The sequence below is a fragment of the Melospiza georgiana genome, chromosome 3 (genome assembly GCF_028018845.1).
Source record: "Melospiza georgiana isolate bMelGeo1 chromosome 3, bMelGeo1.pri, whole genome shotgun sequence".
Taxonomy (NCBI): Eukaryota; Metazoa; Chordata; class Aves; order Passeriformes; family Passerellidae; genus Melospiza; species Melospiza georgiana.
Window position 1 is genome coordinate 26,898,330 of NC_080432.1, and position 70,187 is coordinate 26,968,516.

At 47.2% G+C, this 70,187-nt stretch overlaps 3 protein-coding genes across 3 annotated transcripts in view; 2 read left to right on the forward strand and 1 right to left on the reverse strand.

The window, feature by feature from the left end:
• Window positions 1-19,741: 19,741 nt before the first annotated feature.
• Window positions 19,742-44,204, forward strand: SLC1A4 (solute carrier family 1 member 4). Its single transcript, XM_058019903.1, has 8 exons — window positions 19,742-20,289; window positions 29,348-29,390; window positions 30,490-30,552; window positions 35,712-35,878; window positions 38,603-38,836; window positions 40,036-40,230; window positions 41,627-41,761; window positions 43,966-44,204. The coding sequence occupies exons 1-8, from the start codon at window positions 19,742-19,744 to the stop codon at window positions 44,198-44,200; spliced, it is 1,620 nt and encodes a 539-aa protein (XP_057875886.1). The 3' UTR covers window positions 44,201-44,204.
• An 18,159-nt stretch (window positions 44,205-62,363) lies between these two features.
• On the forward strand, window positions 62,364-68,318 carry CEP68 (centrosomal protein 68). Its single transcript, XM_058020599.1, has 6 exons — window positions 62,364-62,769; window positions 63,563-65,095; window positions 66,183-66,305; window positions 66,531-66,627; window positions 67,093-67,248; window positions 67,952-68,318. Exons 1-6 carry the CDS (start codon window positions 62,386-62,388, stop codon window positions 67,981-67,983), a joined length of 2,325 nt encoding a protein of 774 aa, XP_057876582.1. The 5' UTR covers window positions 62,364-62,385; the 3' UTR covers window positions 67,984-68,318.
• Window positions 68,319-69,172: 854 nt separating this feature from the next.
• Window positions 69,173-70,187, reverse strand: part of RAB1A (RAB1A, member RAS oncogene family) — a 13,541-nt gene continuing 12,526 nt past the window's right edge. The window contains exon 6 of the mRNA XM_058019826.1: window positions 69,173-70,187. This exon is cut by the window's right edge and continues 1,038 nt beyond it. The gene's annotated coding sequence lies outside the window, so the exon portion shown is untranslated.

Here is a 70,187-nt window from a genome sequence, read left to right on the forward strand (position 1 = left end):
CCTTGGAGGCTGTAGCAGCTCCCATGCCCATAGAGGAGCTCAGGAGGAGCTTTGCCTGGGAAATGGGGATTTGCTGCCTCTAAGGCTGAACAACAGCACACGCTGTGGTAGTAAAGCATTAAATCTCCTCTGGCATTTTGTGTAAGAGATACAACCCTGAGGATTTCTGTCTGGTCTGGGGAATGGACATCCCTGTTTCTCCTCTAAGGGAATCTATGAGTGGTGATTTCAAAATGCAAGTCAGGTGAAAGTCATTGCCTGAAGTCAGGTAATCCCCATTTCGAGTGGCAGCTTTTGAAAGAGTCAGAATACCCAGAAAAGGTGCAAACATCTGCAGGGGACAGTGTCCCAGGCTTGCTTCTGACAAGATCTCATCCCTGTGCTTGGAGGCGACTTCTCTTCCCAGCGGAGTCCTGCGTCCCCCTGGAGCCAGGAGCCTGCAGCAGACTCTTGAGAAGATGCCTTGTTAGAGGTGCCTCAGTCAAGCATCCCTGGATCTCAAATTAAGAAGAAAAAGTAAAGTGAATCAATTTTAATCCTGGAAAACAGAGGTTATTGGCCTTGCCTGGCTCATTGGGGTGCTTCCAGCTCTCCAGAGGCGAGCTGGCATTTGCCCTTTGCCTGCTTGGAGCAGTTTTGTCAAGTTCAGGAGAGAGGAAAGCAGTGGGAAAAAGGATGGGAATAAACAAAATAAAGACAGGAGAGAGAGAAATTCTTTATGTTAATACTCACTGCCCACTTGCAGAAAGGGAGAGAAACATGCTTGGGTGTTTGTTGCCCTTTCAAAAACACATAGAAATGAAAGTGCATAAATTGTTTAAAAAAACAACACCTGCCAAACTGAAGGGGAGGAGGAGGAGGAGGGGAGAAAAGAAAAAGACATCAATTGGAGGGAGAGTGGAAAATATTTTGATTGAAAAATGTCAACAAGCTCCCCTAGAAGCAACAACAAGCAGCAGTGATTGTGTTTGTAGAAAACAAGCCCTTCTCCCTGATGTAGAAGATTGATTTTATTTTTCCCATATGAAAGCCGAATAAAGCCCCCCAGACATCCCAGCTCCATCCGCTGAACTCCCCAGAAAACTTTGGGCTGCAGAGAGGAGAAAATAAGGGGAAAAAGCCCTCAGGCACAAAATATGACAGCAAGGTCCAGATCCCCATTGACCTAAAAATAGCCCTGAGGGCTGGACTCTGTGCTGGCAGTGACGTTTCAGTGGAGAAGCTCTTCCCGCACATCCTGGCTCATAGCTCAAATCCAGGCACAGAAAGGGATTTTTAAGGTGTTTGGGTTGTTTGCAGGTTTAGTGCCTCGCCAATGACTTCTAGGTTTTTTTATTCCCTAATCCTATGTGAGCATTGTAGGCCAAGAGAGACATAATCCAGACTCTTGAATGAATCTCGCAGAGTTTTGTTCTTAGGCAGAAAATGAATTAGGTTAAGCGGGGATTAGAGCAGACACACCACATGCCCACTTGACCCCATGCAATCACAATTGTTTATGTGTGAGCTGGAGGAAAAATTGGTTTGGGAAAAAGAGTAAGTGTAAAAAATTAATGGGTTTTGCAAAGGAAAAAAATGCAAATAAAAAGTAAGCTTGGAGGGTTGGCACATTTCATGATAGTGAATAGGCCTGGAGGTGTGGGGGGAAAAGTATCCAAGATGGAGACAGTATCCATGGAAAGATGGAGGCTCAGTGGCTGTGCATAAGTCTGGGAATATTGAAACGAAGCTTCCCTGAGCTAAGAAGGCTGGATAGGGAGGGGAAACTTTTAGACAGCAAAAATCATGAAGATTCAGGTGGTGTTTTACAAACTGCAGCAGGGGATGGTGATGGCCTGTGGGTCATCTTCCCTAACCGCGGCATTTCTCTGGCCCTGTGAGGCCAGATCCTGCCCTGCCTGGATACTGGAGCTGGGCTTGCTGAGCATGGAGCACAAAGCTTGCTTTCTGGATTTTCTATTTTAAGCAGCTTCCGTCAGAGGTGAGGAGTTGAAAGTTGCCATGCCGACAGGGAAATTTCAGGCCCTAAAATAGTCAAAACTTGCTCCTGCATCATGTGAGTGTGCGTGTGCTTCCTGCAAGGGAGGCGAGGACCCAGCTAGGAGGGTGTAGGGAGGCTGAAAGGGTGCAGTGAGGGAAGCCATCATCTCCAGAAAACATCTGTAGGATGCTATCCATCCCCTTTCCTATAGCTGTAGGGTATCTGGAAAAATTAAGCAGCAGTGGGCAACAGACTGCATCAACAAGGGGGGGATCTTAATGATCACAGTATTAAAAACCATGGTTCTTCCAGTTTTTACTGTTACTGACACTTCTAGAGGTCTTAGGCACTGGATCTTGATAAGGAATCCAGTCCTCAGGGGGAGACACAGAGAAGAAAATGAAAAAGGTGGTTTTTAAGAGGGAATATGTATTTCTCAAGGAGTTCTTGCAATGTGTTTGTGGAGCATTAGTGGTCCATCAGCATGTAAAAGATTTGCAGCTGTGTGTGGGAGATACCCAAAGGCTGCACCAAGCACTCAGGTGCCTCCTGTTGATCGTGGGCCTGAAGTCTCCTAAGATGCAGGGCTAAATGGTCTTGGATTTGCCTTTTTCCTGCTGTTCAATCCCATTTCACCAAAAATTCCCAAATGTGGAATTTTTAAAATGTTCTTTAAAGCTGGAGTAGACCCTGCAGAAATGCCCAAACTATTCAAACCATGACACAGATCTGCCAGTAGTTAGGGGGCATTTTTGTCCCTGGTACATGCTTGGGTGAGGTTTATCTCCAGCCTCACAGAAGCGTGAACACGAATGCTGTTTTGACATCCCCGAATGAGGAGAAAATCTATTCCCTACACATGCCCTCACAAATGAACCCAGCAGAGCCCACAAAGCTCCTCGCTGCATTTTGGCAGGGAGAAATCACAGCTCACCTTCCATTTCCCACATTCTGCCTTTTTTTCCTCCCTCCCTCTCTCCTGTTGTTTTTCCCTGCTCGCCCCTCCAGCCAGTTGTCGCTTCACAGTCCACGCTTACAAATGTAATTTCTTCTGATGTATGAATATTTCACAAGCACTCCCTCCCTGGGGATGCTGCCTGTGAGGAGGAGGCAGCCTCTGTGGAGATGGAAACGATAGCAAATGACAATCTTAATGAAAGATCTCTTCTCCAAGGGCGTCTCTGCAGAAGAGAACACCATCCTGCAGGAGCTCCCCGCTGGCCAGAGCATGCCCTGCTCTCCGGCTGCTTGGATTGCCTTTGGCCATGGCTGGTGGATGGATAGAAAAACACAGCTCAGTCTTTTCCCGGGATACACAGTTCTGTAGGCTTGGAGGGTCTTGGGATGCTCTGGTCTGATCTCCTCATAAAACTGTTGGAATATCTTCTGCAGATGCAAAATGGCATAACCGAGAGACTGACGTGGTGCTTTGAGTGAAATATTTTCCACTGTCCAGACAGAGGATATTCATCACATAATTCCATCCATCCTGATACACATAAGTAGCTGATAATCAAAATATGCATCTATTGCAAAAAACAAATTAAGCATCTTCACTGAAGCATGCACATGGGTCCCTATTTCCCTGCACCACCCATCTCCATCCCCTCCCCATCTCCTTGACTATCCCTTCTACACCTGCGGGCCACCCAGGGGGGCTGGCACCCAATGATGTATTTTACCAGACACTTGTGACCTCCAGACCCATCCAAAGGCTTTCCAGCAAGGTCTCCTCCTCGCTGGATCCCCACTCACTTCAGCTCAGCTTTCTGTGACCCATCAAGACTCAGAATGGTACACAGGCATTGATTGATGTAGATCTATATCTATTGAATATTTATATCTCTATCTATATATAAACACACACAGCTCACCCCAGCAGTATGTACATATCCGTGTGTATATATCCTACTGTATGTAGAGAGCCGCCTTACAGACGTCTGGCTCTCTTAGCCATCGGAATGATCGATCTCGGATAAATATCTTTGTTACTGATGGCAGCAGCAAGCGCCGCCCATCCCGCGCAGGGCCCCTGTGCCGTCTGTGTCTCCGACAGAGGGTGGCACTGTGCAATCAGAAGAGCTTGGCTCTCCCTTTATTCCACTGCTTTCATCCTCCGGGTTTGAGCCCTGCGGTTCTGCAGGGACAAGGGAGGTCAGCACAGACAGCATCTGAAAGCTGAGGTTCATAGGATGGGAACTGGAGGATGCTTCCTTATGAAAACCAGAAATGGTAAATTTTCTCCAAAAGACTGAGCTTGGTTTGAGCTATACTCTTCATTACTTCTTCTATTATTTAAGGAACAATAAGTATTTATTAGGATAAATCAAGTAAGAGTGCTGCTTTCCCCCCTCCCATTTTTTTTTAATGTGGAGAATAATTTCTAGTCTATTTTTCAGGATGATGTTATTTTGTGACAGTCCCTGTCTCATGTACAACTTCAAAATATTGAGACTCAGTGTCGTGACTTGCTCCTGATAAGAAGACATGTGGAACTTGATTGGCATCTGTTGCAATCATTTTTATTTGGGTTTCACTTCTGTTATAGGTGCAAGGGAGGTGGTTGAGTCTGACTTTCGTCTGCCCGAGTATTTTCTCATCAGCAAGCTTTCCCTAATTAACTCCCATTGCAAAAATTCTGCCAAATGGAATGGACCTCATGTGAAAAACAGTAAGAGTGTGGTCTGTGAGTCTCTGAGCAATGGCACAGTCATGTTTATCATGAGGGGAAACGACACAGAAATGTTTGCTCAAATTGCTGGGGTCACCAGCGGGGCTGGACTCGTATGAAAATGTTGTTCTCAAAAAAATTAAGAAAATTTCTGCAGTAGTAGCAAACACTGAGCTGTATGGCAAACTGTATTTAAAAGCTGAATGGATTTTTTTTAAGCTAAACCACAACTTTGGCAGGGAAACCACGATTTGATAAAGAAACAATGAGAAAACAACCACGTATTCATGAGAAAAATGCAGAATCTCCTGACACCTCAAAGCAGGACCGGATTCCAAGGGGGCCCATGCAGCAAAGCCCAGTGTGTTGTGTTGGGTACAGCCCAAATCAGAGTTTCTCAGGCAGTGGCTGGTGAGTCTTTTCCCAGTGATACAGGATACCAGGAGGTGTCGGTGTCTCCTGCCTCTGCTCTGTGTGCTTGCAGAGAGTGTATGGTGGGAGCTGCTCAGAGTTTGCAGCTCTGGGGCTCTGGGATCTGTTCAATGGAAAGCTGCCCCTTGAGCAGAGGAATGGGACCAGCTTTCAACAGCAGCACAGTCCACAAAAGTAAAACAGCAGAGTTTATAGGAGTCAGTAGGGGAATTAAACTTCTCTTTGGTTCTTCAGATAGAACAGGAGGGATACCCACATGGGGTGCATCTTCATTTTCACTAGGGCTTCACCCTAGTGAAAATGATCCCTAAATAGGAGCAAAACACTTTAGTCAGGTGGCCCAAGTTAATGTGGCAGCCTGCTGAAGGAGGGTTTGTAAAACAACAATGCATCATCTCTCTGGAGGATATTTTATTTGAGGGCCCTTCCACTCTGTCAGTCTTGGCCAGTTCAACTCCCCTGAGGCAGCTGAGGACCCAAGTGAGGAAACTGCAACACAAACATCTCCTGAGCCAAAAATGCTGTGTGACCCCAGGAGCTACTGGTTGTGCCTGCAGCAGCTCGGGCTCAGTTTAGAGGACAGGCTGTGCCCAGCCTGGCACACTGACTGTGGACACATCCATCAGCAGGGATAGAAGTCATGCCTGGGCAATAAAATGCAAACAAAGTGAGACTGCTGAGCTGGAAATGCTCAGTGTCATGCAATGGGGCCTGGTGCTGGCAGCCAGGAGGGCTTAGGGTGACCCTGCCTGTGGTGGTGACATGGGATCAAGCTTCTTTTCCCAAAGAGAGCACCCTCAGGACCTCAGAAAGCTACTAATGATTCTCTTAGATGTTTGGAGGAAGCCTTTGGAAGAATAACAGTGCTCCTTTTGGGGGCCCAGACTAGAGAAAAGACTTTCATACACTCAGAAACGCAGTCCCTACATGCAGGGAGAGTAGCAGATGGTTGTAAAATCCCTCTGAGGTGCAGTGAGAGGCTGGGCAAGCATACACAGGACTGGTGCCACATGGTGGACACTCACTGTAGTCCCCAGTAGTGCTACACCACCAAAAGGACATTAATGTGCTGGGAGAGTCCTGCTTTTTCCACTTCCAGAAGATACCTCTTTGGCAACTGCAAAGCACATTCCACTTTTGCAGGCACAGCAGGTGACTTTTGTCTCTATGTCCACCTCAGGGGATGACAGCTGCTATGATGCTGGCTTGTGACCAACCCCAAACCCTCTGTGCACACAGTGTGTGTCTCCTTTCACAGCCATACCCTGCTCTTCTTTATTTTAAAGTAAATGACCCCATGGGCTTTATGCCAGCACTTCAGACTCTACAGTGTCTGTACATCAGTCAGATCCCAATGCAATGTAGCTCCAGCAAGGTTCATCTTAGTGGGGCTGGAGGGAAAAACAAAATGTTCTTGTCCCAGGGGAGATGCCTGGGTGTGAGAAAACACCAGTTTCCCTGAGGCACACTGACTCTGTACACCACAGGATCCAAACAGGCAAAGACTTCACACAGTATCAACTCCCCTGCTCCCTCTTGCGGAGGACCTGGGGCTCAGGTGGCCAGACCACATGGGCCAGACCTTCACCCTGTCCTTCACAGCATCTTCTCTGCTTGGGAGGGCAGTGCAATAGAGCACTGAGAGACACCACCTGCTGCTGTGGTTGCTGTCCATATGCTTATGGGTTTTGTATATGCTGGTGGAAAAGCCAAAATCTGCAGTGGTAGGGAGATCTGTGAGGTTTTATGGCAAGTCAGGCAAGTATGGTGCTGCCATCTATGTGAGAGCTGGAGGTGTCCTGTAATTTTCTAGAGTTTCCCCTGAGATTCCTCCCACCAGTCTCCCATCTTTCTTACTCCAATGGGAGCAGAAGCCCATCGCCCAAGACCTGTCCCCACCACTCCCTTCCCATACATCACGTGCCTCAGTTCTACATGCCTAGAGTGGCAAAATGCAATTGTGCCTCTGGAGTTGGGAACCTCCAGGCTTTGCCCAGACCTGCGCCTGTCCGGTGCCCACACAGGCGGCAGTGCTCGCAAAAGCCCAAGGCTGAAGCACTTGGCTCAGCCTTGTTCTCCTGGCTCTGCTCACCATCACTCCTCATCACGCCAAGTGTGGACATGGTGGTTGGTGTGGCAGAGTCACAGCCCTGGCCTGAAGTCCGTGCCATCAATAAGATGAGCTTTATGAAATGATTTCAGCCAGGGTCATTTAATGAGAAGTGCTTTGCCCTGTTTTATCTCAGTCAGATGCCTCGCTGGGACTGACGGGAGCTTTGCTCCAGCGGGGCCAGTGTCTCCTCCAGGGGCCAGAGGCTCTCAGAAGTGGCTTTACTGAAATTAGTCTGCTTGTGACTCACAAACTTGTGTCTTGCTTTTAGATGAGAGAGAGAGATAGAGGAAGGATGGGTAAATAGGCAGACTGGTGCAAGTTTCATTCCAGGCTCTGCAAATTGCTTTAACTACATTAGAGACGCTGCTGGTGGGCTTTAGACAAGCAATTCCTGTCTGCTCCTTCCCTCTGAGCAGAAAATGAGAGGATTTCATTTCCTCACCAGGACCAAAGCACAGGGCTAGGAAGGGGAAATGACACCTCCCTCTTGTGTGCTGTGGGGCCTGAGAAGCAGCACGGCCATGAGAAGTGCACAGGGCTCCATCACTGGGGCTGCTGGGTTTGCCTGGGAAAACCTTCACCAAAATCTGTTGCATTTCCCACCAGCTTTCCCACACGCCTGAGATCTGCAGGAGGAAACTCTGCATGAAGTAAGCAGCCACAGGGAGGAGTGGGGAAGGAGCCAGCAACAAGAAGCTGGGTAAAACATCATGTGTCCCATGTCCCTTCCTGCTGGATACCTGCTTCACACATGGTGAGGGAAAAGGTCCCAAGAAATAATTTCAGAACATGCCCAAGATTAAAAGAAAATTGTTGTTTTCCTGCTGGCTACAGGAGAGCCAAGAGTACAGCTACACACCAGGCTACAACCTTTTAATTATTAGAAATCTGAATTATTGGAAATTTGTATTTCACTGGATGCATTGAGAAATAATAGCTATATTTGCCAGTGAGGCTTCTGATACAGTGACAAGAGAAACTCCTAAGATATTTGTGGGGTTTTCATTTCTGGAATTGGTTTATCTGGTGTTAATGAAAATCTAATTCCCTCCATTGCCAGTTGAAATTGTTTCCCATCGATTCCAGGTCCTGGGGAAGGGCCCAGAGTCATGAATATGGCATTTCCTCTCTGGGAGTTGGACCCGTGTACCCTAAGTATGTGTGTGTACCCTCACACAAACTAACACATCCCTTCTTGTTTATCTAGTTCAGCCTCTTGTGAAATACTTCTACCAGATTCTGTGCATTTTAAGCCCATTTGCTCTGAATTTAATTATCCAATCTTGCTAAAACTGTTTAAATGCAATTAGCCAATGCAATTATCCAATAATAGAATAAGTCCAAAAATTAAAAGCAGCAGAAAGAAAAAAGAGGGGAGGACAAAAGAAAACAGAGGCATTTGCATCAGATTTTTAAAAATTAATTTTCCTATTTGAAGTATGGTGAGAACAACCTTCTGCAGCTAGAAAAAGATTGGTTTCAGAGTGGGAAAAAACCAACCCCACCTTATTACTAGAATTCATTCTTTGAAAACAGTTTCCTGTCTGAAAATGCTAATGCAGGGAAGATTCTGTGCCATTTTCCCTGAGGTCCTCTTCGGGTCCCTGGAGGCATGAGAGATGGTGTTGCCCTGTTCCACATGAGTGGGAACAACACTGGTCAATGTCCCGTGAAGAAGAATGCATACAGAACTTGCTGGAGCTGGCTGGTGACACTCTCCCGTGAAAGATGCTGAGTTCTGGGGGAACCATTTGGGGATGAAGTGGGAACTTCACCCCAGATGTGCAGGCAAATGCTGTGTCATGCACAGCAGCAGCACCTCAAAAGTTTGCATCCCCCTTCACCCAAAATGGCCCTTCCAAGGACATCATATGGTCACTGACTCAGCCTTCCCTGAGAGGCCCTGAGGTTGAGGGCTGCTGATCAGCTCAGTCCCTTTCTTTGCTGATTCCTCATCATTTTTCTGAACCATGTGAACAACCACATTAAACATCCAGACACCAAATGAACACGGCTCTCCCAGCTCAGTAATGGAGGTTATAAGCCAAATTAACAAGTCAAGACTTAATTCTATGTATTCACTTTTCATTTTTCATTTCACTAATTAAGCAAGAAACCTGGGTCATAAATTAGTATGATTAAAGCAATTAAGCAGCATAGAGTACACCCTTAAATGTACAGCTCATGTAACTGTGCAGATCATAGGTTGCTCCATCTGCACTTGTTTGCTTAGCCCACTCTGGACAAAGTCCTAGTAGATTTGAGCATTTAATTGTCAACTCTTCTTTTTTTACGGTTCATTGCTTGCAAGCCCACAGTTGGACAGACATCTAGAGACAAAGGGCCAAATCCTGCCCCATCCTGTCCCACTGAGAATGAACTGAATCAACAAGACAGGCAACTGTGCTGCCAAGGTTGGGACACGGCAGTGCCTGGCTGCTCATGCTGCACTTTGGATTGAGCAGAAGTCAGAGGAATTGCTGTTTTATCATGGAGGAATTTCCTACCTCCCATCTACCTTGCAAGACCCACCATAGTGATCTCCTGTCCTTATTAGCTTCCGTTTTCAGCTCAGGCTGCATCTCAAAATTTTTCCTGAACACTTTCTCTGTTTCCAGTTGGCAGCAAGGGGTGGCCAGTTTCCCATCACAGGACTCACAGGAATCATCCTTAATATTACATCCTTGAGTATCTCCCTCACATAGTTCATCCTTTTGCACATCCTGGAGAACCCTTGCTGCTCCTCTGTCTTCCTGCTCAGTACCAGATCATTAAGGGACCAAGTACTACCCGGCCACCACTTGCATAAATGTGCTGCAGCACCGGGGGATCTGAACACTTCCTGACAGTGCACACAGTCTCCTGGAGAAGAAATTTTAAGAACGCCTTCATTTAATTCTGAGGATGTAAAGCAGAGAGACCAAAGTGACTTGTACTTCCATCTCAGCCATCCACCTCCAGGTTGCACTGGGGTGAAAATGCCATGAGGCTTTGGCAGGCAGATCTCTGACCCTTCATTAGCTGGGCCCAGCTGAACATCTCCCTTCCTGCCTTGTTAGGAGCTGTGGCCCCTGCAAAGGTAAGTCAGGATTTGAGATGGATGCAGAGAAGAAAGGGCAAACCTCCAAACACCAGTATTTTTCTGAGCCCCAAGGCTGTAGGTGAAGCAGTGCATCTGCTGGCTTGAGGTGGATATTGTTATTGGAATTTGGGATGCCTTTTGGATTAAGCATCACACAGCACTCACAAGGCTCCACTTAGCTGACATGTCTGAGCTCTGCCTGAAAATCTGATCTCCCTGTCATTACTCCTAAAGCTGTCCTTGCCTCTCCTTCTTTGTTTTCTGATTCTTTTCATCCTGGCCAGTTGTAACATGCACCTCCCCGTTATGTTCTTCAGATGCGCTGCTCTGTTTTTACTTGAACTAAATAATACCCTGTGCTTTTTTCTCCCCTTTCCCAGTGTTGGCTCTTCCCCCAAATTCTTTATGCAGGCAGTTTGTTTTCTATGGTTTTGCTTCAGCTGAATTTGGTTATTAAATGTGCTTTCTTCTTTCCAGGGAGACTCCTGGTCCAGCCTCTGAGCTGCTTTTCCAACACATGAATTATTTCCATGTCTTTCCTCCACTCCAAGAAGATTTCATTGTAATGTTTAAAAGGTAGCAGTAACCTTGGACACCTCTATTTCTGTCCCATTTTCTAAGGACACAAGGTTTAGTTAAGGGTACTATGTGTGGGCATAGTTGCTGATTCCCTCACAACTTGAACACATCAATGAAATTTAATGAAGGTGGACAGAGGGTCAGAGGGCTCAAAGACTTCAGGTTCTGAAAAGTCTCATGAGTATGTCTGAATAAGCAGACAAGGAAGATGCTCTGTGTTGCTTAACCAAATGGCAGAATAAACACTGATTTTTGGGCTAAAACCTCAAAAATATGATCCAAGGGTTCCAGTACCAAAGGCAAATTAAGAGCATGCACTTGCTTTTCTTTCAAACCTCATGTTTTTGAAACCATAAAGTCTCATGCTTTTGGAGGGACCTGACTCATGACTTTTAAACCCTTAGGTATAGAAACAGTCATGTTGGAGTCTCCTTGAAGCCAGGAGTAGTTAATATATCATCTCAACCCCCAGAAGGTAGAGCTTCACCTCCTCCTTGCTGCTGGTTCCCTGCCATGCCACTCCTAGAGGCAGGAAAGCAATGCTCATAGCCTGGAGCTGTGCTATTGCATCCTGATATGGGATACAGGTGCCAGAGGGGACAGCATGGGACAAAGCAGATGAAGGAGCTGGGTGTACTGAGTAACCCTGAGCATGTCTCTACCTTCCTGTGCCTCCACTTCTCTACTCATCCTGCAGAAACCCTTGTTGGGTGGGGGTTTCCCTGGTGTGTCTGTACAGCACCTACTACTACAGGACTCCCGCCAGGCTGAGCGTGCAGGGAGGGAGAACAACAGGTCCTAAAACAAAATAGTTATGGGCACCCCAATCTCACAGGATCAGCTTCACTTTAGAGAGCAAAGAGCCTGTGTTGTAGGAGTCGTTGCTCCAAGGCTTTGTTCCTTGGATGGGTTCCCCTCGGCTAGGGTTTGTCTCACAGGCACTCATCCCAAACAACACTGAGGAGATAAAAAGCTAAGGTGTGGTAAGAGAAAGAAATGTAAGAGCGGGCAGGCAAGGAAGGCAGAAAATGGGACAGAGAAAGCAGGAGACAGCTGTCAGGTTTGCCAGAACAGGTAGTTGCTGATTCAGGGCAAGAGCAAAGCCCCAGCTTCCTGTGTGCACAGCCCCTGCAGAGGCAGCCAGCCCGGAGAGGGTCAGCACCGCTCCCAGCAGGAGCACAGCTCAGCACAGACACGTTTGCCACCTACAGTTCCCACACCAACAGGGCCCTCAGCTGTGACCCAACTCCTGCCTCCATGCACACAGCTATTTACAGGATTTCAATGGGTAGGGCCGAAACCACTCCATGTCCAGAGCTGCCACTGCCAAAGGAAGGAGACGGGGGTCTTTGCAAAGCGCTTTAATAATCTCTCTGTTGCTCTGGCTGGCAGTTTTCGGCAGGCATCCCACATTCTTCAGCAACCCTTTCCTTAGCAATGAATAGGCCTTTAGCACACTCTCATAATGGTTTCCTTTCCTGTGGCACTCAGAAAAAACTTTCAGTGTGCTCCAGCACCCGCCTCTGCTGCCTCTCCTTATCCACCAGAAAGATGTGGTGGCTCTGCTCAGCATATCCTCTGCTGCCAATAGAGCCGCTCTGTCACCTCTGAAAACAGGTGGCGTGTGAGCAAGGAGTGGAGGGTGGTTTTGCCTCTCTTCGCTTTTCTCAAATCTCCTTTGCAAGCTGGGGATAAAAGGCTAAGTAGGACCTCTTCACCTTTCCCCCCAGAGGCACATGTGTCCCACAGATCAGCAGCCCCAGGGCAGGATCAGGGACTTCACCCTGGGGCTGACTCCCTTCACTGTGCCAGGGGTGAATTGCACTCCCTGATGCAGTCTTGGCTCTGACCTCAGGTAGATGGAACATTCACACTCCTCCTGCCTTGTTTCTTTTATCTTAAATCCCAGCTGGGCTATTACTCCAAAACCTGCAGTAACAGGAGTGTTACATAGTCATAGTGGTGTGTAATCTACTCTGCACAGGTATGTTGTTGTTTGTTTTGTTTCACCTAATATAATGATTTTATGGTTTTGATAATGATGCTGCTTCATTAGAGAGTTAAAATTGCTTCAGTTCAGGCAAGTAAAAGGGCATTTGGAGCTCCCAGCAGGTATCCCACACACATACAGTAGCCTAGGCAGCTTTGAAAATTGTACAATAGATAAAGTAAGCTCAGATTCTCAAAGGCTTTGAGATCACTGAGAACTACAAGCCCCAGAAAAACATCAGGTACCTATGTACTTTCCTAGGTCTAGCTAAGAAATGGGTCTGAAACTGTGGACTTTAGCAGCAAAAAGCTAATTTTCCATGATGTAAACGTTGGGAGAAAAGGGAGAGAGTGGCAATGCAACACCCTGCTGTGATGTTGAAGACTTTGAGGTTATTTTCATACTAACCTGCAGACTCATCACACACGTTTCTGTGTTTCTCCTTTCTTTTGAGTATGCATTTACTGTTTGCCTGAGATATATGTGACTGCCCTGTATTTCCAAATATTTTATGGGTCTTTTCAGGATTAAAGGGAAAAATCTGCATCAGCCCTTTCTCCCAGATCAGGAGAACTATTTTGTGAGTCACACAGAGAGCGGGGACGGCAGTGAACATAAAGGTAAGTTTTAGCCAGGTACATTGGCACATCCACTGGGAGATGTGTCTCTGCTTGATTCCATCTAGTCCCTCATTAACAGCACTTGATTCCAACATGCAATTCCACTGAATATTTTGCTGAAGGCTAGAAATATCACAGGAAGTGTATTTCTGTGAGTTTCCAAAACCATGGGCAGGTTGGCTGAAGAGAAACTTCCACTGAGGAGCTGCCTGGGATTATCTCTGAGCAGAAATTCAAGGACTGACAGCCTCAGAGACCTACAACCTTTTTAGACTCATGAGCCTAATAATGTCTCCTGAGCCAGAATGCCAAATTCCCTTCCTCATGAAGGAGGGAATTGCACTTGGTGGCTGAACAGCAGCCTTGGAGGACAGAGGCAGAAGGCTATAAAACCTTCTTAAATCTGTATCTCACAGACTGCAGCAAACATGGAGAATTTTAGTGGATGCAGTCCTTGTAGCTACCTGTCTCCATCAGGAGAGGTGCAGAGGGCAACAGAAGCATACAGTGAGCTCTGCAGAGGATTAACCACTTCTCTGGAAAAGAGATGATGGTGTTGAAAAAACACAACAAACAAATTTCCAGGAGGAAAATTAATGGAAGGACCATCCTGGAATTATGCAGTTTGTTGGATACTTGGAAAGCATTCTCTGAAAATACCACATTCTTGCTTTGCTTACCCTTATGTCCTTTGCCAGTTACTTCTCAGATGTGCTTGGTCCTCACATTGGCTCCCACAGCTCCTTGGTGTGGCCACTGTCACATCTGGCAGTGAGCTGGGGCCATGGGAAGACAGCCTTACAGTGGACAGAGGGCAGCTGCCTGCTCCCCTATGTTTCTTGGCAGAAGCTTTGTCATTCCTGTTTGCTGTCATCCCAGTTTACTGTCACCCATAATAGGGATACAGTATTCATTGTCATACTGTAATCAGGGATGAAATACGTAAGGATAGAGATTCTCCTTGTTGTTTTTAGCCACTGAATCCCAATCAGCGTTCAGAAATTGCTCACGCTTTTTTTTTTCCCCCTAATGTGGTTTTTTATAGCATATTCCATATGACTGATGTGAATCAATGCATGCTCTGCTTGTGTATGGATCCTTGAATGCCAGGCAAACCCTTAGATGTGCCTTGCCAGTGGCAAGGCACTTTATCAACCCACTACCATGGGAAAAATCAGCAGGCACTTGGAGCATTTTCAAGCTCTTCATTCAAGCACGCTTCCCATGGCTGAGACGCTCTGGTCGCTTCCCTCGCCTCTTCGGTAGCAAAGCTTCACTGCTTGTTTTCAGATCAGCCCAGCTTGTTTTGAAAAGCCTGACCCCGAATTTCACCCACCAGCTAGAGGCAATGTCCCCTGCTAGGACAGGTTGTCACATATCCAAGATCTTGAATGTCTCTTCTTGTTCTTGCCCTTTTTTCCTACTTTTCCCTACTTTTTCTTGATTTAAACTCAAAGAAAAACCTCAGGGAGAGCTTATGAAGGAAAAAAATTCTACTGTTCTTGGGGGGTGATTGGTTTTTCTTCATGTTTTCATATTATAATAGTTTTGGAAAAGGGAACAACACACACAGTTTAAAAATTACTCTTGCCTCAGTATAACTTTGTTTCCAAGGCCCTCAAAGGATCCTTAGAGTGAACAAGGTATGTGTGTGTGGGTATTATTATATATTTTTCATCTTCTTTCTGGTAAAACTGCATGTACCTTTGAAGGATAAAGTTAAATATTTACCCTGGGTCAACCATCCCTGTCTGCAGAGTTTATATTTTGTTGGAGTTTGGGCAAGCAAGTGGTATTTGCAAAATTCCTTGCCTGCCTCTGCTAATAGAAAATGCATTTACAGACGACATTTTTTTTTCCTACCTAGAATATTTTTGATCAGGTGTGAACACGTACCCAGCCTGGAGAAATGCTGAATCAACATGTGACACTGTGGTAGGATTGTGTTTAGGACTGTGTTATTTCAGTTGCTGGCCAGGAACCTAAACGAAGCAGGACCAGAGCAATATTCTTTGGTTCTGTCATCACAGGAGGCCAGGGTTTTTTTTCTGTGGTTTCAGATGTCTTGAAATCTGGCTCATTCTGGTAAATACAGGTAACCATACATGGGTGGTTGGTCCTGCATCCAGCTTGCAATGAGGTGAGCAGGCCAGGGGCACTGGGAAGAGCCGAGGAACACATCTCATGTTCCTCCCAGATGCAGACATAGAGGATTTCTGCAACGGGGCTGGAGTCGCTCCAAATTGCTCAGCATCCCAGGCCCAACAAAGTCTTCTTGCCAAACTAAAGTCTGCATACCAAGAAAGTGCTCTGGGCCTTCCTGCCTCAGCTCACGTGCTGTGGCTCTTCTGAGGACTTCATTTGCTCAGTAGAAAACAAGAACTCTCCCATGTGCTCTTCATGAATCCTCCTCAGAAAAAGGCCACATTGTAATACAGCCCCTTAGGACACTGCAGGCTGCCCAGCACATCTCCGGTGGGAAGTTTGGGAGCACCTTTATTCAGGCTTGTCTGGAAAAACATGGCTACAAAATGCAACCCCTTCCTGCAGTCTTCCCTTTCATCCTGTTCCCTCCTCCCCACCAAGCCTTTGAGGCATCAGTCTTCAAACTACTTCAAATCAAAGGAGTTGCAGGAGATGACTGATGGATGACTTATCTAGAATCCTGCTGATGTTTCTACTGGGTCTCCCAAAAACAGAGAGCAAACAGCAGCCAGACCCAAAGAAAAAGCTGCAGATGACCTTGCCAGTCTTAGGAACAGGAAAATAGCAGCAGGAAGATGTGGAAAGCAGAGGTGGTACAATGAGTGTTCTCTGCACTCCTGCCGCTATACAGGTTTGTAGGAAATGTGGCCTGAGGGCTACTCTAACCTGTGCCAGCTGCTGAGACTTGTATGTAGCAGGCATGAGACTCAAGGAGCTGCAAACAGCTCTTCAAAGGCAGTCCTCTCCTCCCCTAGCAAAGAAATTCAAATTTGATTTCTTCCAGTCTTTGTGTTGACCTTCCACAGGTGTGAGAAACAATCATCTCTGTTTCCTAGGGGCATTACAATCCTACATTTCCAGCGTGTTATTATCAGCATCCATCTGCACTGATATGCAGATGAAACATAGAAGGCAAGATCCTGGTTCCCTTACAGCCATTAAGATTTTTTCATTCCTTCCACTGAGTCCGTAATTCAAATACCTACCATCAAAAACTGGTATCAAGTTGAATTTGACTGGAAAACAGCATGACATCTTCCTACTGGGCCAGTGGTGAAAACTATATTGGCTGTTTTTTCACTGAAAGCAAAAGGATTTTGAAAAATTTATTTAAAAGTAACTGGATTTTTTTTCTGGTTGTTTTGTTGTTGTTGCCTGTTCATGATCCCTCTGCTGATTTCTGGAGGAAGCACCCTAGCCCTGTGCAGCTGAAAGCCATTTAAGCCGAAAAAAGAATCTTCAGGTTCCAAGAGGGAAAGTCAAAATCCCTAATTTAGAAGCACCAGCAGGGTGGACATTGGAAGCATGCAGACTCACTCACTGGAAAGCTCCCAAGATCTACAAGCGCTGAAATGAAAACATGACACAATGGATCAGTCAACGATTACTACTGAATAAGCCAGCGGGCTTCAGGGTTAATCACTGCAGCCATCCATGAACTCTCACAGGGTGGAAAAACAGTTAGCATTGCCTAGAACATCTTTGGGATGATGTCCAGTTGTGTGGTGGGAGGTTCATGTGCTCTGTTGTCTTCTTGTTGGCAAAAGCATTGTCATCTGGAGGTATGTCAAGTGAGGAAGGATAACTGCTTGGATCAGTATTTGAATTAAACAATCAAGAGAGGGGGGGAAAGGAAGGGGAAATTAGGGGGAGTTCCCATGGTTTCATTGACGAGGAAGCTTGACACCAGCATCCCTATGTCAAAGTGTTGTTTTGGAAGGGTTGGCTATGACTGAACAGCCTCAGCATGGGTTCAAGAACTTTCACTGGGATCTACAGTTCTGGAGGTGTGTGTTTCTGCAGGCCCCCTGGCTGTTCTATGGCACTGCTCTGAGCAAGGTCAGTCCCACAAGGACACAGGGGATGCTCCAAGAGAGAAGGAGTCCACTGTCATATGGTGGAAAATGTTCTGTATTGGTTCTTGCACTGGTCTCATACATGTGCCGCTATCAGTGACTTTTCTGATTTAATACGTTCTTCTTGTTTACACTTTCCTGAATTTCTCCCCTTGCTTTCAGTTTGCTCAAGGGAACAGCATTTATGTTTGTTGTTTGGTTTTAGAATCTCTTCTTGTCCAAAACAAGGAATAGATTTCCATGTTTTTATATTTATTTTATAATTTTCTGTTGTAATTTATTTTCTGCTTTTCTCTTTCCCTTTTCATGGGTAAATTGAAAGAAAAAAAATGTGAGATCAAGAGAGAAGGGCAGGGGAAAATGCAAGGATAAAATGAAGCATGACATTTTCACAAGGACCACTCTGAAAATATTAATTAAAAACCATTTTAGAAATGCTTCTGATGGAGAAAGAAACAATTATGTTGGACAGTAACTTGTTTATTATTCACAAACCTTTTTGCAGAAAAAAATTCAAACCTAATTTTAAAAGATCTTCATAATTGTTTTGTTCTTTTTGAGGTTTGTGGAATTGTATGTCTTTAAAAGTGTTTGCAGGTACTTGTTTTCCTGTTTAGTCTCTGTTTCCAACATCTGTTGATTTGATGGGACATTGATTCACAGACTTCCACAAACCAAGTGTTACTCAAAGGGAAAGTTATCAAGGAAAAAAATACAATATCAATAAGAATGTGCTGGTATCGTGAGTCTAATTTCAGAGCAAGAGCGAATCAAGAATTTTCATCAAGGTCTAAAGTGGATGGTGGTGGACACAGCTGCTGTCAGTGGTGTTGTTACCTATTTACACACAAACAATTCCCAGGAGTTCCAGACATGATATAGCGATTTTCAGGCCTATCCATGAGATTGGAAAACAGAAAAGTCTTATTAAATTGGGACTATTGTTGCATCACACCCTGTCAGTCACCTTAATTAGTGCAGTCTACTCGAAAAGCAGATGTGTGGCTGGCTGTTTTCACAGCATGTTTTCTGCTAGGCTGTGCTTTGCTGATGTCAAGGGAATGAGCTGAAATGGAGCCCCTGACAGAGTCCAAACACCAGCTGGAGCTCCTGGAAGTGCCCTTGTGAGCAAACATGACACTGGTGCACCCACGAGGCTCTTGTGGGTTTGAAAGCCCCAAGTGCCCTTTTTCAGCTCTGTGTATCATCACTGACATTGTCTGCTCCTCAGACAACCAGCTTGTGAGGTGAGACATGGGTTCCTCAAGGAAGGGTGCTCAGAGTCCCTGGATGAACCCACGGACCTGCTGAATGCCTTCGATCATGTAGACAGGGGACACAGACACAACCAGTCCTGGTGCAGAGAGTGGCTCCTGCCTCTGTGAGAGGTTCCTGCAGAGGAGAGGGGGACACTGAGGGCACAGGTGAACCCCGCTGATGGGGACAATGTGTGAGTTGTGAAGAACTTGAGGGGGTCTCTGAATGGACAGGTGGGCTGTGGGAGCACTGATGGGGATGTATGCAAACCATGGGGACACTGAGGGGGACATGTGTGAGCCATGGGCACACTGAGGGGACGTGCCTGAACCACGAGAACAGGGAGGGGGACATGTGTGAGCTGTAGGGACATTGAGGGCGCATCTGTGAACTATGGGGACACTGCAGGGGTGTGTAGGAACTGTGATGATAATGAGGGGGGACAGTGAGGGGACACATGTCAGCCACAGGGAAATGGACATGAACAGAGGGGACACACGTGAGCCCTGGGACACCGAGGGGACCTGATTGAGGGGACACGGGTGAATTATGGGGACACTACAGCGGTGTGTACGAACAACAGGGACACTGAGGGGAGACAATGGAGGGACAAGTGTGACCCACAAAGACACAAAGGTGGACGGGAAGGTGATGGGGATATGTGTAAGCCGTGGGGAGACACGCGTGATCTCTGGGCCACCGCGGGGACACGGAGGGGCCTTCAGGCCGCGGAGGGGCCTCACAGCGGGCGCGGGGGAGCAGCGCGGGCCCAGAGGCGTCGATGGCGCCGAGCCAGCCCGGGCCGGGCAGGCATGGGGCGGGCCGGGGGCTGCCGCTCCCTCCCCCGGGCGGGGCCGGCGCCGCTCCCGGCCCTGGGCGGGGCGGGCCCGCCGCTCAGTCAGTGCCTGAAGCGCCGCACGCTAGCGGCACACGCGGAGCCGCTCTTCGGCGCAGCATGGAGGACGCGGCGGCGGCGGCGGCGGCGGCGGCGGCGGCGGGTGAGGGCAAGGCGGGCCACGGCCGGAACGGCCATGCCGAGGGCCCGGCGGCCGAGGAGCGGCGGGGCGGCGGGGCCCGGCTGCGGGGCTGCCGCGGGTTCCTGCGGCGCAACGCGCTGGTGCTGCTGACGGTGTCGGGGGTGGTGGCCGGCGTGGCGCTGGGGGCCGCCGTGCGCAGCGCGGAGCTGAGCCCGGCACAGGTCTCGTACCTGGCCTTCCCCGGGGAGCTGCTGCTGCGGATGCTGCGCATGGTGATCCTGCCGCTCGTGATCTGCAGCCTAGTGTCGGGCGCCGCCAGCCTGGACACCCGCTCGCTCGGCCGCCTCGGGGGCATCGCGGTCGCCTATTTCCTGGGCACCACGCTGCTCGCCTCCGGCCTCGCCGTCGCCCTCGGCTTCATCATTCGCCCCGGCGCCGGTGCCTCCGCGCTTAACACCCAGCTGGGGCTGCCGGGCGCGCTACCCAAGAGCAAGGAGACGGTGGACTCCTTCCTGGACCTCATCAGGTGAGGCCGCCCCGCTCCCCTCCTTCCCCCGCCCTCCCGCCGCCCGAGGATGATGACAGACCCGGCAGTGTTGCACGCTGCAGCCGGGGAGCCCTCCTCCTTCTTCTCAGCCTCCTTCATCTTCTTGTCCTCCTGCATCTTCTCACTATTCTTTCTGCACCTTCCCCTCATTTTTCTCCTTCTCCTGAACCTCCTTCTTTATCTCCTTCATTTTACCATCCTCCTCATCCTAATCCTGGTTTCTCCAGAAACACGGCTCTCTGCCCAAGTACCCGCAGCCCGGTCAGGTGTAGGCTTGGTGCTCTGCTTCTCCCCGCTTTGTTTTTAATTTTGCCTGGGTGGCTGCAAGGATGAGTCGAGGCTTGCTTGGAGTTCTGGGTGCCTAGGCCCGTTTTTGGTTCTGCCTGGAGGGAGAGCGGCTCCTGGGTGCCGGCTGCAGGGCAGGCTTTCCCTGGCACCTTCCCTGCCCTGCTGCCTGTTGGTGCCTGTCTCCTGCAGGCAGGGCAGGGCTGGGCAGCTCCTCTCCTCTCATCCCTCACACACACTTTTTTCTTTAATTCTCCAACACTTTACCAGTCTCCTTACCCGAATGCCTGCCTGCCTCTTAGATGTGCACGTGGAAACGCAGCCCTGTAATTCCATGGAGGACATAGCCTAAACATAGTCCAGTGTAAGGATGCTCTGTAGGTTTGTGAGCTTCCCTTCTTACCTCTGCATCTTTCAAAGACAAGACTTGCATTCCCCAAATCTATCTGGAAGCACTTCTAATCAGATGATAGTGTTTTAGTGTATCTTTACTCCTCCTTGCAAAGTTGCAAACTTCACCTTTTTTGTTTTTCTCAAAGCCCATGTCTTGTTGAGATCTGTCTGGGGTAGGAGCACACAGGCAAACGAGGCAGGCATCCAGATGGTGCTTTGAGTATTGGGCTTCCAGCTGCATTTCCTTGTGCTTTGCACCCAGGTACAAACACAAGAATAAGGGAGGTGACCTGTGTGTGTTACAGTGAAGTGGCTGGAAAGTTGAGCTTAGTCGATATCCCGGTAATTACAAAACTGAGTGGGGTTTTTTTTTAATTATTTTGATTGTTTGCTTTGCTTTTATGAGTCCAGTTTTTCAGCTGAGAGATGTTTTTGCTCTCTCTGGATAAGTGGATGTCTCAATAAAGATAAAAGATTTTCTAAAAAAAAAAAAAAAGACCCCAAACCCAGAACTGTATTTACAAATTCAGGTTAATGTCCTTTTCTCCCCCTGAGACAAGTATGTTCCCTTTGGATAGAAAGTAAGTCTGGTTTGTTCCTTTGGCAGCCATGTGCTCAGTGTCCTCAGCTCACCTCTCCCTCTCTTAAGAACCAACAATTAAGGACCTTTCTTAAGGACCAGCAGTTCCTGACAGCATGTTAAGAAGGAATAGCAGGAATGGGAGTAGGTGGTCTGGCTGTGGTGGTGATTTGTTGTTGAATGGAGGGGAGGGAGGTGAAGGAAAATTGCCAAAAAAATAAAAAGGAGTAGGCACACCTGGGAGAGTTGGGAAGGTGCCTGTAGTGGTGGCTGGCCAGCACATCCTGGTGTTACATCCCTGTGTCACCTGGCAGCATGGAGCAGGATGGAGCTGAGGAACAGGCCAGGGATGTTCCAGTGAGCTTCAGGCTCACTGTGGGTAATATCTGAAGTTCAGAGGAGACAGCTGTTTCTTGGTCTGGTCTGTAAATGCAGGTGCAGAGTTCATATTCAAAGGGGTTATGATGGTGATAAGATTGAGTCCCTAATTCCAAAGCAGAGCTCATAATGATGAGGCTTGGGGAAAGCATGGTGGGTCACAGAGGAGTTCCCTTCTTGGAGGTGAGGGGACAGGAACCTTCCCTCAGTAATGCATGTGTGGGGGGCTGTGAATACAGCTTTTTCTTGGAACCCCAAGGAAGGGCTGTTGCAGTCACACTGTTGGGCTGTCAGGTTGTTACAGCAGTGACAGTGAAATCCAGTCCAGAAAAGTTGTGTTTGGACGCAGCCATCACTAAAGCTTTCAGTCTTAGCACAAATCCCTGACAGACTGAGGGATGGAGAGAGTATGTGGTTTTCAGGAAATAGGATCTCTCTGCTGTGTAATGTTATTCTTTTAACTGTTCTTGAAAACCTGGGTGTTCTGGTTTGAGCGCTGAACTTGGTCCCTGCTGTGATGAAACTTAGTAAACTCATTTTGAGATAACAAAGCCATGATTCTATAGGGCCTGGAGGGTTGAAATGATTGCTTTTTGTGTAGGTGGGTCTTACAGCATCCTCCTCTTTGCTTCTCCTTTTATCTCATTTGGCCATGAAACTTTCTGTTTCATGCAGGAAAACTCTGTTTTCAGTGTAGCACAAGACTGTGTCCTTCAAGGCTTTGCTGCTGCTTGGTTTCAGAGGAGAGGTAAAAATGAGTTGCAGGTGGGTAAACTGAGTCCCCCATCAGCACTGAAAACCAGTGTAAAACATGACCCAAGGAAGAAACAGCAAAGAGGAGATCTCAGCTGTGTGTCACTATTTGGTTCTGCAATCACTTTGGGAAGCCTTTTAGGTAATGATTCAAGGTGTTGCTTTTCGTTGTGCAGTGATGTCTGGACGCCAGCTTAGTTCTTGGTTTTCCTTTTCAAAGTTTAAGCTTCCCCACAAACATGCATCTAGGCATGGACAAATGACCTCTGGAAAAAAGATTTATCTTGGGCTTTGGGTATCAAATGAAAGATGACTCACTGGTGAACCCAAAGGCTGTCTCTGTTTGGGTTTGTCCATTGGCCATAACGTCCAGGTCTGATTTGTCTGGCTGGAGGTGCTGGAGCACCCTCCTGGTTTCCCTTCTGGCAAGTGAGCCTTAAGCATGTCTAGTCATGGCTTAGGCACACTGTCCTCTGCCCCAGCCATGGGGAGGGGACAGCAGAGCTGCCATAAGGTGCTTTTGTGCCCCGAGGCAGGAATGCTGATGGCTCATCTCATCTCAGGTCTGTCATGTGGGCAGCTCCTTGGAGCTTCCTAAAGGCATGGCCAAGGGCAGTGATCATGGGAGGAGATCCAGCAAGAGTTACTTCCAAGAGCTACTTCCACAAGGCTGATGGCTTTAAAAAAGGCACCCAGAAAGTGGGGTGTTCCCTGGACTCAGGGCAGGATCTTAAAATTCCTTAAGTCTGTCAGCAGAAGACTAGGAGAGTGAAGGAAATTTTGGGATTCCTGGGGTTTTCCCTTACTCGTGCATTTGGTGGAGAAGATAAAGCAATAGAGAAAAAGAGAGCTTGTGAGCTTGCTTGTGAAGTGGTTGGCAGCTGGAGGAAGGGGCTGGCTGGGATGTGTTGGGCTCTGGGGCTCAGCCCCCACCTGAGAAGGTGGCACTGGGGAGAGCCAGCTTGGCTGTGCTTGTGCCCTGCCTGTAACCAGGGAGAGGGAGTCCCAAGGATGGGACTCCATCCGCTCACACAGCCCACCTGCAGCTTGCTGGAAAGCAGCTGGAACAGCAGCATCAAGTGTTTTGCAAGAATCTATTGATCTGTTAACACTTTTGATGGGCAATTGTCACGGCTGAATGTTTCAATAAGGTCAGAGTTTTGTTCTAGCTCTGATTTCTATTTGCTGATTCAACAAAATTGAACAGTTTCACAGGAACCTATTGATCCTGTCAAAATTTCCATGGTGGGTGATTGTGGCATTTCATTTCAGTGAGGTCAATGTTTTGCTGTCATTTTATACAAAGGACTTAAGTAGAGAATCTCACTCATCAAAAAAGGAACATTTCAACAGAGTATTTTACAAATTTTTTTTAGTGGAAAAAAGGATCTGAAACAGGCTTTCTTTGCCCAATTTTGGGATGAAAACATGTTTTGCAACTGTGAAATTGGCTTTGGAGAAGGAAATTCTGTTTTTAATCCAACCCTAGCTGTAAGAATCTGGGAAGGGAAGGAGGTAATCCCTTTTTTTTAATAGGGAGAGTGCACAGAGGTCCACATGTCTGCCCCAAGCAGTAAGGTCAGGGTTTCCCAGTTTGCCAAGCAAGTGCAAAAGCTGTTTAAATTTTATTGCTTCTCAATGCCCTTTCTGTCTGTCTGCCAGATGTTACCAGCCAAGCTGCCAAAGGGAGCACCCACAGCAGCTCCTCCTTTGCTCCAAGAGTCTTCAGAGCCATAGGGAAGGCAGACATGAGCACAGGGAGAAGCATCAGTTGTGTTTGCTGGCTGGGCTGCAGAGCAGGTGGCCAGAGTGACAGTGACCCTCTCCTGGGCACCAGCTGCTCCAGTAGCACTTGTTCCTTGCAGCCTTGCTCTTCCCAGTGAGTCACCCCAAACCAGCAGCCATGAAGGCCATCTCTGAAATCCCAGTGTGGAAAGACAGTAAAATGTGACTGTTAGAGGGGAGGGGGAGATGCCACCTGTGAATTCATAAATAGAATAAAAAGTGTCCAGGCAGTGGCTGCAGTTAGCCCAGGAGACAGGCTGACCTCTGGGTTTGAAGCTGATGGCTGGTTCTTAAAGTGAAGATAACTGTCCCACCTTGCTTGTGTCACTTTCTGAGTCTGGAGTGAGTTCTGTAGGAAGAACTCTGTTTTCATTCATGTGCCTGCACTCTCTGGCAGGGCTTTTTCAGTAAGCCTCTGAACATTTCTGCTCCTTCATTTGTTGCCTTTTACAACTAACTCCCCCCAGTTATTTTTTATTTTGCAAGCATGAAAAATACAGACTGGACCATTAAGACAAAAATTGTGTCAAATATCTGCTATAAGTAAAGACATTTTCAAGTTTCTGTGTTAAAACAAATGCACACACTCACAGATATGAGTATGTACAGGGCATGTGTTGTGCATCCACATATCAAAAAGCAGATGAAGAAAATTGCTGTGTGATGTTGAAGGAGAATCTTGGGACAGAAAATAACCAGAGGTTCTGGAGGAATTCGAACTGGGCTCTGGCATTTTGCCACAAATGGCAATAAAAGTTGCTGCAAGTGGACTTGTACCATTGAAAAAAACCCTGAAAACTGGAGATAACCAACACAGAATATTTTTTTTGTAGACTTCCTCAAAAAAGTATGTTTTTCAACACCAAGGTTTTTGGCCTCAGAAGTGGAACCTTTCTGTAAGAAGCAATGTGAGAGGAATGCATAGTATTTTAGGGTTTCATTCCATTTGCCTGGATTTCCCTTCATGCTTTTGCTGCCAGAGCAAAGTTGTTTGCAGAGCTCTAGCAAACGAATCATTTAGAAACAGTTGTTAATAATAATCCCTTACACATACAATGGAGGAGTTCCTGTATAATCCTCATCCCTCTGGTGGAAAGATACAGGCCTGTAAGGAAGAGAGCAATTTGACCATAATATCAAAATGGAGAAGGAGGAGAGTTACAGCCCTCCTTTTCTCCATTTGCCAGCTCCAGGTTCCCTTAGTTGTCTGGGATTTCCAAGAGTGGATGTTGCAGCTAAACTGAAGATTTCTATTACACCAGAAATACAGTGGGATCTTTTTGGGGAGTAATGGTCCATTTCTGACTGGTGGGAGCAGCTTTTCACAGGAAGAAAGGTGCATTTATCCAGCTGTGCACAGGGAGATGGGGTGATGAGCACAGTATTCAAGCAGGAAATACACACTTAACATCTGCCCTTGGTGCTGCTACTTTCTTGTTCCTGTTTTAAGAGGATCTGAGAAGAGTGCTTTCTCACCCTGTGTTGTGTGGTTACATGGAGGCTCAGCCCCAGGACACAGCTGTCCCTCTTGGCAGCTGTCAGATGGATTTCTGATACGGCTTTTTTGGGGCTGTCTGCACAACTTGCAGCAGGCAGAGAGAGGCTTTCCTGCTTGGTGAGGGGAGTGAAGCCTCTCTGTACCTCACTTTTCTGGCACAAAGGATTTGGGGTCTGTGTGTGTGGAGCGAGGTGCTGGCAGCAGGGGAGCACGGGGGGTACGGGCAGCACGTCTGTCCCCTTGCCATGGTGGTGTGTTATTGGCCTGTCTGGTTCCTGCCACGTGCAGCAAGTTTTGTCTCCCTGCATCTGGGGCCAAGGCTGTCTGATCCCACACTGCTGTGCTGGGCTCCTTATCACCCAGACCCAGGTCTGGCCAGCCCCGTGTTCTTGTGATAATCCACATCTGCTTCAGAAAGGGGACCGTGTTCTCTGGCACAGGGCATGGGGATGGGGCCACGAGAAACAGTCAACAATCCAGCCATACAGCCTGGGTGATTTCCCTAAACTCCATGTTCACATTTGCTACAGGCTTTCAAAGCACAAAAACCTTCTAAACCTTTGGTCCTCACAGAAAAAACAACTGGCAGACACCCAAATTTCATTTGCATGCCCAATTACCCAGTTCATCAGCTTCCCTGTTTGTTGGTTCACCCTCGCAGGAGGGATGTCCACACTTCCCCATGCAGCTCCTCTGCTCACAGGGACAGAGCTGTATCTGGGTTTCTGTGATGGTGAGCTTCACCTTACCAGGCATGAGGAGCAAACCCTGCAGGCACAAGTCCACGATGGGCCCAGGCAGGTCACCAGCCAGCTTTTATCTCTCCCCAAAGCACGCAGCATCTTGCCCCATTTTTCAGGCACTGCAGTGCTGTTCTTGCACAAATCCATCCAAAGGTAAGAACTTGTGATCTGACCCACCTGTAATTATAGTTTAATTTAGTTCACATGCTGGCTGATCTTAGGTGAGCAATAAGTGTAGTCTGTGCAGACCTCGTGCCTCCAAGATAAGCCATTTATTTGTAGATTGCTTTTTATGAGCCGACACATTTTGTTCTTAAGCTTTGGGATTTGAAACAGAGGAGCTGTTTTTATTTTATGTGGTTTTGGTATTTTGCAGTCAGGTGTACTTAGAAGTTGGATTGAACAGAACATGAAACTCCTTATGAGCTGCTTAAGATCAAAATTTTTTACTTGGCAAATTGTCAAGTCCTGCAACTGATGCTGGAGGAATAAAGCAAAGTCTCTACTCTAGGTTATTTTTTAGCACTGTTCACACTTGAAGTAAGAACCTGCCCCTTGCCTTGCTGTAACAGGGTTGCTGGCATCACTTCACTGTGTGCTTTAAGTATATGCTTGGAGATAAGTTAATGTTTAGTTACTGAGGCCCATGCCTGACATACTGTGCAAATTATGGAGGGTTTGGTTTCCTGGCCACATTTAAACATTGGAGAACCATGTTGTTTGGGCTTTAGTATTGCTTCCTTTGGTTTTGTTTTCATCAGGATGGAAAAGCTGATTTAAAGAAAAAAAAAGAATTGATTTCTGGTTGATTTTCAGTCTTTTTTCATCTCTTTGCTTTTTCAAAGTCCAGTCAGTTCTTTTTTGAAGAAAAATAATCATCCTGCTATGAAAAGCTGAAAAGAAATATCTTTCTTTTCCCAACAGCATGAGCCCATTTGTATATGTGATATTTTATTCCTGATAAAAGCAAGTTTGCTTTTACTTTACTGAAGGTTTTTATCCACCAGAGAGTTCCAGCTGTGCAAGAACTGATGCACGTTAGCTGTTCCATTGATCTTATTTGGCCAATTCTTGAGTGTCTTTACTGAGCGAGAGCTCGCTCTCCTGCTTTCAGACAGACAGCTGCATGGTCAGCTTATGAGGAGAAAGTTGCTCTTCCCTTCATGCTTGGTGGAATGTAGACTCCAGAAGACAAATTATTCTTGCAGCAATCCTCCTAATACACTTGTGGTGCATCAGAGAGAGAGAGGCTGAGGTATTTCACAGCAGACAGGTGCTTGACAAAGTTCCATGTCCTTTACAGTTGCTGTCAAGGCTGTGGGAAAACTCCCTGTGTGGCAGGAGAACAGAGCCATGCAAAGGCCAAAGTCCTTATCTGGACCACATTTTAATCTCCCTCTTGCTTTCAAAGATTTGACTCTGCTGCTCCTTTTCTTGCTCTGGTTTGGATTTGCGCATTCCGTGCCATTCGTGGAATGACCACAGCCTGGTTTAATGTTTGCCTGGGTAACTGTGGCAAAAATGGGGGGAAGTTAGCAGGGCACAGCCTGGAAGGAGCTGCAGCTTCCTCAGAGCAGCACAGAGAGCAAAGGATGGGGAGCAGCTGTCCAAATGTTTTTTACCACAATTAACTGGCACTGGGTAAGGTCTTGTGTTGCCTTACCATAAGGCACTGTAAGTGCCTCTGTTATGCCTTCTGCTGGCAGTACTTTCAGCTGATACCCATCATGTTCCTGCCCTTGCCAGCTGTGGTCCTGCCATGACCCCAGAGATCAGCTTTTATTCCTGTTTTCCTTTCTGACACAGAAAACCAAGAGCTGTCATTTGGCTAGGGGAACACATGTTCTTCTCCCTAAGGTGAGAAAGGAATTAGAGCGTTAAAACCAACTATAAGATACCACAAGAAGCTTGGAAGAATGCCCTGCATGGTCCAGTTCATGATTTTGATTTCCTGTATGCAGATACATACTGGATGGTCAGGAAGAGTGTACATCACTTTGCATGCTGTCCTCTCTGCACTAACCTGATGCCAGATTGGCATTTCTGTGTGAAGGCACTGCTGGATTCAGATGTTCCATAGGAGTTGCCTGTACTTTCCACCTGTGTTGTCTAAGTCCTTGCAGAGAGGTCTGGCCTGTGATGTTGTTGTGCTCTGCCTTGGTGATCAGGGAAGCTGGCTGTGCTGTATTGAAGGGTTAAGCCATTCTCATAAGTGGATTTTGCTGATTGGATTGTCCTTCATGTTGATGCTGTGAGTGAAGAGTAATCACATGAGCAATGCTAAAATCCTGCCTGACCCTGGAGGCCATAAGCTGGTGCTGCAGGTGGTGTGGCTGAACCAGTTTCTGTAGCCCCTGGGCAATGGGTGTGTAAAACCAGCATTGTGTGTGATTGCCTCTGTGGCCCTGCCCACAAGGTGAGGTGTGGCAGCAAGCACCTGTCCCCTCTCTCATGTGAGCCAAGCAAGCTCCATGCTGCTGGAGAATCTTCTGTGCTACACACTTCACCAGTGCCAATGTGCTTGCCTTTGAAAAAGCCATTCTGTCTGAGATTAATACACATTGGTGCATTTATTTAGAAGTTCTCCATGACGTATTTCATTTTCTTGTTTGTCTTTTACAGAAACCTGTTCCCTGCAAATCTTGTTGCTGCAGCTTTTGAGACGGTAAGATCTGTGAGGACTTTGGACATGAGCTACAGTGCATAGGCTCTTTTATTAGAAGAGGACTAGAAAGATGGTATAGAAAATACCAGAAGTTAATTTACTTACAGAAGGTAGGGTTTTTAAAAGCACATGATACAGTCAGACATACAACTTCCATGGCAAATTATTTGAACAATATTCCTCAAACAAAAGCATATTCAAAGCCCATCTTTTCTACCTTCACCAAAAATATTCTTTTAACTTTGGGTGCCATGCTAGGCAGCAGTGGCAATCCTGTGCAGGCTGCTGACCATGTTGCAGGAGCTAGCTGGGAATCCTTTGGCTATGAAGTTTAGAGCTGGGCTCAGAACAGATAGGGCTGAAGACCTTTAGGCTCCCATGTGTGTAAGCATTACCTGTTGCCTGATGGTTTTATTCAGTAGTTTCCATTGTATCCCTTGCTGGATTAATTACTCAGCCTGGTTTCCCTTCCAACAGAGACAGTGTGGTGGGATGATAACTGGCACCAGAACATAGTGTGGTTTAAACTGATGGATAGGAGCTGTAAGGCTCCAAAAAGATTTTGATTTTAGTTGTCAATGCTACTTTTATATGTCAGGATAGAGAGTGTTGAGAATATTGTCATAGGGCAGAATGATTCTTTATGATACAGGAGCAAAATAATGGCTTTTGCCTTCATGGTGGGTTTGCTTTTGTATCAAAACCAGGGGCAAACCTTTAAAATCACATTCTATTTTGCATGAATATGTAATACAGTACGAGTCAATATTCCATGAGTAAAACCAGAAGCAGTACAAAAATAACACCATGAAAAGGATGTGTTGTGATGCCTCTAGTGTCAGGGCTGTGTGTGTTCAGGGATGAAATAAAGCAGTCCTCTTTTCCTCTGTGCTGCTGTTGTCACAGGGAATTGACAAGGACAGAGGCTTTTCCTTCCCTCCTTTCATATGGAAAGAAAACAAGCCCAAAGAAGTGCCCTGCTTTTGTGAGGTGTCTAGTTTGTTTATCAAAGTAATTGTTGCCCTAGTTTTTAGGTATTTTGCTGACAATTTTAATGCCTGCCTCACCATTTTTGTTTGGTTTTTTTTCTTACCTGCAGTATGCGACAGACTATCAGCTGCTGCTCAGGAACACAACCTCTGGAAATATCACGTGGGAAAAGGTAAGGTCATTTCTTAGGTTTTTAAACAAATTGTTGTCAGTAATATTTGACTACTTCACAGCCTTTAATCCTTTCCAGCAGTCTTGAGAAAGAAACAAGTACTTTTATTTGCCTGGAACTGAGACACACACAAGCTGAATGAGTACCCACAGCCACAACAGAAAGCTGTGCTTGAGAGGAGAGCTGAGCTCAACTGATGTGACCCTTGACACTTTATTTTTCTAGGCCATGCTTTCTTAGACCTGGTCTCACTTGATCTAAATTTTGATGAGTCTACCTGATGTTTCCAGATAACTTTCTGTAGACTTGGAACTACATAGCAATCAGGCTGGCTGAATATGTCCCTTAAACCTTACTCTTCATTAAGAGTTTGGAGAGATTGAGGTTTTATCCCTCTACTCAAGGCTCTTAATTTGTTAATTTGTTGGGTTGAGAATTTTTTCTCGTTGCTGAAATTTTGTTTGAAGCAGTAACAAGTGGTCTGAAGGAGTAAAAATTACAGACAGAAGATTACAAATAGGCTACTGTTGCAATGGTGTCAAAAAGGGAACTGGTGTGTAGGTGTAGGCAAGGTAGAGTGGGACCTTCCATATGTAGATGGTGGGGCTTCCAGAGATGCTCTGTATCCCACTAAGTGTCATTTCTCCTGCAGACAGAGCTATCAAACATGTTTATTATTGGCCAGAGCCAACATGTTGCAGGCTCAGCAATAGTTACTGTTGTCTTACAAGCAGCATGCTGTGAAACAGACCCAGGGTCCCAGCCTGCAAGGTGTCACCTTGCTCCAAATAAAGTGTCTCATGTGCTGCCATGGGATTTTTGGGAGACTGGTCTGAGAAATTACTTTCAAGGTGATTTTCTCTTCCTCAGGCTCATTCTGGCTGTCTGAGCTCAGTATCAGATGCTGGGTAAATACGTTTTTAATATGATTTGAATTCCCCTAGGGCAGGAGACTTGTAATGTTTGCATTTGTCATGGAAGGGTTCAGCTGGGGTTTGCCCACCAGTTTGTAAAACCATCAAGGAAAGAGCAGTTTATGCTTACCCAGAGGGACTCTGGAGCCTATCCCTGAGCACAGCAAGCATTGGCTTCATTACCTTCTCCTCCCCATGCCTGGTGTGTGAGCAGGTGATGCAGAACAGCATTTGTGAACTCTGCTTCCAGCCCTGACCTGAACTTTCACCAGCCCCGGAGACACAGGGTGACAGGTGACTGGGATGACGCGTGAACCGAGCAGGGACAAAGCTGTGCCTTGCCCCAGAGCCTGGCATCCCAGGGTGAGCAGCTCCACTGGTGCCTGCTGGATGGCACTAGCACTCAAAGCTGTGCCTTGCCTGGGAGCCTGGCATCCCAGGGTGAGCGGCTCCACTGGTGCCTGCTGGATGGCACTAGCACTCAAAGCTGTGCCTTGCCTGGGAGCCTGGCATCCCAGGGTGAGCAGCTCTGCTCGGGAGCAGGCTGCTCCCCCTGCCTGGTGGCGTTGGGCCGGCTCCGCGGTCACCCCGTGTGACACGGATGTGTGACTCGGATGCAGCGGTCACCGGGAATCCCAAAGGAGCGCTTTGTGTCTGTGTGCCCTCGGGCAGGGCACGCCCCTGCAGCTTCGTGCTGCTGAAACACGCTCGGTATGAGAGGCTGTAGGAACGTGCACTTGGATTTGTGTGTTTGTTGCAGAGTGCTGAGTTATTTGACATTTAAGCAAGGGTAAGTGAAATGGGAGTAAGCCTTTTATTTATCTTCACTGTCAGGTTTGACATGGGCTCCGTAGCAACCAAGCATGGATTAAGGCTAACCAAATCCATTGAAAATGGCGCTGCTGTCAAGTACTTTTTTAATGCTTGTTCAACACCCTCACTTTTCCTTAAGAGATAAGAATGCATCTTTTGGCCCTTTAAAATGCAACATTGTTTGTTTCATTTTTCCTCTCTCTTTTTCCTGCCTATCAGTCTCCTGTTTGATGTAACATCAGAAAAAATATTCTGAATGTGCCACTGCTGTCTGTTTTTGCCAACAGTTGTGATGATGTAAAGGTTATTTCTGCTATTATTTTTCCAAAACCTTTTTTAAGTTGTTGGAGCAAAACCAGACTGAGCTTCTTTAATTCCAGAAGACGCCCTACTGTCTCTAGGGAAGAACAGACCAAATAAAAAGAGAGCATCATCTCAGTTTTGTCAGCTCAGGTTTAGTACTGGTCTAGCCATAGTATTTATGGATAGATGAGGATTAAGTTTGGAAAGAAGAGTATGATTTTTGGATATCATAGTGACAGAAGTTTGGTTCCAGAGGAATAAGATCATATTCCTATCTACTTTTTTCGTTCATCAGCAGAATATTTGAGTGAAGAGGAGAAATATTTTCCTTCAACTTTTCATATGAATAGTGTGGAGCAAAATTTTCCATTGATTATATTCCCCCCGCCACTGGTTACTAGGCTCTGTCTTCTCTCACTGATGAAGTGAACAGTGGGACATGTACTTGTTTGCTCAGCCATGTCCTTTTTTGTTGTTTCACATGCTCACCTCATGTTTACCCAGCTTTTATGGCTACATCCTCTCTGTCTCATTGGCAGCAAGACTTCCTGGGGCACAGACTATCTCACTTTACCATCTGCAGCACTGGGAGCCTGGGGGGGCTCAGTTCCTTTTTGGACAGGAGTAAAAATACACAAACCAGTGGTTGCTCTTCTTCCTCACATCACATGGCTGCATTTTCTTTTCAGCCACCTACTACTGGGACTGTTCAATGTCAGCAGTTGTTTCCTTGATAAGCATTTTGTTTCAAGAGCTAAAAAACAATGGGATCTTCAGAGAGATTCAAGGACCAGAAGAGCTCCATGAATCTTCCTAAGAGAATGCATAATTTCAGGCAAACAATAACGTGTCCCGTAGTTTGTCCAGGAACAAAGTTCTCATTAAAGCTGTTTTTGTTTGGTGTCCACAATGCTGCTTGGTTTGGCTGCCCCTTTGGGGTGATGCACTCTTGTGTGAGAGTACAAAAAGGCTGTTCAGCATCTGCCAGTTTTAGAGGCTGGGATTGTGAGGATCTTCCGCTGAAGATTTTCTGCTGGACTCGTTCCGTGTGGTGTCGCAATGAGGCAGAATTCCCTCAATGCTGAGCATCGTGCCCTGGATTTGCAGGGAGAAATTTCTTGCAATAAGTTACTACTGTAGGGAAGTGGTGCATCTCCTGTCTACATCTGCAGTGTTGGGAGGTGATGGTGAGTGTTGTGTGTCATAAAGAAATCAGTGAGAGACAAGGGGAGAGCAAGGCCTGAAAGTGTGGACAGGATGGCAGCAAATAGGGGGATACAGCTCACAAGCTTTTGGCAGTGGCACACACAGTCATCTTCTGGTCACCAAGAGGTCAGGGGTCCCCAGATCACAGAATCTAGGCTTGCAGTGCTGGTGGGTGTGAGCACTTGGAGAACAGCAGCAGGAGTTACCACAGTGCTGGGGGCAAGGTGGACAGAGACCTCTCCAAGGTCCATGTACTGTCATTCTGGAGGGTACAGAGTTTCTCTCCCAGCAGCATCCAGGTTGGAATGCTGGGCTCTTACAGCATTGAAACACTGAATTTCTGTCTCATGGCAAAGTTTCATACTTTTTTTTTTTTTTTTTTTCAGAATGGGAACCAAAACAAGAGAGTATTCACTGTTTTTAGGATTTTTTTTGTGGAATGGTTTGGGCCCATTATGGTAAAATTCAGTTCCAGCTGAACTTTTCATATTACCCCTGTCTCAAACAAACCCAGTATAGAATGATATATGTTATTTTATAACATCCCACATGCACAGATGGTTTGTTTAGTTCATAGGAGGGGGTAATTTGTTTTGTCTTTACTTTTCTCACTGCAGAAGAGTTTAGAGCTTTCATTCAGAAAAAACACAATATAGCCAAAACTATCCAGACAGAAAAGTGTTAGTGTGTGTGACAGCATGTTTCCTCAGACATCTCTGGAGATACACTGTACCTCATGCTTAGTATCTATGTTCTCAGTTCTCTCAATCAGGAATCAAATAAATAGTGGCAGCTTAACCCTGAACAAGCAACTACTGTAAAAATTGCAGATTCTATAACTATTTTTTTTTTACCTAGAGAATAAAAAAAGCCAGCACCTTCACTGTTTGTAAACACTTCCATTAACAGCAGTCTAATCTTCCTGCTTTTGTGTATAATTTACATTTTATCCCTTTCCCTGCAGGACTTTATTTCCACCTGCCATTGAGAGACAGTCCAGTCCAGCAGTGTACTTCCAGAAAAAACATCAATCTTAAGCAGGCTGGTTTTATCAGATTTAGCAGATCAGTATCCTGAGTTTTTTAGTTGATACTACTTTCAAACTTTTAGCTCAGAATGTATTTTCTTTCCTAGTATTGAGCTAGTGTCCACTTAAACTAGCCAAAAGGCCAAAACTTGTACACAAACTTCATCTGTTATAGAAATTCTTCCAAATAAAACAACGATTTGACATGTTTGTACTGCCAAGTTGGAGAGAAAAAAACCCAGTTTGTCAAAACAATTATATTTTTATGTAGCCACAAGAGTACTCATTCAGTTCATATGATACTGCATTGCCAAAGAGAGCTCTGGCTCTCTTTGAGAAGCAAACCGTGAAGGACTAACCACAGAGCAGACCTGTGGGCAGACTAGTTTTTGTCAATAGGTGGATCCTATTTTTATTCTCTTTTCCAGGCAGTGACAGATTTCTGAGAAGGGGAACAGGTATCTCTCTTCTTTTCCCTATCTCCCACAGCTGACATGGACAAATGAAGGAGTAGGTTGCCACAGTTTGCTGCCTTTCTCTGCCTTTCTCCCCTCCTTCTGCTTCATAACATTCGTTGTTTTCTCATGGTTTTCACCTTGGTATCATCATTGCACTTAAGTCCTGAGTAAACTGAGGAGTTTTCTTGTTCAGGTCACTGAGAGCACAACTATTATATTGAAGGGCACGTGGGCAGGCCCTTTCCTTCTCAGTGAATCCGTGCCAGCTCATAACTAGGCAGGTTTGTACCTGAGCTGCATCCAGATCTCCTTGAGTCCCTTTGACAAAATAGGCTCTGCTTGTTGATTTCAGATCAATCAGACAGCAACAAAATTACCCTTTTGTTGGGTTTTATCCTATTCTCACATGTAACAAGCCTTCTCTTTTTGTCTCTGCAGGTCCCTGTAGGTACTGATATCAGAGGGATGAACATCCTGGGACTGGTGCTGTTTGCTCTGGTTTTAGGAGTGGCACTGAAAAAGCTTGGCCCGGAGGGGGAGGATCTGATTCGCTTCTTTAACTCATTCAATGAGGCAACAATGGTCTTGGTTACCTGGATTATGTGGTGAGTGTGTGGCTGCAGAAACATCTGCACTGCAGTGTTGTGCTCAGATCAGCAAACTCACATTTCATCTCTCTGTCCAGCTCTTTCCTGTGAGATCTCTCATCACAGCAAAAGTGAATGCTGTGATGTCACACCATGGGGTCTTCTCTCCTTGCTTGTGCCCTGTAATGAGACAATCACTCATAGCTTAAGGTATCAGGATGGAGAACTTCAAAGGGTTGCCTATAAATCCTCTCCAGGACTCCATTTTGATTATTTAGTGGAAAGAAAACTAGGTATTTCCTAATGCTGATTTTTTTTCTCTTGCCTATTAATAAGCAAATACATTATCTCACTTGATTCCTTGGAGTCTGGAAAAGTTTATGGGCTGACTGGTGCTCTGATCAGTCCCACAAAGCTTTTGATGCCAAAAAAAGTCTCTTAGTTAGGAGCTGGAGCACACTAAACTTTCTTATTAGGCAAGAAACCAGCTTTGGAGGAGGCAGGCACCGCTAGAGAGTGGTTCAGGCCACCTAAGCTGGGGTAGGAGCAGCCTCCTGGTTGGGTTTTCCATCAGGTGGGATAAGCCTGGGCCTCAGAGCAGTATCATGGCTGTCCTTGGTAGCTCTGTGGAGTTAGGCTGCTCCTCTGAAACCAACAGTACTAACACCTCACATACAAACCTTAAAATATTCATATTCATAAAGATAGCTAGCAAACAAATTAACAGTGGGACATTTCTCACTCCCTTTCCAAAGCTGATGAAAAAGCTGTAAATATACCTAATGTATTAAATGTATTTTTAAATGCACATATTAAATGTATACTTAAACATCTTTCTTTCTTCCTTCATTCTGCATTTTTCATTCCTACTATTTTCCCCTCCCTTAGAAGTAGAAGGGTTTTAACAAAATACCTGATTTTACACAGGCAGATCTCTGTGTTAGTTGGTATCATAAGGGATTGAAAAATTCAGTCTCCTAGCAGCTTAAGCTTTTTGCTCTTGAGTGTAATTCCTTGGACACTGAATACTGATAAGAGGCAGTTCATGCATTCAGCTTATTACAGTGCTAGCACTTCAAGCCAATCAGTTAGTATGTAATCCTTTATTTTGTGGATTATAGGGACCACTGCTGACCCTTAACAGTGAAACCCTTACTTGTTCTCTTTCCTTCTTTAAGGCTCTTGTGTAGTCCTGGTATTTGTTCAAAATCTGTAAAGCTGCATGTGCTTCCCAGGGATACCTTGAAATGGTGAAACCACACTACCAGCAGCAAAGGCAGCTTGAGCTCCTATCTGGTCCTGTTCAACAGCCACTCTTGTGTTTTAGCAGCACTTACTTGGGCCTCAGCTTTCAGTTCTTTCCTCTCCAGCCTCCCTCTTCAAGGGGAGGAATTCAGTGTTCAGAGCAGTGCAGGACCATGGCTCAGCTGGATCTGGCTAATCAGGCTCCTCAGAAACACAGTTCAAAGGCAGAATTGCAGAGGCTCAGTGGGGGATGTTCCACAGGCTCCCCTCGAGATTTGGTCAAGGGAGGACAGAGGATGCTCACATGGATCTGGGATATAGGGAAATGCTCTCTGCATGGAACAGAGGAGCTGCAGAAGCACTGAGGGAGAGGCAGGCCAGGAAAAACTGAGTGATTTGAGCTGCCTTAAGGCTTGCCCACCTTTCCAGACCTTTGCATGCTTAACCAAACCTTCTGAAGTTTGTCCTGATTCCACAAATCAGCTTCTCTGAACATGGGCATTGGATTCTTTATTCCTGAGATGTACAGGTAAATCTTTTTTAGTCACACATTTTCCTGGGGCAGGATTTTAGGGAGCTGGGTGGTCTTTTTGTATTTCTTAATCTTAGAAGAAAGGGATGAAGTGTGGACAGCATCAGCAGGGGTATTCAGACACAAACACCCCAGTAGAGCTTAGGAAGGAGCAGGCCCTGGGCCTGCAGTGATTCACACAGTGTGTTTAGAACTGCTGTGCTGTTGGTGCAAGGGCAGTTCAGTCTTTTCAGGGCTACTGGGACCAGAGGTGTGGCTGTAGCCTGCAGGTGGCCCTTCCCCTGGAGCAGCTCCACGTGTTCTTTACAAAGGAAACTTCAAACAAATGCTGACGTGGCATGTTTCTAGATAGGAGGCATGGATGTGGCTTGGGGGAAGCTCTGGGAGCCTGATCATTTAACTTAGTCCTTTTTAGGCAAATAGCAGAGTTAATTGCTGTCTTTGGCACATACATCAGCAGCCTTTAGCTGAGCTCTCTGGTATGTGCACAGCTTTTTCTTAACCTCCACAGAGCTGGCACCCAGTGTGTCTGTGATTTTAATGACCTGACTCTGTAACTCCTGCTGGCAGTTTCTGCATGTCTGAAACCCAACTCTTTGACCCCTGTCTGTACTCCAGTGATGTGATGTTGCTCCCTTCCCTCCTCTCCTCATTGGTGTCTTGTCCTGGAGGCTCCTGGCAGCATTTCTGCTTCCCACTCACCTTCCCTTTGGCATTCTCCTTGCCCTGTCTCTGAGGGCATAAGTGAACAGACCTTTTAAAATTTAACTGCTTACCATCCACCAAACAAGAGTCATAGAAAAGCCTTCCAAATTTGCCTAATCTGAGTGTGTGGTGAATAAAGAACTACCCTTCAGTAGGGGCAGCAGATTGTTTAGGGGAATATTATCTCCAAGACAGAAAATGTTGTGTTTTCCAAGGCTTGTTGTTTTTACTTAATGATAGCCAGTATTTCATTTACACAGGTATGTACCTATTGGCATTATGTTCCTAGTTGGGAGCAAGATTGTGGAAATGGAAGATATTGTGCTTCTGGTGACCAGTCTGGGAAAATACATCTTTGCCTCTATCCTGGGTCACGTCATCCACGGAGGAATCATTCTGCCGCTTATTTATTTTGCAGCCACACGGCAAAATCCGTATCGTTTTCTCTTAGGACTTATCACACCACTTGCCACTGCCTTTGCCACTTGCTCCAGGTGGGTTTCTGTGCCACTTCTGAGACTGTAGCCTGGGTATGTTTGTCACCCTAAACTGGCTGTATCCAGTTTTACTTTTAGGTGTGACTATTGTTCCTGAGGTTGCAGAGTCTTCTGAGCACAGAGATGCTCACTGCTGTCATCAGCCTGCCACACAGCACATGCTGGTTATCAGCTGTTGAAAAGAATTCCTCAAATATTGAGGCCATAGCATGATGCTTAGTTGGAAATATCTTGGGGGGAAAAAATAATTTCTTTAAATGATCCTGCCAGCTGTCCTTTCAATTTTAGTGAAGTGAGGATCAGTAATGAGTGACTTTGTCCTCAGAAGTTTACTTTTTAAGTTCAGAAGGACCTGGAACAAATTTAGACTAATATTGTAGGAGCAAAGCAGACTTGCTTGTTAGTGTAAAGGCATTTAACATTATTTATTTCAAAGATCTGGCCTGATCAGCTTTTATTTGTTATAAACAAATGATTGAGTGTGTCACTTACACTTTTCTCAGGTAGAAACACCTGATCAGATGACATATTATATAAAATCATTCCAGGTCATCCCCAAAAGCAGTCGCATGTCTGCTGATGGAGCTGAAATACTATTTATAAACTCTCTCCTTCTGCATAGTAGGAGAGGGTTTATGAATAAAACCATCTAATTTATAATGCAAGGAGTAAATCCAAGAGTGGTGTTTTATTTTTAATTATTTTTCTGTTCATTTGGGAAGGTACTAATACAGCATTAACAGAGATTGCTGTTGCATCTGTTGTGTTGCATCTGTTGTGTTTATATTTTCATAGAATCATACAGTGGTTTGGCTTGGAAGGAACTTCAAAGATCATCTAGTTCCAACCTCCCCTGCTATATTTGCATCTGTTACTGCATGTTTGTAGTTTGAGACTTGTTCATTCTACAGCCATGTAATGCTGCATACTGTGTAAAGTCATGAGTTCTTGCTTCTGGGAGATTAAACTCCTTATCAGCTCTTTCTGGATGAAAGCAGATTATTAAATACCTCTGCTCAAAACTCAACCAGGAGGGTCCCTCATTGCCATCATGCCAGAGAGGGACTGTAAAATGGCCTTGTTGCCTTGACTGCAGTCCTGTGTGCAGCATGCCAGCAACATGGAAGCCATGGGACAGTGATGGGGCTTTCAGAACACCCTGGTGCTTTGTTTCATTTCTCCTGCTCTGTTTCCAGCTCAGCCACACTCCCATCCATGATCAAGTGTATCGAGGAGAACAACGGGGTTGACAAGAGGATCAGCAGGTTTATCCTTCCCATTGGAGCCACTGTAAACATGGATGGAGCTGCTATTTTCCAGTGCATGGCAGCTGTGTTCATTGCTCAGCTGAATAATGTTGACCTCAACCCTGGCCAGATCTTCACAATTCTGTAAGTTGCTTGCAGCCACATTCTTCTGGCCCCCAGACACATTCAAGCTGTGGTCTCTCCATTAATAGCTAACAGTTAGCATTCCACATCTCTGACCTAAAGCTTACAAACTGCTATGTAACATAATTATAGGGTGATTAAAGGATGAAGTCTTTAAACCTTTACAAGATTTGCCAGAGTCTCGATTTAATGAAAGGTGGAACCTGGGAGGGGTAATTGAATTCTGAAACAGTCTTTGAGCTGTTTAAAGCTCTTTCTCACATGAAATTCCTCTCCTTCCTTAAGCATCTCACTCCTCCATCCTTCAGTCACCATTAGGCTGGGTAATTGAGCCATTCTGCACTGCCCAGAAAGCAGCCCCTGACTCCCCCTCTGAATGTCTTAGAAAATTCTCCTGCCAGCTCCTTGGTTCCTTATGCATGAATTTTGTACTAAAGACTCTGTTCCTGCTTATCTCTGTTCTTCCTGCCATTACATTGCTGGCTTTCCTGATCAGATCTCTTGTTGTTCCCCTCCTAATGCTTTGCTCCATTATCCCCTCCACCTCCCCAGTCCTACCTCCTTCTCTAAGACTCTCTCCCTTCTATGCCTGGAATATCCTCCAATGTCCCATATCCCATGAAGTGTCATTATCTTCATTTCTCTCCTCAAAATCCCTTAAATGAGGATGCTACAAGCAGTTCTGTAAACTCCTCACTGTGCCAAGCAACCACAGCTGCATCCACCACATGCCTCCTAGCGCTGGTTCCTGGCATTTTTTACCCTTCCTGGCCAGGTTTTTTCTTTTTGATTATGTTTCCCAGTATGTTGTTTGTCTATTTAAGGCAGGGCTGGAACACTGGGTTTTTTTTTTTTTGGGGTGGGTAGCCAATTTAGCTTTTCAGGTACTCTCAGTGAATCAGGTGTAAGACAGGTCTGAGGATGATGCAGTGATAGCTCAAGGAGAGCTCAGTTGCAGACATGTTCACACAAAAAGGTGTGGTGAGCACAGGCACTGCAGGTTTCCAGCTCTTGCTTTAGGGTCTGTGTTGGGATGCAAACGAGACACAGAGAAGGTGCTGTGCCCGCATGGCAGAGTTTGCCTTTGTACACGTGGGGTCAGGAGCTGTAAGTCCCCCAGCATACTGGAGCTGGGAGTGTCAGTGAGGCAGCAGAATACAGCTGTGTTGGTTGTTTCTTATCCTGAGAAGGCAGTCCCGGTGCTGACCCCAGAGCCATCGCCACGGTAACTGCTGTGGATCCCTGCTGAGCAGGAAGGGGTTTGCCTGGGAAGGGAATGCTCAGCGTGTCCCATGCTGGAGCGTTTGTTTACAGTTCCCATGGTGGGAAGCAGGTGGCAGAGTGCAGCAGAGGAGAGCTGGGAGCCCCCTAACCAGGCGTGGACGTGTCTTTGCAGCGTGACGGCCACGGCGTCCAGCGTGGGAGCGGCCGGCGTCCCTGCCGGAGGCGTCCTCACCATCGCCATCATCCTCGAGGCCATCGGGCTGCCCACCAACGACCTGTCCCTCATCCTGGCTGTGGACTGGATCGTGTGAGTACTGCAGGCCCCACCTACCTGCTCTTGGGAGGCATGGAAACATGAATTACACAATGGCTAAGGCTGGAAAAACAGGTTCAGATTTTGTCAATATAGCACTACACACCGTGCTCCCCATTAAGCCGTGTCATGGGGACTCCATCACTTCCATAGGCAGTCTGTTCAAATGATTTACAGTTCTTCCCATGAAAAGATTTTCATAATATCAAATCTAAATCTCCTCTGGTGCAATTTGAGGCCATTTCCTCTCATCCTGTCACTTGTTACATGGGAAAAGAGTGACATCCACATCACTACAGCATCCTTGTAGCATGCTTAGCTGGAAATGTGGTCAAAGTACAGAATATAACCCCGTAGAAAGTAAGACCCTATGGGACAGGTAACTTGTGATGGAGAATGGAAAAGCAGTCAGTCCCATTTAAAGCAGTCAGTATGCTGAAATCCCTCTTCAGCTTTTTTATTCAGCCTTTGTATAAATGTATTTCTTCTTGGCTTCAGTTCCTATTAGAATGGCTGCTAAAACTCCATTTAGAATGTGTTGATATTGCTGGAAATTAATTGGATGCTAGAAGGGCAGGGGAGGACAAAGGAAATGAGTTTGAACATCACTTGTGGAAAACTTCCTTAGTCATGTGTGGGAAGCAGTTTCCATCAGAAGCTCTTGTCAGCTATTGTTTGAACTTTTTTAATAGTTTCAAGACTGGTCAAAGCACCAGCACAAGTGTCATAGAGGGGTGCTGTCCATTGGCAGGGCAGGGACACAGAGGGTTTGTGACTCCTGAGACTGCCCTGGGCACTGTCATGGCTGGAACACACTGCTGAGTGTCACAAGTTTAGCAGGCAGTATTACCACCTTTCCTTTCCATCTTCAGGGAAGGAGGTTAGAGGTCAGTATGGGTCAAGTGATCTGAATCCTGCTTAGGTAGTTTGTTTCCATTTGGTGAGTTATTGGGCAGCTCCTGGTTTGGACTGCATGTAATGCCTCAGCATTGCTTTTTGGAAACACCAGCCTCTCTGTGTAGGTGGTGCATTCCCACAGCAGATGTGGAAATTAGGATGCCTGAGGACACCCTTGAATTTCAGAGACTGGGGAATGTGGCAGCTGTATTACCTTCCCTTCCCACACAGCACACATCTGTGGAGCTTGTTCCTACAGCTTCCTTAGGGTTATCACACTCTTTCTTACTGTAACCTCTTGGGGATCAGCCACCTCCAGAGGACAGGAGAGACGGGCAAATCACTGGCTAGCCCTTTTTATCCTGTCTTCCTAAGGAGCTGCAGTAGTGGCTGGGTGTTCCACACCTATACTTGCAAGTGCTTCGAGGTAAGAGTGAAAAACTTGCCCATCCTTTCACTCTGGGCTGCTCTCAGCCTGTATTATCCTGGTTGCCTCCCTTTTAAAATAGGTAGCATCCCTGTGTGGTCAGCAGTGTTCTAGTCAAGGAGCTCGGCCTTGTAACAAAAGGGGAAAAGAGGCAGGAAGGAGTCCCATGTCTTGTTTCAATGCCAGCTGTTTAATTACCAGAGAGGACCACAATTACAATTTGAGCCTCTGTTAAAGTTAGGCTGCAGAATGACTAGCAAGTCTCAAAAGCCACATGAGAACATTGTTCATCTTTATGACTCGTAAATCTCTTCCATTACACCCTGGCACACGAGTTTTGTGTTACAGGACCAAAAATTAGGGCAGGTGCCATGGGGAACAAATGCAGAGAACACAAGTCATTCTGCCTGCTTTTGGAAGGATCCCTTAAGCAGGTGCTTGGATTAAGATACCAGTCACAGTAGTTAAAAAAGAGAGCTGGGTGTTCTGAGTCACTTACTGGATAAGCCTGAAGTAAGTTCCTTCTCTGAACGTGCTTTTGAAAAATGCTGGCCTGCAGAAAGGGAAGAAGAAGGAGGTGACCTGTGACAAGCAGGATGCCTGAGAAAGAGCAGTACCATTGCTGCAACCCACAGAGAGACCAGAACCAGCTGATAGTAAGTTTGACTGACCTTAAACCTGCTCTGGTGCACATTTTTAGTTCTGAAATAGAGATGATGCTTCTGTGGAAAAGACCTGTAATAACTGCATCTCCCTTGTCTGGTTCCACTGATGTTTGTGGTTTGGCAGGGGTGAATCAGCACCCCTTATTGTGTTACAACTCTCTTAAAACTAAAACCCTGCTGCTTTGGTTTTTGTTTCTGATCTTCACCAGGGACCGAACCACCACAGTTGTGAATGTGGAAGGGGATGCCCTGGGAGCGGGCATCCTTAATTACCTGAATGAAAAAGACAAGAAAGAGAGAGAGCAGGAGCTCAAGGAAGTCACCGTAGAAGCAGTTGCTAACAGCAAGTCTGAAGCAGAAACGTCACCCTTGGTAACCCACAAAAACCCAGTCTCCAACACAAGCAGCACAGCAGACCCTGAATCCAAGGAATCAGTATTGTGAACTCGAGACGGCCCAGGGACTTGGCAACGCACCCAGACCTTTGCAGTGCGACCTGGGGCTGGATGGCTCTTGGAAGTGCTCAGTTCCAGTCTGCTTTGAAATATGCTGGCCTGGGGAAGGGGAGGGAGGTGGGGTGGGCAGAGGAGGGGTGTTGAGGAGGAGCACTCGCTTTATAATAGTATTTTGATAGTTTATGTGTGTACATGTATGCGTGTTGCGCTGCACACTCGTGTACATGTACGTGAGAACTGCCATCGAGGCTTCTGGTGTAACAAGACTTCCATTAGTGAAGGCTCAGATGGGTTGAAGATAGGGAGGTAGACAAACCCAGTATATGCTTATTGTAGGGAAAATTTTTTGCTGCTGTTTGAATGGAGTAGCAGTCTAAAAACTCCAGAGTGGGTGAAAATGTTGCTTAAATTTGTTTTCCAGCCTGGAAACACTTACCAACCATTACAGCCATGATATGAAGCAACATTTTTTCCCACTTCCCTTCCTCTCATGTTCTCCAGTCCATTAAAAACCTTAAATATGTCCTTAAAACTAGCTGTTTTCTATTTTTAATTTTTTTTTTGTTTCATACCTAAATTAATAGCTTATTGGGACTTGTTTCATTCTCTCTCTACCTTGCAGCTCATAGCAGCTTTCCTTGTTTAGTAACTCCCAAACTGTAGGACCAAACAGAGGAGATCTTCATGCAGATCAAGGATTGGTTTCCTCCTTTCTTCTAACAAAGCTGTTAAGGAAAAAATCCAGAGGAAGAACAAATTTTGTTAAAGTAATCCCTTTGGAGCTGAAAAAAATGTAGAGCCTGTTCCAGCATTAGTATGTCTGAAAGAGGTTTCCCTGTGACAACATCCATAAATCCAAAAGTCAGTTCCCTTCATGAAAACACACATGATTCTCTGTTAGCACGCCCTGTCCTACTCATGTTTATTTAATGGGTCAATCAAAACAAGTTTAGTCATGCTCTCTTTCAGCAAAATTGAATAGGGGAAGAAAAATTCTGAACACACATCATGTGAGAACTGATGACAGGCAACTCTGAGTGTTGGCTTGAAAGGGGAAGAGAAGAGGTGAGTTTATAACCCCAGTGATCTCTGTGTGGGAGCTGGCTACCTGTTCCTGCTAGGAGTTTGGTCCTGCCATAAATGTTTTTCTGGCAGCAGTTTATTTGTACTAATTCTGGGTGGTGCTGGGCCGGGATAATGCTTTCATGGCAGGTGGTAACCTTTGCTTGAAGCTCGGCGAAATGCTTCTGGATTCTTACTCCTCCTTTTTGCCTTTACTTTGTCCTTCCTGAATTTACATCCCAAACCCGAACAAAGTCTGGCAAACTCATTACAAAGATCCTGTTGCTTTATCTTGGCTCTTTGGATGCTAATAGTTAGAAAATTATAACTACACATGCCAAGATTTGCCTGGACTTGGGATGTTTTCCCTTGGCTACTGCAACAAGAGATTACATACTGTCCATCTCCACACTGTAAATTCAGCAATATATATTTACACTTAGCTTTGATATAACATAATGCTGAAGTCTCCCTTTTACTGTTTCCTTTCTTGCTTCAGAGGAATCTATCTTGGAAAGATATCAGTGCTAAGAAGAGGCAACTCCGCTTGCATAGCAGCAGCTGCCTTCCTTGCAAAGCATCCCTCCTGGTAGAGGGACACAATGGATTTTGCAGGAGGACACTCAGAGTGAGATGTGGCCACCGCTGAGGGAGAGCACCGTGAGTGTGTCATGCCTGGCTGGTTAATCCAGGCACTGCAGCCATGCAGACAATCCAAGTAGGAAGGGATTAGTCAGCCCTCTGGGAAACTGCAGGTGGAGTTTCTTCTTAAGCAATTTATTTGTAACCATGTCCACAAAATTTGGTCATTCCTTGGCTCACCTTCAAAATGGAAGGAGACAAACACAGTTCTGTAGGGATGTCTTTTGCCCAGCAGATCAACTTTGCATTTCTTCCTGTTAGAATCATCCCAACTTCTTTCAACTCAGGAAACCAAAAGCACATTTTTAGGTCTAAGTATCTCTTTGAAATATCTGGGAACCCCAGATCTCTTTGAAATATCTGCACCAGAACCCCAAATACTTTGATTTTAAAATAGTATATGGATGTCTCAAGGAAGTTGAAAATCTTGACTGTCTCCTGTGGGCTGGGTTCTGTAGTTTAATTTTGTCCCTCATCAGACATTTAGCTCCTGTGCTTTGTGAGAACCCCTGGAATACTGTGCACAGTTCTGGTGTTCCCAGCACAAGAAGGACATGGAGCTGTCAGAGCAAGTCCAGATGAGGACACAGAGAGCATGGGAGCACACCCCCTGCAATGACAGGCTGACAGGGTTGTTCAGCCCAGAGAAGAGAAGGTTGCATTGCAACCTTCCAGTATCTGAAGGGGGCCTACAGGGAGGCCAGAGAGGGGCTTTGTCAGGAACTGTAGTGGTAGCACAAGGACCAATGGATACAAACTGCAAGAGATGAAATTTGGTGGGATACTGGAACAGGTTGCCCAGGGAGGTTGTAGATGTCCCAACCCTGACAGTGTTCAAAGCCAAGCTGGATAAGGCCTTGAGTAACCTGGTCTAGTGGGAGCTGTCCCTGCACATGTCAGAGGGATTGTGACTGGATGATCTATAAGGTCCTTTCCAGCCCTTTAACATTCTGTGGTTCTGTGCTGCTCTCCCTCACTGTGACACATGCAGCTAGGATCAGCACATGAGGGCAGTACTAACCTGACAGTTCACCATTTCAGAGAAGAAATCACAATTTTAATTTTTTTTCACCCCGAAGATGTTGTTGCCCACAGGAAGAAGTACTGCCCTGGGCAAACCCAAGGGCTGGGCTTCCTTGCAAGGCACTGCTTTGCCATATGATCCTTCTTCCCTACGGTGCTGCAGCTGGAGCTTGCTTCATCCTTGTAGCAGTGTGCCATGGGCTGTGGCACATTGTTCCTGACAGGGGATCCCAGGAAATGGAGGATTGAAGCAAATCCCCCAGGATTAGTATTTTCCAATAGCAATGCAGAAGTTCAGTCTTCACTGAATGCCTCTCCCAGTCCCCACTATGGGTCGCCCTGTTCTGCATGGATGTGAATGTCTAGTCCCATGTAAAGCTTGTTAGAGCAGTTGGATTTAAGGAGGTCAAATCATTCTCATAGCAGGAATTTAATCAAGGAAATCTGATATTAATTTTCTTGGAGACAGGTATCATAAGATTTATATGAACCATGAGTATTCAGCTCTTAACCTGCCAGAAATCTGTAGTCTTACAGAAGCCTTACTTTAGACTTAAAAATGTGCCAGGTCTTTTGTTGTTTGTGCACAACAAGAAGGATCTATGGAAGCAGTAGTGCTGGATAATTACTGCTTGTCAGAACATCTTCTTGGTCATTTTTTTAATCATTTGTGTCAAAATTTACATTTCTTGTTTTTCTGTGATGTTCCCATTCCTCACAATAGTCATGATGCATTCTAGAACTCTCTACCTGGATTGTTTTCTTAAGGTAGGAATATGAAAGGTCCATTATTGCACTCTCTGAGACTGTAAAAAATGTGATGCATTCCAACAACTGCCACTGTAATGATGTGGATCCTGGGGGTAAGCCTGATGAGATAGAAGACTTGCCATTTGCTCCAAGTGGTCAGGGTCTTCAGGCTGCTGGGAGAAAATGAAAGGGCAGTTGGGGGATGTCCATTTGAGATGCTGTTCTTGACCTGCAGTGTAATGTGTTACCCTGGGAGGTTCCTGTTCCAGGAGGCTGTGAGCTGAGAAGGTGCTCAGGAGCCTTGTGGGTGCAGCCAGGGGTACCTGCTCTGCTCTGCTCTGCTCTCACCCAGGCACTCCACTAATCTGGTGCCAGTGTGGTACTTAACTCCAGTGTCTCTTGTCTGGACATATATTTCTGTCCTCATGGCATAACTGTAAATCAGAAACCTTTAGTCAGTTGCTTTTTTTTTAAGAGGAAATAAATTCCATATTGTAAACACTATTTTCAGAAAACACTATTTTCTATTGTTTTTTGTTGTTTTGGTTTTTTTCTGGAAGGTACAAGTTCTCTCCTCAGCTCATGTCCTACCCTCTAGTACAGGAATTGCTTTTTGAGAGAAAGTTATGGAAATTACATGGTGTGTTTCTTGGGGTGTCCTGTGCAAGGCCAGGAGTTGGCCTCGATGATCCTCATGGGTCCCTTCCAACTATGAAATATTCTATAAAATATTGAAGAGTCTACAAGCCTTTTTTTTTTCAGTGAAGTTTCTTTGACCATTTTGCACCATCTTTTATTTCTTCTCTAGGACTGACTTTTCACTCTGTGCTTTATTTATCACTGCCTCATCTCGTCCTGTTTCCTGGGATACCCTATGTTCTTTTTATGTTTCAGTGGCTCAGGAATAAAGGGGAGAGTGGACAGAGTTTTGAGGGCTCCAGTTTGCATTCTGCCTTGCTCCAGTTCCGGCCTCAGCAGAGGTTTGTGAGCCTTGGTAATGTAGAGTTGCTCTGAGAGTACCAAGCAGTCTCTGTCTCTCATATTGAGAAAGGTGCTTGTTCTGTGCTGTGAAATGTGGCTGTAGATGCCTGAAAAACTTCAGTGAGCAGTGGAAGATGCCAGGACTTGACTGCTTGTGGGGTATTTTCAGTAAAGATCTGGTATTCCAAAGAACTGGGCTTTAGCTGAGTCTTGGTGTTGGTAATTGCTCTACAAGGCTGGGTAATTGCAAACCCCTTCAACCCTTGCTGGGGATGTCTCTGCAATCAGGATGGCTTTTGTGTTGAGAACAGACCAGAGCCAATCCCAGGGCTTCCCCTGCCAAGATGTGACAGATGGGCCAGTGTCCCTCAGATAGAACAGAGATGTGGAGCCAGCCAAAGCACCACATGGGCTGGTGAAACAATCTCTGCTTTGTCTTTGCTGGGCAGCCCTGAGGAGGCCATGGCCCTGAGGTGGTGAGAGACTGGGGGGAGGCTGTGAGGGGCAGGCTTTCCTGGTGCTTGCTGTGTTCCCTGGGCATTTGCTGTGACCAGTGCCAGATATGGACCTGACCCAGTGTCACCATTCCTGTTCTCCTGTGGTTCCTCCTTATTTTGCAGCAAGAACAATGAAATCTGAGGTGTTTACACAGTTCCTCTTTCAGGCAAGTCAGAGTCCCTGTCATCTCTGTGACTGACCACCCAGCCATATTTTGTAGGTTGTGTCCTCAAGAGCTTGCAAAAGGGCCAAAATCAGCACCTCTTGTGCAAAGATTTGCAGCATTGGTCAACAGTCTGGGCTAAATCTTCACTCTGGTCCTTTGCTAGCACAGAGCATTTCTGCAGCCACTGTAAAGCATCATCCTGTTGGAAATGATAATTTTTTAATCCTGACTCTCCCACAGGCAGTGAGCAGTGGGCCTCAGGTACCAAGTCAAAAGACCAAAATACAAACTCTCACCAAAGAAAAATTGTTGCATCCTCACTGATTTTAACAGAGCCTTGGCAGTCCATAATGACAGAGCTGCCTGTAGTGACTGATCTGGTGACAGATGAACAGCACAGAATTAGTCAGGTTGCATAAGTCCTATACCTGTGCTTCCTTTTCTGTAAATTAGGTTTTCAGATACTTAGATGTCTCTCACAGGCCATAGTGTGGAAGATAGTGAGTTGCAATATTTGGAAAGCACTCTGAAGACACAGAGCAGTAAATCTTGAAGAATAATGAACTTTTCAAAAATTTTAAAGGAATCAAGTAATGAAATTATGCAGAGTTGCACTATGCTAGAGAAGGAATGACTGATGGAAAAGAGATCAGGTGGATGCATTTGCTGGGCTAGTTTGGGGAGAGCTGGTGTCAGTGTGAGCTGCAGTTCAGAAAGGGGATGTGACTTAGTCAAGGACAACACAGTGCCTTGTTCTATCTGCCTCCTTCCATCTCCACCTGACATGCCATGAAAGCTTGGGCTCAGGTAAATTAACAGACATCACCATGGTTTCAACATCTAAATTGGGAGTCTTGACAACTTAGTTCCTGACTAGTTTCAGTGGGAGAAAGAGCTTTTCAACTCAAAGAACAAGTTGTCTTGTTGTCAGTACGGGTGACAAAGGTGGAGAAAAAGAAGGAAGAGCTGGAAGGCTGCAGAGGCACAGGGTAAGCAAGAGGATACAGAAGCATCTTTTCCTTGGCATTTTGATATGGACAGAATCAAAGAGGCTGCAGGCATTTGTCTGGCATGTAGCAGAGACAATGCAAATCCCTGCCTGCTGCTTGGGTGGGGTTGCAGGGAGAGGCAGGAGTGCTGAAGTGTCCGAAATGCAGCAAGGCAGCATGCAGAGGGCCAGCATGGAGCTCTGATAAGCTGCTGCTGGCTGCTGGCCATGACCAGAGGAACAGCAGTGCAGTTCTGGATCAGGGATTGACCCACATTCCTCCTTGCAGGATAGCTAGGACAAATGCTCCTCAGAGAAATGCATGGAGACCATTATTCTCCAAGGACAAAGACCAGCTTGTTATCTATGGGAGCATATTGATGAAAGCCATGCTCACTTGCTGCCTCAGTTTTCTGGCAGGAGGAAAAAGGATCATTTGACAAATGATCTAAAACTTCTTCCAGACTTTGGGAAACACATTGAGACAGTTGCCTCTGAATATTTCAACTCTGACAATAAGTGATCCAGAGCCTTATTTGGCTCACGAAGGTCTTCACATCTGAGCACTGTCTTGGGAAGTTAATGTTAACACAGAATTCATTCTCTGCATGGGGTCCTTACAGGCATTTGTGACCAGCAGGCATCAGTTCACATCTGCACAAGTGAATGAATACAGAAAAAGGTGAAAGAACTCTCTCTTGAGTCACATGAAGAGTTGCCAAGCTGGCTAGGAGCAGACTGAGTCCCCAAGCCGGGTTCATTGTTAGCTAACAACTATCACCTCCTTAAAAGAATCCACATCTGAGGGCTTATAAATATATTTGACTCTGTACAGAGATTTTAATAGGAGAGGAAGAAAAATTCTTTCATTCAAGAGTTCAGGGTGGTTACTTATCAAATTATATCTCAGTGTCAGCAGATGCATCATCCTTAACAGTTGTGAAATCTCATTTGGATTTAACCTCAGATCTTGGTGCCAGCAGGAGGTGAGGACTGTGGACATTTCAGCTGGCCCACAGCTTTTATGTAAAATCTTGCTCAAGAAACATTTATACTTGTCTCCCAAGGCCACAGATACTGCTTGCAAGGCAAGCAGGGCTACCAACAGGAACCAGTATGAGGAAATGGATTTTGAGCCAGCTCTGTTGTAATGCAAAGTTAACAGTGTGGTTTTAAGCCACAGAGACCAAGAAATTTGGTCTTGGATGTTCCTTAGGATAGTTTTCACTTGCTCCTTCTGGTAAAACAACACTGAGAAAGCAATGCTCTTCCTTGCCAAGCATGTATTTAGTAATTGAAACTAAACTGCATGTGGCATGTGCGTGCAACTTAATTGCAGTTACATGTTACAGAAGGAAATTACTAAAGGAACTCTTCTCTCAAGGAACTGTTTACAATATCTGAATCCCCCAGATTACATTCCCACAGGAAAAGTTGTGCTTAACCATAAAAAATACTCTAGATCTTAACTGGTTTGGATTGTAGCTTTTTTTAGAACCAGAAGGAATGCTGCAAAGAGGACAGTCCAGGGCCTTCACTGATGTGCATTGATGTAATTTCCTGAGTTTTCTGTGGTTTCTGGATTTCTGATGGAGATACCTCTGTAGCAGCATTAGAGGAATAGTCTGGGCTGTTTAAGATGATCATGATCAACAAGCAACAGTAAAGCAATGTTTTTAAAGCAATCTTTCTTGGCTGTAACTAAAGGCATTTTACATGCTCAGAGTATTCTTATGATGTGGTGCCTCTAATAAAAAAGTGTTTTCCTTGTGGTCGGTGTTGAAGCAGAAGGAAACTTCCTCATGTTTTGTTCAGTTTGCCTTCTCTGTATCCCTCCTGCAGAGTCTGTTTGCTCCTTGAAGTCTGCCCAGATCCCAGCAGGATCAGGCTCCTATAGTACATAGATCAAACTTAAAGATATTCTGAGGCCATGGACTGTTTCCTGTCCTGTTGGGAGGGGACAAAGACATGTTTTCAGCTTTTGAGAGTGTCTGACTGAACAAACCTTGCCTCATTAAGGCAATACCTTAATGACATTTTACACTTAATTAGTCAAATAATTGTGACCAAGGTGGCCCAGCTGTCACTGCCTCCCTGCTCTACTCCACAACAGATGCTCTGTTGCCTTGTCTTCCCTGAAGGCCACTGTGGGAAGACATCATGTGTTTCACACATGTGTTTCACTTCATGGTGTGTTTGCCATCCATGAGAATTCCATTCTTTTAAGGACACAATCTTATTTAGACTTCCATAGTTCCTATCCTGGCTGCACTTGTAAGGCTGTGCTGTATGGGATGGAGACCATGTGTAGCACTGCAAATAGCTGAGCAAACCTCTGCTCCTGAACGGCTTCTTGGTTACAGCAGACTGAGACTGACTCACTCACGCTTTGTGAGGGTGAAGACTTTGATTAGATTTTGATTAATCCCTCAGATTCAGGGATAGCAGGACCACCCCTGCACATGAGGAGTCCCCTTCTGCCTTATTATCCTTAAAGGTGCCTTGTCCTGGCTCCCTTCAGGACAAATTCCAAGTTGCTGTTTGGCTTTCAAATATAACTATGCACCAAAGCTGAAAGACTCCATTATCCCTGGAGACAGGAGGGAGAATGGGATATCCTGGTGTGAGACAAGGAAAATGGTTTTCTTTTCTTTATCCTGTGAGCTCTGGCAGCAATCCTGAGGTGTGTATGTGTGTGTGTGCTTTTATTTCTACCTGAACACAAATTGCTCTGATTAGGAGGAAGGATTATTGTATTTTTATATGCTAAACAGTTTGATTAATTACTTTAATAAAGAGAAAGATGAACTCTCAAATTCACTGCCATCCACTCCAGTACAATCCAGAATCACTGATACAAACGTATCTGCCTTGTGCTTAGAGTAACCACTCCTTTGAAGAGGTGTTTGTGCCATGTGGGTGTGTTGATCCTTCTTGTGCCCATCAGTAGCTGTTCCTCTTTCAAAGCTGTGGGTTTCTCCCTTGTGACTCTGTATCAGCCTTTCCACTGTCTGCCAGGAACAGATGTACGTGCACAGATGCAAAGACAAGACCGTTGTGTTGGGGGTGTGTGACCCTGGGGCAGATGTTCCAGATGTTTCTTGTGTGCTTTACCCTTTGGAGTAAGGACTCCCTGCCTACCTGGGAGCAACCAGTCGTGTGGCTCAGGTTGGGATGGTTGTATTAGGAGGGTGACACAATGGCATATTCTCTTTTTCCCTTCTCTCATGGAAATGTATATTTGTTCTCTGTTTGTGTAGCTTCTCAGTCTAAAATAAAAACCACCCCAACAGAATTCATGTTTCCATCTTTGTTTGGAGGAGACCTGGCCTTGTAGTTGGATCAGCTTTGCAGAGGCAGTGGGACATCGTGCTGGATCAGGCTGTGCCACCTGAGGAAAGGCTCCTTTGGAAATGGCCCTACATGGGAATGGTGCAGTTTGGTGTTTGGTTCTGCTTTCCCAGACCCTGCCCATTGCTGGCATGCTGGTGTCACTGATTGCCAGCATTTAACCCTTTCCCTGCTGGCATTTCTCCAAGCCCTCTGCACAGGTGCTGGGCTGTAAAGGGTCTTTGGGAGAGCTAGATTAGCAGTTATGCAGTGGTGGGGTGGAAGGGCTGACAGACACACCTGCTGCCTTTGGCCAAGCCCACTGACTTTGTTCCTTGGAGAAGGATTGAAGAGTGGGAATAATCATTAGGAAATACTTTTCAATAGGCAGCCAGGCTGGTAAGTTCAGGGTAATTTTAGATTTACTACACAGCCACCCAGGCAATGTGCTGGTCTCAGAACTGAGGGCCTGGGTTTGCCCTAAGTGGGTTTGATACAGCTTTCCCATTAAAAGCTTACATATCTCCAAAGGGTGGAGTCTGTCCTGAGATGCACACACATAACATCACAAATCCAGGGAAAAACATCTGCTATGTAAGGGTAGGTGGGTTAGCTTCAATCATTTAACTCCCAAAACAAATAAACAAGGGGGCAAAATTCACAAGAATTGCAAGCAGCAAAAGAAAGAAGCAGAATTTGAAGGACCTGCCCATTTACGATTTACAAATTGTGACTGGTGTTATGCCCTGGAATGTAAATCTTACAAAACCATCAATGTGGTGGTTTCCAAAAAGCCTATCTGACTCCATGGTTGTGTCTTTGGCTTCTCACTTACCAGCTGAACTAGCTCACCTGTGGTCCTCTGGGCCCAGAGCCTGGTGCCATTCACATGTCAGCTTTGCATACAGGTTTTCTGAAGTCTACTGGGGTGGTTGGCAGAGCCATAGTGATTTTCTGTGTGAAACCCATAAAGATTTGTGAGACCCATGGAAAAGGTGGAATGATTGCTTGTCTTTAATGGGAGCTGAGCTAAGCCTTAGGCTGAGTCCCAGGTGCCTCCAGCCAGACATTATTAGCCCTTGTTGGGCATTATTATGGATTAAGAGATGGTTTCCTGTACTATTTCAACAAAGATATAAAAGATGGAGAAGTTTTAATTAAAGTTCATTGATTTTATTCTGGTTTTCTACCACCACCTACAAATCTGGCCACCTGCTTTGCAACTTCTTCATTTTGTTGGGTTTTTTTGAAGCATTTTTTAGGAAAATGCTCCTCACCTCTTTCTTCTAAGCTCTAGGCAGGCAACACACATTTCTCTTGATCACATGAAAAGCATTTAAAAGTAAATTTATTACAAAAGCCACTGCTATTGTTCTAACTTAATATTTGCAGAGGAAATGCAATTATGGCCAATGAGCAGATTAGTCCTTTTTTTAAATCCCCAGTTTGTCTGATTAAGGTAGATAGAACTATAGGAAAGTGCCTTGTGAGTTAAACAGAAGACAATGTCATTTATTCTGCCCTGAAAGGAATGGTTTTATTCACACAGGTTGTGTAGTACAGCTGCACTCACTGGTCACCTTTAAAATGTGTAGGTTTGTTGGAAGTCAGAACTCTGCTATGTCCCCATTATAAGTATTAAAGTCTCTTTGCATCATTCTAGGAGATATTACAGAAGGAGACTATGGTGTTTATTTACATTTTATGCTCATTGTAGCCACCTGCACTGGTTCTCTTACAGATTTCATTCACTCTCATGGAACCAGTTCTGTCCAGCCCCAGTCATTTGTGTACAACCTACACCACAAGGGGTGATGCCTGTGAATTCTTCACTAAATATCCCATTGTGAGGCAGTTGTTTAATAATCCTTAACAATCAATAGTTGTTTTATGGTGATCCTTTGCTGCAGTCCCTCTTCCTGTCTGGCTGCAGGGGAGGGAAATGGGAGATGTCTATCCTCTGCTGTCAGGGAGGAGGCTCTCCCTCAAGTGAGTTGTGTGTCCTGTGGTCTCAGCAATGGCTCAAATTATCAGTCCCAATTTTTTTTCTGCTGTCATTTGTTATAAATTCAAGCCGTTCTTAGTCCCCCAGCTCTGCTATTTCTTCTGGCACTTACATAAACAGATGTTAATCTGTGCTAATCCAAATATTTCTTTTACAAATCTCTGTGCTGATGACTGGTTCCTGCAGATGCCAGCTCTAGTTCTGAAGAGCCTCTTGGTTCTGCTAAGAGAACATACAAATGACAGAGGGCCAAGACATCCCAGCAATTAGAATGAAAAAGAAGTTGCTTACAATTTCCCACCAAAAGCAGAAGTAAATCTCACATTTAGTAAGGCAACTTAATTCCAATTGTGCACTGCCCATTATAATTGGGCAGTGAATAATTGGAATTATTGATGAAGAGTCAATAATTGATGAAGAGCTGCCATTGTCTCTTGACCTCTTGGCTCCTATTTCTTTCACAGCATTTGTCACCTTCCTCAAAGGCAAAGCACCTGGGCCACACCAACTCCACCCCATTCAGCACCTTCTGCTCCATGGCTCCGGCCCTGATCTGCAGCTGTGTGAGAGTTTTAGGGGGCCTGGCCAGAGACAAGGAGGTGCTGTGAGGGAATACGAACCCCTGGAACCCGCCCTGCCTTTGTGGCTACGCCTGCAGTTGCAGGCGGGCTGGCCGGGCTGTGTTCGCGGTGCGATGGGCACATCGTGTGGCCAGACAGGAGAAGTGCACGTCCTGGTTTTGACCTTTCCCTGAGCTAAATCCTGCCACTCGCTCCAGCTGTGCAAACACGTGGTGAAAGGACTCAAATAGCCCAGCCCTAGCACTGGACAGCACACCCAACTCAGCACTTCCATGCTGACGTTAAAATACTTTCACTCCAGTTTTCCCTCTGTTCTTCCTTGATCCTGCCTTCCATTTGTAGCTGCCATGGGTATGCTTAAGTTGAATTCTCAGGTGGTTCTCCAAAGCCAGGAAGAAAAAGCAGCAGCTCCCTTTTTTAGGAAATATTCAGTAATAGTGCAGTGCTGATCTAGAGGAGCAATGGGAAGTCTGTAGACTTCAGGCAATTCTTCTCATGGCTTTATAAAGAAATTAAAGCAACATGGCTGAGCTTGGACCTGCTTATGTAGGCATTACCAGAGTAGCTGTCCAGCTGAATGACTGGATTCCTGCTGTAGTTCCAGGACCATAAGTAGCTGATTAGTGACATCAAATGTCAGAACAGAGAAAATCTGGAGGCCTCACCTGGAGAAGAAGGTCTGGGAAAACAGAAAAGTGCAGGGCTGAAATTCACAGCAACATCAGAAAAATTGAGAGAAAGTCTGGGAAACAGAGGCTGTAATTAACCTAGATAAGAGTAATTACCTGCACTTCTGCTGGTGGGAAGCAGTCGGTGAAGGAGCAGGATCAGGAAGTCACAGGCAGGCAGAAGCAGGAGTCCTGTGCTGTGAACAAGGCAGATCCTGTTCCAGGGTGTGTAAGCAGGATCACAGCCTGTAAGCAGGATCACAGCCTGGAATACCCACCAGTTCTGCCTAAGTACAGCCAAGCCCATGGTGGAGATTTGGATCAGTGTTGAGCTTCAAAGAAATGTGCTCCAAAGAATGAGAATGAAGTGAGAACAGAGAGAATGGTCCAAAATGTGGAAATCCTGACCTCTGGGGAAAGGAAAAGGCTAACAAGCCTTGAGAAGAGAAGGACAGACACTTTTCAAAGAAGGGTTAGGCAGCCCAAACAGCATCCTGAGCAGTTTGTACAAAGACTAATTAATATTGTTATCAGTCAGGGAAGAAATAGGTTAGGTCCAAGCCCTGCATTTGCTGACGTCTCATCCATCCCAAACATTTGCACTGCAAGACTGAAATTTGATGCTGAAGATAGTGCAGATGCTGAACAAGAACATATGGTGCACCTCCAGGCTTCAGGTTTCATCCCAGAGAGCTGTCTGTCTGCCTTGTAGCTTGAAACCCTTCAGGGCAGAAAGAAGTGACACACTGATGTGCCAAAGACCTGGATAACTGCAGGTCACTGCAGTTAGGGCACACTGAAACTCTGAACACATACAGCTGGTGTTCATGATGGGTCCAGTTCTGTGCAAAAAACATGCATGTTCTCACCACAAAGGGAACTTCTCATATATCAGAAGTACACTGTTTTCAAATCTGATCAACATAAGGAAGCTCTAGTTCATGTCATAGATATGGAGATTACTGATGAGTTGTTGCGTCCACAGTTGCACAGGTGCATTGTCTTTGCTGGAAAAACCCAAGTTTGAAGTTTGAAAGAATTCTGAGGTCTCAAATCAGCAAGAAAATATCCTTGTTATTCTTTGCCAGCCTTGAGTGAGCTTGGGTGGGAGTTTGGCTGGGTTGACCCTCTATTACAGATCAAATAAGCCAATTTCCCTTCAGCAAAGTTCCTAACAAAGACGGCCAGATGCCAGCAGAAGAAAATCGGTATTGTCCCCCTGAATTTCTTGAGAAACCTCTCCTTTAGATCACCAGCCGATTCCCCTCTTGTTTATTGACACCACTCAGCCCAAGGGGAGGGGAAGGGTTTCTGCAGACATCCTGGCACTTGTTTGATGGGGGCGGAACAGGACGCAGACCTTTCCTGCCGGGGCCGGCTGCTATTCAGCTCCCAGAACAATGCCTGGCAGCTCCCGAGGAATTTACACCGGCTAAAAACAGCCCAGCCTGGGCATGAATCATGGCCCATCCGTGTTTGCTTCCGCCTTTCCACTCACAGGCCTGAGATCAGCACGGCCCCTACTGGCAGGCAGGCGGCTCCCCGGAGAATGAGCAATAAACAACATTTCACAGGGATTTTCTTTCACAAGGGCTTTGCCTGTGTGAACGCCAATAAAAAGGCAACTCTAGAAAGTGTGCATCCGGGGCAGAGGGATGTGCAGCCTGCAGGAAGACTTGCTGTAACATTCATCAAAGAAACCCCAAATACAGAAATACTACACAGGAGCAGAGATGATCCTGGATCTCTCCTGGCTGTGAGTTCTTCTGAGAGTTCTACTGTGAGTTCTACTGCAGGCTTACAGCTCCACTTCTTGAAGCAGCCCCGGAAAAGATATTGCCACTGTTTCTCTAGAGAGGAAAATGTAAACAGGCCAGCTCCTAGATGTAACTGGGGCTGGCTCCAGTGGGTGCAGCAGAATAAACCCAGTTCCAAGCCACTGGGAATCTGGACCATAACACTGGGATGGCAGACCTGGAGCAGGCTGCAGGGCCAAGGAGAGTGCTCAGGACCAAAGCACTGCCAGGGATTTGGGGTAGCTGTGCTCTTCCCCTCATCCTGCAGCCAAACTGAGGAGCAAATCCAGGATGTCTCTTTGGTCCTTCCTGGCCTAAAGCTGGGAACAATATTGTCCATAAAGCACTTCATCAGACACTTGACCTCTAGAAAATCGCAGCATTAGCTAAGAAATAATCTCCAGGAGCAGGTGACATGGACAAAAACCAGAACCAGCCAATGGACAGCAATAAGGAGAAAGGTTTGTATTTCTGCATGACATGGGAACTTTTCAGGGTATGTGCACTCCAGCCTCCAAGGAAGGTCTGGCTAGGTACAAACCCCAGAGCAGCCAGCTTTAAAGAGTGGCCTGGGGATCTTCCCAGAAAGCTGCCCCGAGGGCAGGGCAGGGCCGGCATCCCACAGGGATCACCCCCAGGGGAGGCCTGGCACCGGCACCGCCTCCCGCAGCCGTGCCTGGGGGACACCGGGACCCCTCGGCCGTGGCGCGGGCAGTCGCCGCCCACGCAGGGCCCGTTTCAGTCGGTTCGCAGCGCGGTGACGCTGCCGGGGCACAGCTCCGCCTCGGGAAGGTCAATAGCGGCACAAGGAAACACCCTGTTGTTGACACGAGCTCCTCAAGGGCGGCCCGGGACGCTGCTCATGTTCCCGGTGCCCGCCGGGACCCGGGCCAGCCCCTGAGGGGCCGGGGCGGGGCCAAGGGGCGGGGCCAGGGCGGCTCAGGGGGCGGGGCCGAGCGTGTCGCCCCCGCCCTTCCCGCGCCGGGGTCAGCGCCGGCCGCGGGGCGGGGCTGCCTCCGAGCTCCGCTCCCATTGGCTGTCGGGCGGCAGGGGCGCGCGCGCTGACGCACCCGGAGCTGCCATTGGCTGCGGGCGCGGAGGGGGCGGGGCGGGGCCGGCGCTCGGTGAGTGGGGGTCGGGGCGCGGCGTGAGGGGGTCCCGGGGGGGATCCCGGGGGTCCCGGCCTCGTTCCCTTTGGAACCCCGGTACCCCTGGGCGTGGCGCCTCCTCGGCCTCTTTGCCTGTACTTCTTGTCTTTTTGGTTAATTGCCGTTTTTTTTCCAGCGGCGGGCAGAAAGCGGGCAAGGAGAGGAGCAGAATATAGCAACCCTCCGAATCCCGCAGGCCTGAGGGGCGAGAGCCGTGTGGGGTTTTCCCCAAAACAAGCCCAGAAATGATCCCCAGACAAAGCGGAGCTGGCGGGAGACGGAAATTCCATCAGCATCCGCTGCGCTCAGTGCATTCCGTCAGGCAGGCGATCCCGGGGCGGCGGGGGCGCTCCTTGGGCAGAGCCCTCCTTGGGCAGAGCCCTCCTCGGGCAGAGCCCTCCTCGGGCAGAGCCCTCCTCGGGCAGAGCCCTCCTCGGGCAGAGCCCTCCTTGTCCGGCCGCCTTTGTGCCGGCGGGTCCCTTCTGAGGGCCTGAAACAGCTCGGGATCGCTTTTCAGGAGAGATCCCCGCGGACCTTCCCTTTGAAATGAATGAAATAGCCAGCCCCACTGTCTTCTCTTATCTAAATCCACGGGTATCATTTCTGTGAGACAATGCAGGGCTTGGCTGTTCGGGCTGTTTTCCTGTGCTTTTGAGGCCAGTGGAAAGTTTCCACCGTGCCCATAGCTGTGGTCCTGCATCCCTCCTCAGTCCTGCCCGAGGATTTGGGATTGCCTCTTCCTGTCGCCGGGGTTAATCTGGATGCGTCGCTGCCACTGGCAACCTGACCTCTGAGTTTTTTGGGCTTGTTGGAAAATGGTGAGAAAGCTCGTTCGCTAGACGCTCGCATAGCTGGGAGTTGCACTTAGCGGCAGTAGTGTTCTCGCTTGGTTGTTAAATATGATTTTTGTTGTTAAATATTACTTTTTGCCCGGTTGTTCTGTGCGCGGGGTGTGTGCGGCATCCCCGTCTCGTCTGTGTCCGGGTGTGGTTTGGATATCCAGCTGCCTCTGAAGTTAATTGAAATCAGCTGCCCGAATTAGAGCCTTTGGAAAATGCAGTGAGATCTCTGGTGTCCCTTTAAATACCCGCACAAATCCTGCAGTAAGCAGATTTACTCTCACTCCTGTGTATTGGCAGGTTTCCTGGTTTCTCTTTAGCATCCAATTAGCTTCTGGAGATTTAATGAACCTGTGAACCAGCACTTGCTCTTTTTTTAAAGACCAATGGCATGGTAGAAATGTAAATCACTGCTTGCTGCCTCCATAAGATAACAAATGGTCTTAACTTCAGAATATTTGCCCTCCTCCACACAGTCAGGAAAATAACAGATGGGTCATGACCTGCAAGTTTTATTTTATGTTGCTTAACGCATGTTTTTCAGATTTAAGGTCAAACTTTGATGGTTTTTACAGCTGTTTTTACTGGGCTGACACCTGACCCAAATCACCAAATCTGGTGGAGGTAAAGATGTTCAAATTTGAATTTATTGTGGCATCTTAAAAATAAAGCTGTCCTGAGGCTGACTTTTGGTTACAGCACATTCACTTTTAAACAAGGGCAGATTTATTGATGACATTTTCCCAACAACCCCACCTCTTTGTGTGGAGATTCGGCCTTTCCGAGGGCAAGTATCATCTCGTTTCCCACTTCCAAGTATTGTTTGGGAATTCTTTCTTGCCTCTTTTTTTTTTTTTTTTTTTTTTTTTTTTTAATAATTTAAATTTCATTTCAGTTGAGTTTGCTGTGGGTGCTCCCTTGGCTGGCCTCTTTGCTGGCACAGCTTGGGGAGCGAGTACCAGCAGAACCACCCTGCTGGCATTTCCCTGCTGCCAGCACCTTGGTTTGGGCTGGAGGAGGCTGTGTTGGATTCCTTCATTTGGCTCATGGGTTATCCTGCAGCAGCTCCTCACTCAAGCCCAGTCAGTGCAAGATTTTCCATTAATTAAATAATTTCCCAATGAGTTAATTTCATGAATTGAGGTAGAAGCTGCAGAGCTGAGCTCCAGGTTTGAGTTTTACAGCCTTCTATCTCCCTCTCTAACTTTTTATAGCTGCTTCTTGCTTCTGGGTGGCTTCTGCTTCAAGGTTTTGGGTTTGTATCTTTAGAAAACACTCGGCTTTCCACCCCAACAGCTTCAGGGCTCAGCCACGCCAGGAGGTGCTTCATGTCCTGGTTAAGGATGTCTCACTCGAGCCCAGTGACCTCATGGGGCACAGAGTGTTGGGGACATTGGCCATCACTGCCTGGTATAAAGCCCAGGTTTGTTCTTGGCATGGCCAGAGCTGGAATGAGATTTTCCCTGTGTGTCACATCCCTGGAAGCAGAAAATGCTGCTGAGATGGGAGAGTTTGCTCTCACCGCTGCCCCACCTGGTGCACCAAGATGCTCCTTTATGAATTTCGGGGTCTCACCCTGATCTTGCTTCAGCTCTTTGTTATTGGGCAAGCCCGGTTTCCTGGCACGGAGACAAGGGGGGACGCTGAGATGCCATTGCTATGTGTTCCAGAGAGCCCGAGGAAGGAGCTCTGTGCTGATGGCCGTGGGTGCGGGCAAATCGCCTTCTGAAGAGTCCCTGAGCGGGCAGGCCGAGGGCGATGGGCGGTGGGACGGCGCGGACACGGAGATGGAGTTCCCGGAGCCGGTAGGGGGCCCGCACCGCCTTCTGGGGACAGAGGAGGCCGAGCCCGGCCTGCAAGGGGCAGAGGGTGTGCCAGTGAGCAGGCACGGTCACAAGGCCACCGATGTCACCCACGGAGGCTCCAGCTGCCGCCCAGACGTGTCTTCAGCATCTGCACCCGGATTTCCCAGAGCGAGAGCAAACTCCTCCGGAAAAGGGGTGTTGGTGGATAGAGCTGCTGATGGTGGCCCTGTGCCTTGTCGAGTTGGCCACTGGTTCCTCTCCTCAGAAGATCAGCAGGTGGGTTTGTGCCTGCAGGTGGGAGGGTTTGTGCCTGCAGGTGAGAGGGTTTGTAGCTGCAGGTGGGAGGGTTTGTGCCTGCAGGTGAGAGGGTTTGTAGCTGCAGGTGAGAGGGTTTGTAGCTGCAGGTGAGAGGGTTTGTAGCTGCAGGTGAGAGGGTTTGTAGCTGCAGGTGAGAGGGTTTGTAGCTGCAGGTGAGAGGGTTTGTGCCTGCAGGTGGGAGGGTTTGTAGCTGCAGGTGAGAGGGTTTGTAGCTGCAGGTGAGAGGGTTTGTAGCTGCAGGTGAGAGGGTTTGTAGCTGCAGGTGAGAGGGTTTGTGCCTGCAGGTGAGAGGGTTTGTGCCTGCGGGTGTTGCTGCACCACCAGGAAGTCCCAGGAGTTTGTCAGGGCTCTCCCAGCAAGGGCTTTCCATCTCTCCCAGCCAGAGTGTGCCCTGTCTAGGCTAAGATGTGTGGTGGGGAGGGGCTTGGGCTCCAACAGCCAAGCTGTAGCTTCCATTCCACGTTGCCAGTGCAGAGCTGGGAACTTGCTCAGGACAGTGCACTTTAGATAAGCCTCTTGCTGCTGCAGCTTCCCAAGCCCTTGAGATGCCTTTCCTTAAAAGCAAGCCCTGCTCTGAGCAGCTGCAGGCCATCCCACAGAGGGAACAGGGTTCCACTTCCAGCCTCAGCTCCTGGCAGGTCCAGGTTGGGCTTTTATCTCCATATTCCAGCACAAAGGACCCTTTTGTCCGGATGTTTCATTTCCTGCATGTCTCTCTCTCCCTTTCCTTTTCCATCCCGCCCTTGAGCAGGTGAAGGATTCAGGCGGCTGGGGCCCGGTGTCCAGCCCAGCCAGCTCTGCCGAGGAGAGCGTCCCTGCTGGCAGCCGCCGTGGTGCCCACGTTGGCCGTCGGAGGCAAAGTCTGGGAGCTCCGTCCCCGTGTCCTTCCACGGCGGAGCTCCTGCGGCCCCAAACCCCGCCCAGCCCCGAGAGCGCCCTGCGGAGCCGCTCCGTGCTGAGCCTCTCTGCCCTGTCCTCAGAGGGGAGAGGCCCGTCCGAGGAGCCGTGCGGCAGCGTGCCAGCCAGCACGGCTGTCCCCTCTGCGGCCAGCACGGCTGTCCCCTCTGCGGCCAGCACGGCTGTCCCCTCTGCGGCCAGCACGGATGTCCCCTCTGCGGCCAGCACGGATGTCCCCTCTGCGGCCAGCACGGCTGCCCGGGACCTGCGCTGCCCATGGCGGGTGGAAGGCCGGGCCCTGCAGAGGCGGGAGCCCCCCGGCGCTCTGCTCGATTACCGCGGCTCCGTGGGGCGCGTCCGGGAGATCTCCTCCTACCAAGCCGATTACTGGGCCTGTGCCATTCCGGATTCACTGCCCCCATCTCCGGACCGCAGCTCACCCCACTGGAACCCCCACAAGGAGTACGAGGACTTGCTGGACTATGCTTACCCACTGAAGCCGAGGTACAAGCTGGGAAGGATACCGGAGCCTTTCCTCCATGACTCGGGAATAGGTCTGGACAGCTTTTCGGCTTCTCCTGAGGGCGTGTCCAGGTCCGCCAGCATCTACGGCCGAGCTGGGCAGGCTCAGGGAATCAGAGAAAACGGACTTTGGGAGTTTGTGGCCTCTGCAGAGAGATTCTCCACCCCGAGGCCTGGAGAAAGAGCCTGCTCAGGAGCTGTCTCATGCTTTGAGCCTTCACCTATTGCCAAAGCATCATTTGGAAGGAGTTCTTCCTCTCACCTTTCCAGAGGTTTTGCTAAGGATGTAAGGGTGGAATCATCTGGGCCAAGGTCCCCTGGGCGCCCTGCTGCCGATGGGAGAAGCTGGGATACCAGAGGAAGCCCAAACCACACAGGGCAGGTAAAAAGCACCAGGAGGTTTTTACCCACCACAGGAGTGCTCCCCCTGAGGAAGGAGTGGGAGACTGATGAAGAATTTCTTTCCCTGCCTCCAAGACTGAAGGAGCTGGAAAGGCTGGCTCAGTTTTTGTCCAATCTTTCCTTAACTATAAGGATGCCTGGGCATGACCACCACAACCTTCCACATCAGAGCACCAGCAAGGAGCCCCTTTCATCTAGGCTGGCTCCTTTTGAAGAAGAGAGAGGTGGGGATGACAGAGGGAATGCCGAGGGTTACACTGGGCTGTGGCGGCACCGCAGCTCCCGAAAGCCCAGCTGGGAAAACACAGAATCGTGTGGCTGGAGCCACAGGGATCCTCCCTGCGGGCTTCATCTGCCAGCTGCTCTCAGGGACACACAGGATGGGATGTGCCTGGATGAACCGCGGGTCAAGGGGCATCCAAAGAAGAGCCAGCAGAGCGAGTCCCTTATCCAGTGTGTTAAGGTAGGCTGAGACCAGAAATAAAGTTTGTTCCGGGAAGATCTCACATAAAGTGTGCCTGTCTTTATGGCAGGATTAATTAAAGCTTCCCGTTCTGCATGATGTGTCCTGCCTGGCAGCTGGTGGTAATTTATGCAGGGGGGCTCAGCAGAGCAGATAATTCCTTCTGATGGAGCAGGAGCCCATCCTGCCTTCCCTGGGGCTCAGTGTCACAGACCAGGCTGGGTGGAGATGTCAGCTGGGTCCCCCAGCCCACACGTCCTGCAGTGCTGCTGCACTGGGCAGGAGCTGCAGCAACTCCTAAGGGTTTCCTGGTTGTTTTGTGGATTATTAAATTCATCCCAGCACTGTGCTCCCACCCTCCTCTCCATCTTCTTCCCACCCTAGTGCTGGGACAAATTTGGAAACGACGCTAGGCTGTGTGCACAGGAGTGTTATCATGCACATAGCTGCAAACTCATCTCCTCCTCTGGTATGGAAATAACTCTGTTGATTTAAAAGCATCTTCTCTGTATTTGTCATGCCAAATTGCAATGGCAGAGAAAAGCACTGCTTTATGGCAAACTCCTGAGGAGCAGGAACAGGTCTTGAGCCTGATTTTGGTGCCAGCAGAGGCCCCTGGGTTTCATGCAGCATCTTACAAAAATAATCCCTTACTGAGACGCTTTAAAAATAAATGAAAGCACTTAATTGAACGAGACAATCCCTTGGGGAAACCAGCTGCAAATTAACTGTATGGCTCTGGTGAAGAGGATGAGGATTCCTCCTGGGCTGGGAGGCACTGGAGGCCAACCTCTCCTTCAGCCTGGGTGCTAGCAGCCTCCAGCACCTCTCCATGCAGACATTTCATGCTGGCCCTCAATTCTTGCCCCTCGGTGAGTGCTGGAACTGTTCAGGAGTTTAAGGTTTTTTTGCCTTTTTCCCATTGGCCTCTTGGTTTCCCAAGCTTAGGGATGTTTGTGTTCCAGGGTCAGAGAGAAACAGGGAACAGACGCTTTCCAAAACACCACTGGCTCACCTCTTCATGTCCCTGCGCCATCGCTGTTGCAGAAATAGATCAGTGACCCCTTTTTTATGCTTTGTTGAGCAGATGTTTTGCTGCCAGCTGGAAGAGCTGATCCACTGGCTGTACACGGTGGTGGATGTCACTGGCAGCTGGGTGCCACCCTCGCCGGATGCCGACAGCGTGTTGGCATCGCTGCACCGCTACCTGGTGGGTGTCACCCTTGCTCTGCCTCCTCCCCTCTCCTGTGCTGCAGGCAGCAAGCAGTGGGAAGCCAGGCATCACTGGAATGGTCCAGGGTGTTCTGCGTTTGCCAAGCCAAGTTTGGGAGCACCAGGAACCTGCTTGGCAGAAACTGCTCCCTGGGCAGCCTGCCACAGGTGTGTGTTTCAAAAACCCTCCTAAGAAACGCTGCTCTTCTCCTTGCTGTGCCAGGAGTTCAGGAAGGATGTGGCCGACCACCGGAGCCTGACTGAGAGCGTGCTGGAGAGGGGAGAGGCTCTCCTGGACTGCATGGCATCGAATTCCCCAGGTGAGGAGGAGCCCTAGTGTGGGGCTGCTCATGGACACAGGTGATGCTGGCTAGAGCATCTGCCCCCCAGAATCCCTGACCAGCCTGGCCAGCACCACAGCACACAGAGTGGTTGCTCTGGTGATTTGGAAGAAGGGATTTCTAAAGGGTGGGCTGTAGCTGCAGTCACCAAAGGGGTTTTGGAGGTCGAGTGCTGTGTTATGGATGGGCTTTCTTGCACACTTCCAAAGATTTTCTCTAGGACCCCCTATTTCTGCATCTTCATGATGAACCTGGAGCCTCCTGGGTCAGTCCCCACCCCCTGCCAATGCTGCATCACAATGGGGATGGGATGAACAGCACATTATTGATTTTTAACACTTGATTTCCTTCCAAAGTCTGCCTGGAGCAGCAGAACTGTCAGCTCTGACAGACACTGAATTATCGCAGTCCTGTCACCTCCATTCAGGCATTTTTGCTTTCCAGCTCTGAAGGACACGCTGGCTCTGATTGCCCAACAGTCGGAGGAGCTGGAGAGCCACGCAGAGCACCTGTACGAGTCCCTGCTGGCTGCTGTGGGCCCCGTGCGGGGCAGGGAGGCGGGGCAGGACATGGGGCGGGCAGCACACGGCTGCTCCCTGGGTAAGCTTGGGCAAAGCAGCCTGGCTGCAGAGGCACAGAGGGGAGGAAGCACCGCAAGAGAAACTCTCCAATTAGCAAACACCAAACATCAGGCTCCGTTGTTATTCCTTTGATTCTGTTTGGGAAGCCTGAGAAGGCAGCAGGGAGACTCAAAATAGATGCCTGGTCGTGTTTAACCGTGTCAGGGAAAGAGCAGGGCGGGTGAACCAGCTGATGACACCCAAGAGCATGAGGGGAGCGATGGCACCTCCGCAGGGACTGGGCAGGCAGGTCCCTGTCACTCAGGACTGGGGGATGGCAGCAGGCCAGCACAGACACCTGCTCTGCCCAGATCCCTTGCACAGCACATGGGAGATGAGGAAGGCTACATTCTGGTTTTTTATTTTCTCAGAAACATTGTGGTTGCAGCATAATGGTGGGGAAGGGAAGCAAGTGATTTCAGGTATAGGGGCTGGAAAACTTGTTTGCTTATTTGTTGACCATCTCCCTTCAAAGAAAACTGGAGGCAAGTGTTTCAGGGGTGCCAGCCTCTTGGAAGAGAAAAAGTGTCTTAAGTAGCGTTTGGTTTGTTGTGGTTTTTGAATTGCTGCCTCTACCCAGCTGTACTCTCTGCACTGGTGAGATGGGGGAATAGAGCATGGGGCTTTCTTTCTTTGTCAGACTGCAGGCAAAGCACAGCACCAAACACCTCATTTTATTTCAGGTGCTGCCTCTGTCAGACCTAGGCTGCGTTAGCCAATCTCAGGAGGGCTGAGAAGAATTGCAGCAAGCACCAAACCACCTCCATCACCTCTCCAGAGGTGCCAAAATCTGTGTCCAGTTGCCCACGGGGCTGATTGCAGCGTGGGTTTGTGCCATGGCTTGAGAAAGGTGCTCCATACAGCAGGTGTGCTGGGATGTCCAGAGTTGTGTAAGGAATGTACAGCTGGCCTTTTCTGGTTTGTTTTTTTTAATAGCTTCCCTTTTTTATTGAAGTGGGCTGTTCTGTGTTAGCAAAATGTCAGGAAGTTTTTTAACTGAGCAATCCATAGTGTGCCGTGCGCTCGCTAAGTAAAGCCGTGTGATTTTAATAGCCCTGTTCTCATGGTTTGTTTATGCTCGTCAAAAATAGTTGTGAGAAGCCAAGAAATAGCAAACTCAAGGCCTGTTTATAATTACCACTCCCTGCTGAAGCAGAGCCTACTTAACTTTCAATTTTGTTATTCATAAACACAAAAAGCTGTAATAATGAATCCAAATAAAATAATAAACAAGGGAGTTCAGGCAGGGAGGAGCCAGGTTCTGTGTAACCTGCTGCTGGCAGGAGCGGGGTTAGTGCTCTGCTGGTTTCCTGGGGTGAAGCTGTGCCTTCCCCCCTTCCAGCTACTGCAGTTAAGTCAGTGCTGAGAACATTCATCAAGGGTTTCCACACCCTTTCCCCAACAGAAAAAGGGCAGCTCTGAAGCAGCATAAGGTAAGTGGCCAAAAAAAGTCACAGAATGTGGTACTTGGCTTTAATTAACCTTTAACCTGAACAGCAATGATGTATTCTGCACAAGAACACAATGATTTCCTCCCATTCCTATGAACAGAACAGAGAGAAGTTTCTGTTCTGTACAAGTAGAAGGTGAAAGCAAAGTTAAACTGAAGCAGTTACAGCAAATAATTTGTTGGGGTTTGTGGGGGAGGGTTGGTATTCTCCCATCTTCTACATCCTTGGCTTGAAGGGCAAATTTTCTGGCCCATTGTGGCAAAAATATTCAATATTTCAGCTCACGGGTAAAAAACAACAGTGCCTTTTCCCAGGAGTTGTAGGCCTGCTCTACCCTCACCACACAGCTCAGCCTGACAAGCCCAGGCTTCAGCACAGAACAGCACTGGCCCAGTGACCCACTGGTGACTGAGGGGGAAACAAAGAACCACCAAACACCTGGTGTAGCCCAACTGGTTTTGCAATGCTTTTATTACTGTATATATTAACATTGGTTTGGATAGTAGGTAGCAGGCATCTCGACATTGAAGTTCATTTGTGCACTCTCTGCAGGGAAGATGTTTTACCCTCAACACACCTCCTTCTGCTTCACTTCCTGATCTCAGCAGCACTCACTGCTCCTCCTGCTCCTGAGGAGCAGCAGGTCACATTTATAATGAATTATACCAACAAGCACATCTCTACTAGAAAGCACATCACTTTATTGTGAAGGTCTCAAGTGGAAGAGTTCAACTTAACCATGACAATACTTTATGTATTACAATTGCCTGTTGATTTATGCAACTATGTTGAAGAAAGCTGTTAGCCAAAGTCACCCCCCCCCAAAAAAAAAAAAAAATCAGAGGATATTTGCACCAGTTTTAGTTTATACCTCACAACATACCTAGGCTATATTTTTACTATCACAGGGTGTATTTACTACTAGGGGAATGTTACATGGTCTTTCAAACATGAGACTATTTACAGAATAGGCTGAACATTTGAGTTTAGATAAAGCTGAACAATTTTACATGTATAGGAAGTGTTATAGGCTAGCTTTCCTGTGGCTTTTAGCTAGACATCAGGCACTAATGATTTGATTAGCTCTGTACAAAGAATCACACACCATCCAAAACCTCTTGGCTGCTGGTTAGTTCCAAATTGTTTGAGAAAGCGCCTACTTTGAGCAACAGTATGGTGGGGGCCTTGCTATCCCCATGTCACCCTCCTGGTGCCTCACTGCAGAAGGGAACAGAAGCTAAGCTGTTGCACTACGTCAGAAGGTACTGATTAAAAGAGGATGGAATTAACAGTATATAGAAAAGACATAATATACTGGTAGAAAGTCATACCTCCTCAAGGTTTCACTGAAATCATTCACGTTAGGGAAACACTGTTCTCTCGCCTGCTATGCAAAGCTGACGGGAATTCCCTACAAAGAGTCCTTGAGAAATAAATTAGGTTCCAAGACTAAGTTAGGGAACTGTTG

Bases quoted from the DNA above. Each gene is read 5' to 3' on its own strand.
- CEP68 (XM_058020599.1), top strand. From the start codon at position 62,386: ATGGCCGTGGGTGCGGGCAAATCGCCTTCTGAAGAGTCCCTGAGCGGG. The intron at 66,628-67,092 runs GTGAGGAGGAGC...TTTGCTTTCCAG, and splicing joins CATGGCATCGAATTCCCCAG to CTCTGAAGGACACGCTGGCT. The intron at 67,249-67,951 runs GTAAGCTTGGGC...ATTTTATTTCAG, and splicing joins AGCACACGGCTGCTCCCTGG to GTGCTGCCTCTGTCAGACCT.
- SLC1A4 (XM_058019903.1), top strand. From the start codon at position 19,742: ATGGAGGACGCGGCGGCGGCGGCGGCGGCGGCGGCGGCGGCGGGTGAG. The intron at 35,879-38,602 runs GTGAGTGTGTGG...TCATTTACACAG, and splicing joins TTGGTTACCTGGATTATGTG to GTATGTACCTATTGGCATTA. The intron at 41,762-43,965 runs GTGAGTACTGCA...GATCTTCACCAG, and splicing joins CTGGCTGTGGACTGGATCGT to GGACCGAACCACCACAGTTG.